We start from the raw sequence: 72,089 nt of genomic DNA on the forward strand, positions 1-72,089 counted from the left end.
TTGCTGGAGGTGATGATGCACTCCAGTCCCTCCGGTGCCGACCTCTTACAGAAGGCTGCAAGAGTACTGGTGGCAGGTACAGCACATGTCAGATAAAGAGTAAAGCTCCCTCTACAGTGACCTATCAAACACTCCCAGGGCAGGTACAGCACGGGTTAGATACAGAGTTAAGCTCCCTCTGCACTGTCCCATCAAACACTGCCAGGCTATGTACAGCACATGTTAGATACAGAGTAAAGCTCCATCTACAGTGATGAATCAAACACTCACCGGTCAGGTACAGCAACGGTTAGATACGGAGTAAAGCTGCCTCTACACTGTCCCATTAAACACTCCCAGTGCAGGTACAGCATGGGTTAGATACAGAGTGAAGCTCCGTCTACACTGTCCCATCAAACACTCCCAGGGCAAGTACAGCATAATTTAGATGCAGCGTAAACTTCTCTCGAAACAGCAAATCCAAAAATGCACAGGACAGGCACAACACAGGTTAGGTACACATCATCATCATCACAGGCAGTCCGTCAAAATCGAGGAAGACTTGCTTACACTTTAAAGGTGAGTTCTTATGGGACTAAGCAATCCAGTACGGGAAGTACAGTCTCTCTCACAGGTGGGACATCCAGTCGTTCAATGACAGGATGGGTGGGACTGGTTTGCCGCATGCTCCTACGCTTAGTTTCTGCATGCTCTCGGCGATGAGACTCAGGGTGCTCAGAGCCCTCCCGGATGCACTTCCTCAACTTAGGGTGGACGTTTGTCAGGGACTCCCAGGTATCGGGGGGTTGTTGAATTTTATCAAGGAGGCTTTGAGGGTGTCGTTGAAAGGTTTCCTCTGCCCACTGTAGGCTCGCTTGCCATGTAAGAGTTCCGAGTAGAGCCTTGCATTGTGAGTCTTGTGTCACGCATGTGAAAAATGTGTTGAGCCAGGGTATCCCTGGAGATTGAGCATGCAGTGTCCACCGGTAGACTCGTGGCCTTCCATGAGAGGTGAGCACCAGAGAGACTGGAGTGCATCATTCCAGAGGGAACAGAATTGTATTTTTAATTCATTTGATTTGATTTGACAAAAGTTACCTTTATGTTGATTTGTTAATTTGTGTTTTTGGTTCCCCAAAAAAACAAGGGGGCACTTTTATGAAAGTTTCTGGAGTGTGACGCCCCTCCACCCTTTAATCAGGGGGAACCTGATTATTGTTCTACTTAAAATAGTTGTGAACAATGTGGCCCACCCAATGCAGCTGGTCGAGTGTGGTCAGTCCTTCGATGCTGGGGATATTACCCTGATCGAGGAAACACCAGGACTGGTTTGATGAGAATGGCCAGGAGATGCAAGAGCAAATTAATCACAAGCACAGGGTATTTCGAACCTAAAATAACAACCCAACTCGGGAGCAGCAAAGCAGCATTACAGACGGCTTAAGGCCGAATCCAAGAAAAAACCTGTGACCGAAAGCATAGATGGTGGGTGGAGAAATCACAGGAGTTTCAGCAGCTGGCCGACAGCCATGATGTGCGAGGATTCTTCATCGCAGTCAAGGCCACTTATGGCCCAAGCACCCAAGGCACCGCCCCATTGCTGGCCAAGAATGGGGAAACACTCATCAAGGACACTGAGGCAGACAGGACCAGCTGGAAGGAACACTTCGAAGATGTCCTTAAACGAGACTCTGCCTTTGACTCGAGTGACCTCGACTCCATCCTGCAGCATGCTAACCGCCACCATCTCAGCAAAACCTAAGCCCTGCATGAGATAGAAAAGGCCATCCGCCAGCTCAAGAACAAAAGGCAATGGGAGCGGATGGAATCCCCGCTGAGGCACTAAAGTATGGTGGAGAGGCAATATTGGCATGAATGCATGACCTCATCTCTCTCATCTAGAAGGAGGAGAGCAGGCCTGGAGATCTCAGAGTTGCAGTAATCGTGACCATCTTTAACAAAGGGGACAAGTCCGACTGTGACAATTACAGATGAGTCTCCCTGTTACCAGCCACTGGGAAAGTCATCGCTAGAATCCTCCTCAACCGTCTTCCCCTATGGCTGAGGACCTCCTCCTGGATTCACAATGTGGATTTCGTACTCGACAGAGTACAACGGACATGGAGTAGATACAGATTAAAGCTCCCTCTGCACTGTCCCATCAGATACTCCCAGGGCAAGTACAACATGGGTTATGTTATGTATGCAACCCTATGTAACCAGCAATCTACCGCCATCAGAGGGCATATCTGTTGGAGTCCCAAGGGATCCCAGCATCCCTTGGGAGCACTGTATATAACCAGGCCTCCCATGCTGTACGTGCACTCTGCAGTTAGAAAAAAGAGACCAAGATCACACTTACTCATGTCTACAGTACTCAATCACATTACTTTATTCTGGACATAACAATTGGCGACGAGATAATGAACCATCATGCGAAAATGCAGAGAACTGTTGGTATCCTGGAGAAATTCTCAGAAGGGGACGATTGGGAGGTCTTCATGCAGCGACTCGACTAATACTTCATGGCCAACGAGCTGGCAGGGAATGTGAATGCTGCCAAACAAAGGGCGATCCTCTTCACTCTCTGTGGGGCAACAACCTATGGCCTCATGAAGAATTTTCTTGCTCCGGTGAAACCAACAACCAAATCGTATGAAGAACTGTGTACGCTGGTCCAGGAGCACCTAAATCGGAAGGAGAGCATTCTGATGGCAAGGTATCGATTTTACACATGTCAACGGTCTGAAGGCCAGGATGTGGCGAGCTACGTCGGTGACATAAGGCACCTTGCAGGACATTGCGAATTTGATGGATGCGTGGAGTAAATGCTGAGAGATTTTTTGTGCTTGGCATTGGCCATGAGGATATCCTTCGCAAACTATTGACTGTTGAAACACCCCACCTGAGCAAAGCCATAACGATAGCCTAGGCATTTATGTCCACCAGCGACAACACCAAACAGATTTCACAGCATACAGATGTTTCGGCAAGTACTGTACACAAAGTAACATCGATTTCAGGCAGGAATGCATATGGCACAATGTGCACGCCTGCAGCTGCATGATCTCATATGACTCAGAGTCTGCCATAAAGCGTTAATGCGAGGCAGTTAACAGCTTGTTGACACTGCGGAGGTGATCCTCGAGCCCATTAATGCAGCTTCAAACACTATGCGTTCAAAGGCTGTGGAGCAATGGAACACCTCCAGCGAATGTGCAGATGAGCTGCAAACACTGCAAAGCATCACATTGCATTGGAAGACCGATCCATGGTGGATCAAACTGAATTAGAGACTCAAACTGAGGAGGCAGAAGTGTACGGGGTACATACCTTCATCAGGAAATGTCCACCGATCATGTTAAATGTTGAACTGAATGGAATTCCGGTATCCATGGAATTGGACATGGGTGCGATTCAGTCCATCATGGGAAAAGGGCCTTCGACAGGCCCAAGCTGAGCCCCATTCACACCAAACTGAAAACTTACACTAAAGAGCTGATCCCTGTCATTGTCAGCACAGTATTACAAGTCTCTTATGATGGAACAGTACACGAACTACCACTAAGGATAGTGTCAGTAGATGGCCCCACACTATTCGGCAGAAGCTGGCTGAGAAAAATATGCTGGAACTGGGATGGCATCTGAGCGCTTTCATCCATCGATGATGCCTCATGTTCCCAGCATCTGAGCAAGTTTCCATTGTTGTTTGAGCCAGAGATCGGAAGTTTCTTGAGGGCGAAGGTGCAGAACCACTTGATTCACCGTACATGACCCATCCATCACAAGGCAAGGACAGTGACATATATGATGCGAGAGAAAGTGGAGATCGAGTTAGACAGGCTGCAACGAGAGGGCATCATCGCACTGGTGGAGTTCAATGAGTGGGCCAGTCAGGTTGTTCTGGTTCTCATGGGCGATGTCACGGTCAGAATTTGCGGGGACTATAAAGTAATGATTAACCGTTTTTCGCTGCAGGACCAGTACCCGCAACCCAAGGCAGACAAACTATTTGTGACACTGGCAGGAGAAAAGACATTTACCAAGTTGGACCTGACCTCGGCCCACATGATGCAGGAGCTGGCGGAATCTTAAAAAGGCCTCACCTGCATCAACACGCAAAGGTCTGTTCATCGACATTAGATGCCCGTTTGGAACTCGATCGACAGTGGCTATTTTTCAAAGGGACATGGAGAGTCTGCTAAAGTCGGTTCTGCACATTGTGGTTTTCCAGGATGATATACTGGTCACAGGTCGGGACACCATCGAGCACGTGCAGAACGTGGAAGAGGTTCTAAGTCGGCTAGATCATGTGGGACTCAGGTTGAAACGCTCGAAGTGTGTTTTCGTGGCGCCAAAGGTCGCGTTCTTAGGGAGAAGAATCGTGGCCGATGGCATCAGACCCACTGACACCAAGATGGAGGCCATCAAGAATGCGCCGAGACCACAGAACGTGACGGAGCTGTGGTCCTTCCTGGGGCTCCTCAATTATTTTGGTAATGTCCTACCCGGGTTAAGCACCTTGCTAGAACCTCTACACATATGGCTGCGCAAGGGGGATTATTAGGCATGGGGGAGATCAAAAGAGACTGCTTTTGAGAAAGCCTAAAATCTGTTATGTTCCAACAAACTGCTTGTCCTGTATGATTCATGAAAATGTTTAGTACTAGCTTGCGATGCATCTTTGTACGAGCACGGGCGTGTGTTACAATATGTAAACGAATTGGGAACATTGCAACCGGTCGCCTATGCGTCCAGGAGCTCGTCCAAGGCCGAAAGGACCTACAGCATGATTGAAAAAGAAGGTCTGGCATGCGTTTACGGGGTGAAAAAATGCACCAGTATCTGTTTGGGCTTTAGTTCGAGTTAGAAACTCACCATAAGTCGCTCATATCGCTATTCACAGAGAGAAAAGGTATTAACACAAATGCTTCTGCTCACATCCAAAGATGGGTGCTCACGCTGTATGCATATACGTATGTAATTCATCACTGGCCAGGCACAGAGAACTGCGCTGATGCCCTCAGTCGGCTACTTTTCCCACCAACGGGGTGGAAATGGCACAGCCTGCAGACTTGCTCTTGGTGATGGATGCATTTGAAAATGAAAAGTCACCCATTACGGCCGCGAGTTGAGGACCTGGACCAGCCAGGATCCTTTACTGTCCCTTGTAAAAACGGTGTCCTCCATGGGAGCTAGTCCTGTGCCCCAGCGGAGATGCACGAAGAGATCAAGCTGTTCCAGCAGCGTAAAGACGAAATGCCCATATTGACTGTCTTTTGTGGGGTACTCACGTAGTTTTGCCCAAGAAAGGCAGGGAAATGTTCAATCGCGACCTACACTGTGCCCACCCAGGCATAGTAAAGATGAAAGCTATAGCCAGACCCCATGCGTGGTGGCCTGATATCGACTCAGATTTGGAGTCTTGCATGTGCCAAGGCACGACTTGCTCGTAACTCAGCAGTGCACCGAGGGCCACCCAAGTTTGTGGTCATGGCCCTCCAAACCGTGGTCTAGGATCCACGTTGACTTTTCCGGCCCATTTCTAGGCAAAATGTTCTTCGTTCTTGTGGATGTTTATTCCAACTGGATTGAGTGTGTAATAATGTCTGTAAGCACGTCCACTGCCACCCTCGAAAACCTACGAACCACGCACGGCCAGCCTGATGTCCTTGTCAGCGACAACGGGCCGTGCTTCACCAGCGCTGAATTCAAGGAATTCATGACACGCAATGGGATCAAGCACATCACATCTTCACCGTTCAAGCCCGCATCCAATGGCCAGACAGAACGTGCAGTCCAACGCATCAAGCAAAGCTTGAAATACATGTCAAAAGGCTCCCTGCAGAACAACCTGTCCCGAGTGCTGCTCAGCCACTGCACCAGACACCATTCCCTCACCGGTGTTCCCCAGCTGAGCTGCTCCAGAACAGGGTGCTCAAAACAAGGCTTTCTCTCGTTCACCCTGATCTCCATGATCAAGTCGAGGGCAGGCGGCATCAACAAAGCATGTACCATGATCACACAAATTTGTCACGCGATATTGAAGTCAATGACCCTGTATTTTTGCTCAACTATGGATCTGGTCCCAAATAACTTGCTGGCACTGTCATAGCCAAAGAAGGGAGGAGGGTGTTTCAGGTCAAACTCGCAAATGAAATAACTTGCAGAAAGCATTTGGACCAAACCAAACTGCGATTCACAAACAGCCACAAGCAACCAAGTTCGACCATCCGACACACACGCAAGTGGCAACCAACATCATGGTTGACCACGTAGCTGAACTCATCATCCCCAGCAGCCCGGCAAGGTCAGCTGCGCAGCAGACCAGCGAAGAACCAACCAACTCACCTGCATCTGCATTTGTACCGAGACGATCGACTTGGGAGCGAAAAGCCCCAGATCATCTCAACTTGCAAATGAGTGTACTATTGACTTTGGGAGGAGTGATGTTATTTATACAACCCTATGTAACCAGAATTCTACCACCACCACAGGGCGTATCTGTTGGAGTCCCAAGGGATCACAGCGTCGCTTGGGAGCACTGTATATAAGCAGACATTCCATGTTGTACGTGCACTCTGAAGTTAGAATAAAGAGATAGGTCACACTTATTCACGTCTACAGTACTCAATCACTTTACTTTTTCTGGACTTAACAGCTTAAATATAGAATAAAGCTCCCTCTATACTGTTCCGTCAAACGTTTCCAGTGCAAGTACAGCACAGGTTAGACACAGACTACATCTCCCTCTAACTTGTCCCAGCCATTCCAGGGCAGATACAGCATCTGTTAGATGTCGAGAAAATTTCCCTCTACACTGTTCCAGTGGATATTCGTGGGGCTGGTGTAGCACGGGTGAGATACAGAGTAAATCTCCCTCTACACTGTCCCATCACACACTCCCAGGACAGACACAGCATGGGTTAGAGACAGAGTAAAGATTCCTCTACACTGTCTCAGTAACCATTCCCTGGACAGGTACAACCAAGCTCATGGTCTTCAGGGCTGTAGTAATACCCGCCCTCCTGTATGGCTCAGAGGCATGGACACTGTGCAGTAGACACTTTTTCTCGCTGGAGATTTATCACCAATGATGTCTCCGCAAAATCCTACAGGCACACCAACATCAGCGACCTCGTCCAGGCTAACGTCCCCAGCATTGAAGCACTGAACACACTCGATTAGCTGCGCTACACAGACCACATAGTTCGCATGCCAGACACGAGACTCCCAAAGCAAGTGCTCGATGCGGAGCTTCTTCACGGAAAATGAGCCAAAGGTGGGCAGCGGAAACGTTACAAGGACACCTTCAAAGCCTCCCTGATAAAGTGCGAGATCCCCACTGACATCTGGGAGTCCCTGGCCAAAGACCACTCTAAGTGGAGGAAATGCATCCGGGAATCTCATCGCCAAGAGCATGCAGAAAACAAGTGCAGGCAATGGAAAGAGCGTGCTGCAAAGCAGTCCCTTCCTTCAACGACTATGTGTCCCACGTGTGACAGAGTCTGTGGCTTTCGTATTAGACTGTTCAGTTACCAAATAATTCACTTCATGTGTGGAAGAAAGTATTCCTCGATTCCGAGGGACTGCCATTGATGATGATGAGGACAACACAGATTAGATGCAGAGTAAAGCTCCCTCTACAATGTCTCACCAGACATTCCCAGGCAGATACAGCTTTGGTTCTTGAAGGTTAAATCTCCCTCTAGCCTGTCCCAAACACTCCCAGGGTAGGTACAGCATTGGTTAGATACAGAGTTAATCTCCCTCTACACTGTCCCATCAAACACTCGCAAAATAGGCACAGCATGGGTTAGTCAGAGAGTAAAACTCCCCATAGACTTATCCATCAAACACTCCCATCGCAGTTACGGCATGGGTTAGATATAGAGGACAACTCCTGCGACATTGTCCCATCAAACACTCCCAGCGCAGTTACAGCACAGGTTACATACACTGTAAAGCTCCCCCGACCCTGTCCATCAAACACTTCCAGGACAGTAAAGCACGGGTTAGATACAGAGTAAATCTCCCTCTACACCGTCCCATTAAACACACCCAGGGGATGAACAACACGGGTTAGATACTGAGTAAAGCTCACCCTACACTCTTCTATCAAACACTCCGTGGAAAGATGCAGCACGGATTAGCTAAGAGAGAAAAGCTTGCTTTCCATTATCGCATCAAGAACTGCCAGAGCAGGTACAGCATGGGTTAGACAGAAAGGTTTAGGCTGGGTTTTCCAGAACTTGGGGCCTGGGCAACAGAAGGCACAGCCACCAATTATTATCAGGGATGCTCAGGAAGACAGATATTTCAAGGGCGGGGCTGGTGGCGGTGTGGTGCTGGTTGGGGCTGGAGGTGTTTACAGAGCTCGGGAGGGGCGAGGCCATGGAGAGATTTGAAAATAAGTATTGAATTCTGAAATCAAAGCGTTTCTGAACCAGAATCCAATGTAGTTCAGCGAGCACAGGGCTGATGGGTGAGCTGGACTTGGTGAAAGTTAGGGCACGGGCAACCGAATTTTGGATCAACTCTAGTTTATGCAGGTGAGAATGTGGCAGGAGTGCGTTGTAATAGTCAAGTCCAGAAGTAACAAAGGCAGGGATGAGGTGTCAGCAGCGGATGAGCTGAGGCAAGGGCGATGTTACAGAGCTGCAAATATGCATTTTTAATTATGGTGTGGATTTATGGTCAAAAACATACTTCAGGGTTAAGTATGGCACCAAGGTTGCAAACATTCCGGTTCAGGCGCAGACACAAGTTGGGGAGAGGGATTGAGTCGGTGGCCAGGGAACTGAGTTTGTGGCAATGAAAATTACAAATTCAGAATATTTCACAGACTATCACGTGCAAAATGTGTGGATGCATTTTAAAATTCAATCGGTTCCACAACCAGGTTACAGAAAGTAACGGATTTCAAATCTTATGCAAGGCAGTTCAATAAAGGGGCGGTTCAAAGGATTTCAGCTGAGTTTAAAGTAAGAAACTGCAGTTAAGTCTACTACAACTACAACTCGTGTACTCAAACGGAACAAGTTTGGGGTTTGATATAATAGAAGGTGAACTAGGTGAGAAATGATGTAAGTGAGATTAAGAAAAAGCCCTAAAATGGAACAGTCGGTAACAGAACATCAATTAGTCTCCTCTGATCATGGAGGAATCAAATATTCGACACACTGTGTTTGAAAGGAAGATAATTTGTTCAACATTTATACAAGATATTAATCTGCAGCCCATATATAGGGGTTATTAAGAGAATCAGAAACAAACAAGAGCTGCCACAATGAACATGGTTCAGTGCCCAAAGCAATCCCAGTAAATCCTGTTCCAGTTACAAATGCAGCTTTTCTCCTCAGACCATTTAAAACTGAGATGCGGAGGAATTTCTTCTCTCAGAAGGTTGTAAATCTGTGGAATTCTCTGCCCCAGAGAGCTGTGGAGGCTTGGTCATTGAATATATTTAAATTTGAAGTAGACAGGTTTAACAGAGTTGCTCACACTTAGGAAGGCTTTAGATTGAGTCAAGGAACAGAGTGGTTCTGCTCACACAATCGGAGAATGGTTACAGCACGGAAGGCCATTCGGCCCGTCGAGCCCTTGCCGGCTCCCAGCTAGTCCCATTGCCCGCCCTTTCCCCCGATCCAGCAAATGTTTTCTTTCAGATACTTATCCAATTCCCTTTTGAAAGCTGTGATTGAGTCTGCCTCCACCACCCTTTCAGGCGGCGCATTCCAGATCCTAACGACTCACTGCATAAAATAGATTTTTCTTCCATTATCTTTGGTTCTTCTCCTCATCCACTTTAAATCCGTCTCCTCTGGTTCTCGACCCCTCCACCAATGGGAACAGTATCTCTCTATCTACTCTGTCCGGACCCCTCATGATTTTGAACACCTCTGTCAATTCTCCTCTCAACCTTCTCTGCTTCAAGGAGAGCAACCCCAGCTTCTCCAGTCAATCCACGTAACTGAAGTCCCTCATCTCGTGAATCATTCTTGTCAATCTTTTCTGCACCCTCTCCAAGGCCTTCACATCCTAATCTGCGGTGCCCAGAATTGGACACAACGCTCCAGTTGAGACCGAACCAGTGTTTTACAAAGGTTCATCATAACCTCCTGGCTTTTGTACTCTGTGATGCTCAGGATCCTGCAAGCATTGTTAACTGCTTTCCCAACCTGTCCTGCCACCTTCAGCGATTTGTCTACATATACCCGCAGGTCTCATTGTTCATGCATCCCCTTTAGGATTGTACCCTTTAGTTTATATTGTCTCTCCTAGTTCAAAAAAATCATGCTTTTCTAATTGTATTTTTCAACTCAGTTTCATGGCCTCATTTTATTTCTTCCTCCGAGCCCCTCAACTTAATCTGACAGTGTAATGTTGGCGAGTGGTGATTGATTGCCCTGGGAACCAACAGGAAGAGAGGTCAGAGACCGGAGGGCCAAGGAAGCAGCGTATTCTGCAACCAATCACGGTGCTTGAGGGGTGGATCCTGAGTCGGCCTATCGGGTGAGTATGTGTCAACCTCTGTTAAACAATTTATCTTTTAAAAGTTAAATCGAGATTTCTTTTGTCAAAAAAACAGTTTAACATCTGTCAATAATTGATTTCCATTTATGAGTTCCTATTATGAGTTTCAGACACTTCAGTGCCAAGTGGACCAGGTATTTAAAGATCATTCATTTCCCTCTTTCCATGCCGCTGTTAGTTAATGGGACAGAGATTGATTTCCTCTCATTATGCATGCGTAGTAATAAACGTAACATCCTTCCTGTGGAAGTGAGTTACATTCTGTGTTGGCGAGATGGCTGGTGGCATCAGCCTTTAAAATACACATTCTCTTTTTCAAATCTCTCCAGGGTCTCTCCCTTCCCTATCTCTGTAACCTCCTCCAGCCCACCAACCCTCTTAATAGTTTGTTTTCTTTGGAACAGAGGAGGCTGAGGGCAGACATTAATGAGTTGCATAAAATTATGAGGGGCCTAGATAGAGTGGATAGGAAGGACCTATTTCCCTTCGCAGAGAGGTCAGCAACCAGCAGAACCTTTTAGTCAGTACATAGCAAGCCCAGCAAGAGAGGGGGAAGTTCTGGACTTAGTATTAGGGACTGAAGCTGGGCAGGTGGAAGGGGTATCATTGGGAGAGCATTGGTGCTAGTGATCGGAATTCAGTTAGATTTAGGGTAGCTATGGAAAAGGACAAAGATAGACCAGGACTAAAAGTTCTCAATTGGGGAAAAGCCAATTTTACAAAACTGAGATGTGGTTTAGCCAAAGTGGACTGGAAACAGCTACTTGAAATGGTGAGAGATTAGGAAATGTTGCTGTTCAGAGGGATCTTTGTGTCCATGTACACGAATCACTGAAAGTTAAAATGCAGGCACAGCAAGCAATTAAGAAAACAAATGGTATGTCGGCCTTTATTACAAGAGGAGTTGAGGATAATAGTAAACACAAGAAAAGGAACATAAGAAATAGGAACTGAAGTAGGCCATACCCATCAAGCCTGCTCCGCCATTCAATAAGATCATGGCTGAACTGATCAGAGACTCAGCTCCATTTACCCGCCCGCTCTCCATAACCCCTTATCCCCTTATCATTTAAGAAACTATTTCTGTCTTAAATTTAATCAATGTCCCAGCTTCCACAGCTCTCTGAGGCAGCGAGTTCGACAGATTTACAACCCTCTGAGAGAAGAAATTTCTCCTCATCTGTTTTAAATGGGCGGCCCCTTCTTCTAAGATCATGCCCTCTATTTCGAGTCTCCCCCCATCAGTGGAAACATCAGCTCTGCATCCACCTTGTCAAGCCCCCTCATAATCTTATATGTTTTGATAAGATTACCTCTCATTCTTCTTCATTTCAATGAGTCGAGGCCCAAACTACTCAACCTTTCCTCATAAGTCAACCTGCTGATCCATTATATCAACCTAGTGAGCCTTCTCTGAACTGCCTCCAAAGCAATTATATCCTTTTGTAAATATGGAAAACAAAACTGCATGCAGTATTCCAGGAGTGGCCTCGCCAAAACCTTATATAGCTGCAGCAAGACTTCCCCACATTTATACTCCATCCCCTTTGCAAAAAAGGTCAAGATACCATTGGCCTTCCTGATCACATGCTGTACCTGCATACTATCCTTTTGTGCTTTATGCACAAGTAACCCCAGGGCCTGCTGTACTGCGGCACTTTTCAATCTTTCTCCATTTAAATAATAACTTGTTCCTAGACATCTTACTGCAATTATATAGGACCCTGGTGAGACTACACCTGGAGTATTGTGTACAGTTTTGATTGCTTACCTCAGGAAGGACGTACTTACTATTGAGGATGGCAACGAAGGTTCACCAAATTGATTCCTGGGATGGGGGATTGTCCTGTGAGGAGAGATTGAGTAGACTAAGCCGATATTCTGTACAGGATTAGAAGAATGAGAGGTGATCTCATTTTAAAACATACAAAATTCTTACAGGGCTTGACAGTGCAGATCAGAGGTGTCAAACATCCGGCCCGCGGGCCAGACATGGTCCCGCAAGCCCCTTCCTCCGGCCGCCACGTGTTTTAATTTATATGACCCCTACCCGCCCCAGTCCCGATCTTTTGATTGCTGACTGGAACACAACCTGAATTTGTCGGCCGTCACGGAACAGGAGGAGGGGGAGGGAGGCACGGGGAAGGTCAGTTGGTGTCCACGGGGAGCAATTCTGGGACAACGAGGGCACTCGCACGGACTGTCAATGGGAGATAAACTTTGAGTGAGGCAGTGAGTGGATAAATACCGAGAGAGAGGGGTAGGAGTGTCGCTGGAACTCCCGGTGATTTAACAGATGATGGGGGTTACTGCAGGGTAGGTAGTGAGGGGGTTGTGTTCCTGCACTTCTCCCCCCTCCTCGGCCCCAGTGAGGCGCTGATTTTGAAATTCTCAGCCTCCTGTTCAAACCCCTCGATGGCCCCGCCTCTCCCTATCTCTGTAACCTCCTCCAGCCCCTACTCCCCTCCTTCTCTCTATAACCTTCTCCAGCCACTACATCCCTCCCTATCTCTGTAACCTCCTCCAGTCCCTACTCCCCTCCCTATCTCTCTAACCTCTTCAAGCCCCTACACCCCTCCCTATCTCTCTCCTCTTCGAGCCCCTACAGCTCCCCCTATCTCTCTAACCTTGTTAGGGTTAACTTCAAACCACCACTAGGATTCTGTTAGCCTTAAAGTAAATGAAGGTTTTATTAATACAAGCCAGCAGGGGAGCTATCCTTGAAGGAATGCTCGAAGATACTGCCAGAGACATCTTACTTTATACAGTTTCAGATTATAGCATTAAGTAATTACGCAAGTTACAATTAATACATGCTGATTGATTAATACATGATTGATTGGTACAGCGCTTCCTCCAATCTGGCTTCTATATGCCTTAATTGGTAATTCCAAATACATGTTGTTATGATTCTTTTATTTAACTCTTATTTAGTGATACAATTCAAATTCTATGTTATCTGTGTCCGTGCCCAGCTCCCTTTGGTCTATGAATTGGAACTTCTGCTCCTCTGTGGAAGGCATTCCACACATCCTTCCCACAGTCTGAAAAACAGGCTGTGGAATCCGTTAAAAACCTGTTAACTCCATTTTAAAACATCGCAATTGTACTTATTAAATGTAATTACAATTTGTAATCTGCCATTTCATTCCCTCCTGTTGGTCCCTGATTATTTCTAAATAATCAGCTGACCACATATATGTGCTGAGCCATCTGTTGGAAATGGTGATCGCTCGTAGTTCCATCTTTTGCGGAGTCTTTACATACCACCCTTGACCATTTCCCTGGGATATTGGCACGCCACTTATATTTCTTTTTGTACATACAGTGCATAAGCTCCGGGTCTTGGTTGTTTCCCTAACGCATTACAAAGTCATTCGCATCCCTATCATGCCTACATTACATAATTAATGAGGCTGTTTGCTGTTCGGCTAGAACCATGTGGTTGGATATCTCTCTGATCTTACACATCAGATATAGTTGGATCACGATACATATCCCTAAGTCTACCATTATTGCCACAATTGAATGCCACATCAATTTGAGGACCTCGTAGGCTTTAGGTGACCAGCCCTTAAAAATATCCCACCATGAACAACAATTTTCCTTTCCCTGCCTTATCCTGTCCTGATTCCTATGGCTCCGGTCTCGGTTTTGTTGATCAGTCGATAGCATTGGGACACTCACGACTCAAATCATGTATTCATGCCGTTTTTTTGTTTGATTCACCCTCTTTGGAATTACCAAAGGCTTTCTGCGTTCTTGGTTACGGGTCTTGGCCAATCTCTTCTTTCTGCGTCTCTTGTATCTGCCTGTATAGTCTCCCAGTAGCATCAACACCACTATCAGCTGCACTAGGACTAACACCTGAGATATAATTCTAATCCCTATCTTGTAACTTTGATCGGGTAAGCCTTGCCTATCTTTGCACTTGTTACATAACATCACCAACCAACTCAAGGCTATTACTATCTTTACTGCCACTAGGGTATGGGAAAGGATCCTTATCCAGGGATGTATAATCTCAAGTACCAAGGCGGGTTTTTCAGGTTATCCTTTATTTCACTGTCCAGTTCTTCTGCGTTCTCCTTCAGCTCTTAATATCTTTTAATGTTATTTCTTGAGCTCAGTTAAATCTTCAAGTAACAGGGGAATTGATTGTGCTTGCTCTTCCATGTAAACATCAATATCTTGCTTAATCTCTTCGCTTATATTTCATGTCATTTTCTTCCTGGCATGTCATGCTTGCTCTTCTCGCTGCCACCAACAGTCTTGGAGTAACGTAAGTTCCCAGGCTAGTTACCACACAATATTCTCCTCGCACTTGATAGGTGTAATTTAGGTTCGGGCAGGGTTTATTCCAATGACGCATCCTTCCGTAGTATTGTCAAACCCGCAGCTATCCTGCTCCCGTCTCCCACTGGATGAGGACCTATAGTTAGGCTTCCTCCACTCCGGCAAACAGATAAAGATATTCCTCTTATATTTCCATTCTTTTTGATCTCATACTGGTCCATCGCGGATGTACTCTTCCCCTCGTATTATGTTTGTTTCCCCTCACATCCTCCTGTAACCGCATACACCCTTGTCATTCCTTTCAAAAAGGGCCACATTACAGCAAAAGTCTAAAGGGACAAAGTGTGTTAAAAAGACAAGCCTGAAGGCTCTGTGCCTTAATGCGAGGAGTATTCATAATAAGGTGGACAAATTAACTGCACAGGCAGCAATGAATGAATATGATATAATTGGCACCACGGAGACATGGCTGTCCTAAGGCTGTGTCCCCTGGTTCTGGACTTCCCCAACATCGGGAACAAGCTACCCCGCATCTAACCTGTCCCGTCCCGCCAGAATCTTTATGTTTCTATGAAATCCCCTCTCATCCGTCTAAACTCCAATGTATAAAAACCCAGTTGATCCAGTCTCTCCTCACATGACAGTCCAGCCATCCCGGGAATTAGTCTGGTGAACCTTCGCTGCACTCCCTCACCAGCAAGAACGTCCTTCCTCAGATTAGGGGACCAAAACTAAACACAATATTCCAGGTGAGGCCTCACCAAGGCCCTTTACAACTGCAGTAAGAGTCTGTTGAATCTGCATTTTACTGAAACTCTGTGACATTCTGAACTGATAAAGAAATGGAATCGTGAAATGTATCTGTGTCTCTCAGTCTCTGCCTCACTCTCTACCTCTATCTCTTTAGAGATCTGTGCATGAGTTTGCGTGTTTGAGTCTTTGTCTCCCTCACTCTGCCTCGCTCTGACTCACTCTTTCTCTCCCTGTTTCTCTGTTTGTCTCGGTCTCTCAATCTGCCCGTGTCTTTCTCACAGTGTCCAGTTCTGTTGCAGTGGGATTCTCTCAGTCTCTCTGTCTGACTGTCTCTCTCTTTCCCATCATTACTATCTGTCTATGTCTCTGCCTGCCTGTCTCTCTTTGCCTGTCTCTGTTCGATCCTGTCTCTAACCTGTTGAGTATTTCCATCATTTTCTGTTTTTATCTCTGTCTTTCTCTCTCTATCTTCTCTCACTCTATCTCTCTCTCTCTTTGTGGCTTTCTTTGTCCATGTCTTTGTCTTTGTCTCTGGTTTTCCATTACTATTTGCCTCCCTCTCTTTATGGAGCACACACACACACACATCTCTGTGTATGTGTGTGTTTGAGTCTTTGTCTCACTCAGTCTGCCTATCCCTCTCAGTCTCACACTTGATCTCTCTCTATTTCTCTATCTCGCTGGCTGTCTCTCCCTGTTTCTCTGTTTGTGTCTGTCTCTCAATGTGTCTGTCTCTTTCTCATGGTGTCCAGTTCTTTTCACAGCTCGATTCCTGCTGTCTCAAAATCTACACCCGTCAGTACCTCATTAGTATAGTCGTGAGTATCCCCGCCTGTCACGCGGGATGAAGCATTTTCGAAATGTAGAATTGTACTTCTGTTATTCGATATAGATTCTTATTAAAAGTTCCAGAGCAACATAGAAGAGTAAAAATACAGCAACAGGAGATTGGCTCTTCCAGATTTTTAGGAAACAGAGACTTTTTCAGGACTCTGCGGCGTTCTGATGCAGAGAGATGGATGATTGAGTTTTGTCTGAGTAACATTTAAACAGGCAGAAACCCAGTAGTCGTGCCTGGGTGATTAAGGCGATGGACCAAGAAACCCATTGGGGTTTCTCCGCGCAGGTTCGATCCTGCTGACTACCGATTTCAGCATTTTTCATTCCATTTCACAATTTAACCAGATCCCTGCAAAACGGATCCTGAGTTAGGTGGAATAACGTCCCACACCTTTCAACACTGACATTTTTTTCTCATGTTCATTAATTTGCAATATTCACGATACATACGGATAGAAAAACGCAAAAATCAGCCAAATTAGCGAAAGTGATTCAGCCTATCTATCCTTCTTTATGTCTCAGGCACTCTGTGTATGTCCGTTGGTGCGTGTATATTTTTGGTTATGTGTGTGTGTGTATGTCTCTGTGTCTGTCTATCTGTATGTATGTCACTGTGTATGTGCAACTGTCTTTGGATATCATCACCATGAATTTGGTATGTACTGGAACTTTTTAAAAAGACTTGGGGAAAATAATACAGTTGTGAGATTTGATATCGGCTTTGCTTCAGCGGCAGCATTTTTGACTTCAAGTCCCACTCCTGAGACTTGAGCATATAATCTTATCTGACACTCAAGTGCAGTACTTGGGGAATTGTGCATTGTTGAAGCTGTTGACTTTTGGATGAAATGTTAAATTGAAGCTCCGTCTGCTCTCTCTTGTGAATGTGAAAGTTCCCACAGCATTATTAGATAAAGCATTGCCCCGTGTCACTTTTATATAAATATTCTGAAATGCTCACTGAAAACCTGTGTGTATGCGTGTGTCTGTGGGGGTGGAGCTCAAGCCCAGCTTCTCACAGAGACAGAATGTTAAGGTTCACAAGTCCACAATGGCCGAGTGTATAAGTCATTGCATTTAGGATCTAATGGGTTTATACCCGTGTGGGTTCGAACCCCACTTCTGGTAACTCTTGAATTTAACACCGATTTTCTCCCATCCTACTCAGTATTACCTGAATGCCTTCTGTTGAATCTGTAACTCTGTCACACTCTCAACTGACAAAGAAATGGGATTGTGAAATCTATCTGTGCCTCCTACTCTCTGTCTTCAGAGAGCCCTGTATGTGTTTGAGTCTCTGTCACTCTCTGACTCACTCTGTCTAAGGAACTACAAGCTGAATTCAGGGAGCTCGGAGTTAAATTAAAAAGTAGGACCTCAAAGGTCGCAAACTCAGGATTGCTACCAGTGCCACCTCCTAGTAGGAGCAGGAATCGCAGGATAGCTCAGATGAATGCGTGGCTTGAAATGTGGTGCAGATGGGAGAGCTTCAAGTTCCTCGGACTTTGGAACGAGTTCTGGCGGAGGTGGGACCAGAACTAAACCGGAAGGTCTGCACCTGGGCAGGACCAGAACCAATGTCCAACGGGGGGAGTGTTTGCTAATGTTATTAGGGAGGGTTTAAAGTAATATGGCAGTGCGACGGGAGACAGAGGGAAGTAGAATGGGCGCAGAACGAAAGATTAAAAGTAAAGATGGAGGGCAGAGAATCCCACCGCAAAAATCAAATAAGGCCACTTTACAGTAAAATTCCAAAGGGTTAAAATAACAAGCATGAAGGCTCTGTGCCTCGTTGCGAGAAGTATTCGTAAAAAGGCGGATGAATTAACTGCACAAGCAGCAATTACTGAATATGATATAATTAGCTCCAGGGTGACCAAGGCTGGGAATTCAACATTCAGGAAGCACAGACAGAAATGAAAAGGTGTTGGGGTAGCATTGTTGGTTAAAGAGGAAATTAAGGCAATAGTAAGGAACGACATTAGCTTGGATGATGTGGAACATGTATGGGTGGAGCTGCGGAATACCAGTGGGAAGAAAACGCGAGAGGAGTTGTGTACAGATCAGCAAACAGTAGTAGTGCGGTTGGGGACAGCATCAAACAAGAAATTAAGGATGCGTGCCATAAAGATACAGCAGTTATCAAGGGCGACCTTACTCTACATGTAGATTGGGCTAACCAAACAGGAAGCAATACGGTGGAGGAGGATTTCCTCGAGCGTATTTGGGATGGTTTTCTCGACCAATATATCGAGGGACCATCTGGAGGGATGGCCATCCTAGACTGGGTGGTGTGTAATGAGAAAGGACAAATTAGCAATCTTGTTGTGCGAGGCCCCTTGGGAAGTGTGACCATAATAAGGTAGAATTCTTTATTAAGGTGGCGAGTGACACAGTTAATTCAGGGACATGGGTCCTGAACTTAAGGAAATGAAACTTCGATGGTATGAGATGTGAATTGGCTAGAATAGACTGGCGAATGATACTTAAATGGTTGACGGTGAATAGGCCATGGCAAACATTTAAAGATCACATAGACGAACTTCAACAATTGTATTTCCCTGTCTGGAGTAAAAATAAAACGGAGAAGGTGGCTCAACCGTAGCTAACAAGCGAAATTAATGATAGTGTTAAATGCAAGGAAGAGGCATATAAATTGGCGAGAAAAAGCCACAACCTGAGGACTGTGAGACATTTAGAATTCAGCAGAGAAGGACAAAGTGTTTAATTAGGAGGGGGAAATTAGATTTTAAGAGGAAGCTTGTTGGAAACATAAAAAAGTTCTATAGATATGTGAAGACAAAAAGATTAGAGAAGACAAACGTAGGTCCCTTGCAGTCAGATTCAGGTGAATTTATAATGGGGAACAAAGAAATGGTAGACCAGTTGAACAATTACTTTGGTTCTGTCTTCACGAAGGAAGACACGCATAACCTTCCAGAAATGCTAGGGCACCGAGGATCTAGCGAGAAGGAGGAACTGAAGGAAATCCTTATTCGTCAGGTAATTGTGTGAGGGAAATTGATGGGATTGAAGACCGAGGCCGGGGCCTGATAGTCTGCATTGGAAAGTACTTAAGGAAGTGGCCCTAGAAATAGCGGATTGATTGGTGATCATTTGCCAACAGTCCATCGACTCTAGATCAGTTCGTATGGGCTGGAGAGTAGCTAATGTAACACCACACTTTAAAAAAGGAGGGAGATAGAAAACGGATAATTATAGACCGGTTAGCCTGACATCAGTAGTGGGGAAAATGGAAAATCAATTATTAAATATGAAATAGCAGCGCATTTGGAAAGCAATGACAGGATCGGTCCAAGCTGCATGAATTTATAAAAGGGAAATCAAGCTTGACAAATCTTCTGGAATTTATTGAGGATGTAACTACTTTAGTGGACAAGGGGAACCGGAGATTGTGGTGTATTTACTTTCAAAAGGCTTTCAACAAGGTCCCACACACGTATTGGTGTGGAAAATTAAAGCACATGGTATTGGGGGTAATGTACTGACGTGGATAGAGAACTCGTTGGCAGACAGGAAGCAGAGAGTCGGGATAAACGGGTCCTTTTCAGAAAAGCAGGCAGTGACTAGTGGGGTGCCACAGGGCTCAGTGCTGGGACCCCAGCTATTTACAATATACATTAATGATGTAGATGAAGGAATTGAGTGTAATATCTTCTTGTTTGCAGATGAGACTAACAGGGCGGCGGTGTGAGCTGTGAGGAGGACGCTAAGAGGCTGCAGGGTGAATTGGACAGGTTAGGTGAGTGGGCAAATGCATGGCAGATGCAGTATAATGTGGATAAATGTGAGGTTATCCACTTTGGTGGCAAAAACACGAAGGCAAAATATTATCCGTATGGCGGCAGATTAGGAAAAGGGGAGGTGCAATGGGAGCTGCGTGTCGTGGTACATCAGTCATTGAAAGGTGGCATGCAGTTACAGCAGGCGGTGAAGAAGGCAAATGGTATTTTGGCCTTTATAGCTAGGGGTTTTGGGTATAGGAGTACGGAGGTCTTAATGCAGTTGTACAGGGCCTTTGTGAGACCTCACCTGGAATATTGTGTTCAGTTTTGGTCTCGTAATCTGAGGAAGGACTTTCTTGCTATTGAGGGAGTGCAGCAAAGGTTCACCAGACTAATTCCCGGGATGACAGGACTGACATATGAGGAGAGACTGGATCGACTGGGCTTGTAGTCACTGGAGTTTAGAAGCATGAGAGGGGATCTCATAGAAACATAAAACATTCTGACGGGACTTGACAGGTTAGATGCAGCAAGAACGTTCCCGATGTTGGGGAAGTCCAGAATTAGGGGACACAGTCTAAGATAAGGGGCAGGCCATTTAGGACCGAGATGAGGAGAAACTTCTTCACTCAGAGAGTTGTTAACCTGTTGTATTCCCTATCGCTGACAGTTGCTGATGCCAGTTCATTGGCTATATTCAAAAGGAATTATATATGGCAATTAAGGCTAAAGGCATTAAGAGGTATGGAGAGAAAGCAGGAAAGGGGTACTGAGCTTTAATGATCAGCATGAACTTATTGAATGGTGGTGCAGACTCGAAAGCCCGAATGGCCTATGACTGCACCAATTTTCTTTGTTTCTCTGTTTGTCCCTGTCTCTCAATCTGTCTCTTACTTTCTCACGGTGTCAAAGTTCTGCTCCAATGGGATTCTCTCAGTCTCCCTCTCTATTTCGCTCTCTCTTTCCCATCATCCCTCTCTGTCTGACTGTCTCTCTCTTTCCCATCGTCTCTCTCTATCTGTCTATATTTCTGCCTGCCTGTCTTTCTTTGCCCTGTCTCTAACCTGCTGAGTACTTCCATCATTTTCTCTTTTAGTCTCTTTCTCTCTTTCTCGATCTGTCTCTCTCCTTGTCACTGTCTTTATCATTGACTTTCTCTCACTCTTTCCCTCTCTCTCTTAACAGATCACACACACATATCTCTGTATATGTATGTGTTTGATTATTTTTCTCACTCAATCTGCCTCTCCTTCTCAGTCTCACACTTTCTGTCTCTCGTTGTCTCTATCTCGCTGTCTGTCTCTCCCTGTTTGTCGGTTTGTCTCTGTCTCTCAATGCGTCTGTCGACTTCTCATGGTGTCCAGTTCTGTTCACAGCTCGATTCCTGCTCTCACAGAGCTGGTACCCGTCAGTTTCTCGTTAGTATAGTGGTGAGTATCCCCGCCTGTCACGCGGGAGACCGGGGTTCAATTCCCCGACGGGGAGGTAGTTGTTTCAAAATGTAGAATTTTACTTCTGTTTCTTGGTAGAGAAAGATATTAAAAAGTTCCAGAGCAATATAGAACTGTAAAAATACAGGTGGAGGAGATTGCCTCTTCCAGATATTGAGCGAACGGAGACTTTTTCAGGATTCTTTGGCCGCCTGCTGCACAGAGATGGATGACTGAGCTTTTTCTGAGTAACGTTTAAAAAGGCAGCCACACAGTAGTTGTGGCCGAGTGGTTAAGGCGATGGTCTAGAAATCCATTCGGTTTTTCCCGAGCAGGTTCGAATCTTGCTGACTCCGATTCTCAGCATATTGTATTCCATTTCACAATTTAACCAGGTCTCTGCCAAACTGATCCTGAGATAGATGGAATAACGTCCCACACCTTTCAACACTGCCAATTTTTCTCATTTTTATTAATCTGCAATATTCACGATACATCCCTTTAAAAAATCGAAAAAATCAGTCAAAGTTGCGACAGTGATTCAGCCTGTCTATCCCTCGAGATGACGAAGGCATCTGTGCATTCCCGTTGGTGCGTGTAAATTTTTGGTTATGTGTGTGTGTGTGTGTCTCTGTGTCTGTCGATCTCTATATATGTCTCTGTGTATGAGCAACTGTCTGTGGAAATCATCACCATGAATTTGATATGTCCTGGAACTTATAAAAAAAGACTTGGGAAAAATAATATGGTTGTGAACTTTTTTATCGGCTTTGATTCAGTGGCAGCATTCTCGACTGAATCAGGAGTTTGTGTGTTCAAGTCGCACTCCTGAGAATTGAGCATATCATCTTGGCTAACACTCAAGTGCAGCACTTGGGGAATTTTACAATGTTGAAGCTATTGACTTTCGGATGAAATGTTAAATTGAAGCTCCGTCTGCACCCTCGGGTGGATATGAAAGGTCCCAGAGCATTACTCGAAATGTATCTGTGTCGCTCGGCCTCTGCCTCTCTCTGACTCACTCTGTCTGTCCCTGTTTCTCTGCTTATCTCTGTCTCTCAATCTATCTCTCTCTCACGGTGTCCACTTCTGTTCCAATAGGATTCTCTCAGACTCTTTGTCTGACTGGCTCTCTCTTTTCCCATCATTTCGGTCTGTCCATCTCTTTTCTGTCTCTAATCTGATAAGTATTTCCAAAATTTTCTGTTTTAGTCTCTATCTCTCTCTCTCTATAAGTCTCTCTCCTTGGCACTGTCTTTATCATTGTCTTTCTCTCACTCTTTCCCTCTCTCTCTTAATAGATCACGCACACACATCTCTGTATATGTATATGTTTGAGTCTTTTTCTCACTCAGTCTGCCTCTCCTTCTCAGTCTCACACTTTATGTCTGTAGTTGTCTCTATCTTGCTTTCTGGCTCTCCCTGTTTGTCGGTTTATCTCTGTCTCTCAATGTGTCTGTCGACTTCTCACGGTGTCCAGTTCTGTTCACAGCTCGATTCCTGCTCTGACAGATCTGGTAGCCGTCAGTTCCTCGTTAGTATAGTGGTGAGTATCCCTGCCTGTCACGCGGGAGACCGGGGTTCAATTCCCCGATGAGGAGGCAGTTGTTACAAAATGCAGAATTTTACTTCTGTTTCTTGGTAGAGATTCATATTAAAAGTTCGAGAGCAATATAGAACTGTATAAATACAGGTGGAGGAGATTGCCTCTGCCAGATTTTGAGCAAACAGAGACTTTTTCAGGATTCTTTGGCCGTCTGCTGCACAGAGATGGATGACTGAGTTTTTTCTGAGTAACGTTTAAAAAGGCAGTGACACATTAGTCGTGGCCGAGTGGTTAAGGCGATGGGCTAGAAATCCATTGGGTTATCCCGCACAGGTTCGAATCCTGCCGACTACGATTCTCAGCATTTTTCATTCCATTTCACCAGGTCTCTGCCAAACTAATCCTGAGATAGATGGAATAACGTCCCACCCCTTTCAAAGCTGACATTTTTTTCTCATTTTTATTAATTAGCAATATTCACGATACATCCGTTTAAAAAATCGCAAAAACCAGTCAAAATTGCGACAGTGATTCAGCCTGTCTATCCCTCGAGATGTCTAAGGCATCTGTGCATGCCCGTTGGTGCGTGCAAATTTTTGGTTATGTGTGTGTGTGTCTCTGTGTCTGCCTATCTCTATATATGTCTCTGTGTTTGTGCAACTGTCTGTGGAAATCATCACCATGAATTTGATATGTCCTGGAACTTATAAAAAAGACTTGGGGGAAAATAATACGGTTGTGAACTTTTGTATCGGCTTTGGTTCAGTGGCAGCATTCTCGACTGAATCAGGAGTTTGTGTGTTCAAGTCGCACTTCTGAGACTTGAGAATATCATCTTGGCTAACACTCAAGTGCAGCTATTGGGGAATTTTACAATGTTGAAGCTGTTGACTTTCGGATGAAATGTTAAATTGAAGCTCCGTCTGCACCCTCGGGTGGATATGAAAGGTCCCAGAGCATTACTCGAAAAAGAATAGGAGAGTTGCCCCCGTGTCAATATTACTAAAAATGTTTGTAAATGCTCACTGAAAGCCGATGTGCATGTGTTTGTATGTGGGGTTGGGGTTGAAGCCCAGATTCTCACAGAGACAGAATCCAGGTTCTCACAGGACCAGAATAGCCGAGTGGTTGAGGCGTTGGCCTTAAAACTCAATGGGTTTGTCCCGCGTGCGTTTGTCCCCCACTCCTGGTGTCTCTTTAATTTAACACGGATATTCTCCCATTCTGATCAGTGAGACCGGATTTTCATCGGTTGAATCAGCAATTTTCTGTAACAATGTGACACTCTGAACCGATAATGAAATGAAATTGTGAAATGACTCTGTGTCGCTCGGTCTCTGCCTCTCTATCTCTTAAGAGAGCTGTGTATGTGTTTTTATGTTTGAGTCGTTGTCTCTCTCAGTCTGACTCACTCTGTCTGTCCCTGTTTCTCTGTTTGTCTCAATCTGTCTCTTTCTCACGGTGCCCATGTCTGTTCCAATGGGATTCTCTCAGACTCTTTGTCTGACTGGCTCCCTCTTTCCCATCATTTCGGTCTGTCCATGTCTTTGCCTGTCTCTGTTAGTCCCTTCCTGTAACCTGAGAAGTATTTCCATAATTTTCTGTTTTAGTCTTTATCTCTCTCTCTCTCTCTCTGTTTTTCTCCTTGTCACTGACTCAATCATTGTCTTTTTCCCACTCTTACCCTCTCTCTCGTAATAGATCACACATACACACATCTCTGTATATGTATGTGTTTGAGTCTTTTTTCTCACTCAGTCTGCCTCTCGTTCTCAGTCTTACACTCTCTGTCTCTTGTTGTCTCTATCTCGGTGTCTGTCTCTCCCTGTTTGTCGGTTTGTCTCTGTCTCTCAATGTGTCTGTCGACTTCTCATGGAGTCCAGTTCTGTTCACAGCTCGATTCCTGCTCTGATAGAACTCATGCTCGTTAGTATCATGGTGAGTATCTCCGCCTGTTACGCCGGAGACCGTGGTTCTACTTCCCGACGCGGTGGCAACATTTACAAAATGCAGAATTTTACTTGTTTCTTGGTGTTGATTCATATTGAAAATTCCAGAGCAATATAGAACTGTACAAATACAGGAAGAGGAGATTGCCTCTTCCAGATTTTTAGCAAACGGAGACTTTTTCCGGATTCTGTGGCCGTCTGCTGCACAGAGATGGATGACTGAGTTTTATCTGAGTAACATTTAATGATGCAGCGAGCCAGTAGTCGTGGCCGAGTGGGTAAGACAATGGACAAAAAATCCATCGGGGTTTCTCTGCGCAGGTTTGAATCCTGCTGACTATGTTTCTCAGCTTATTTCATTCTGTTTCACAATTTAACCACGTTACTGCAAAACTGATTCTGAGATAGATGGAGCAACGTCCCACATCTTTCGATGCAGCCGCTGTTTTCTTACTTTCATTAATCTGCAGTATTCACGATACATACGGATAGAAAAACGCAAAAACCAGCCAAAGTAGCGACAGTGACCCTGCCTGTCTATCCATCTATTTGTCTAAGGCAACCTGTGTATATCTTGATCTGCGTGTCATGGTACATCAGTCATTGAAAGTTGGCATGTAGGTGCAGCAGGCGGTGAAGAAAACAAATGGCATCTTCGCCTTCATAGCTCGGGGATTTGAGTATTGGAGCAGGGAGGTTTTACTGCAGTTGTACAGGGCCTTGGTGAGGCCACACCTGGAATATTGTGTTCAGTTTTGGTCCCCGAATCTGAGGAAGGACGTCCTTGCTATTGAGGGAGTACAGCGAAGGTTCACCAGCATGATTCCCGGGATGGCAGGATTGACATATGAGGAGAGACTGGATCAACTGGGCTGGTATCCACTGGAGTTTAGAAGAATGAGAGGGGATCACACAGAAACATAGAAAATTCTGACGAGATTGGACAGTTTAAAGGCTGGAAGAATGTTCTCGTTGCTGGAGAGTATGAGACCAAGGATTACAGTCTAACAGTAAGAGGTAAGCCATTTAGGACCGAGATGAGGAGAAACTTCTTCACTCAGAGAGTAGTTAACCTGTAAAATTTTCTACCGCAGAAAGTCTTTGAGGCCAGTTCGTTAGATATATTTAAAAGGGAGTTAGATATGGCCCTTACGGCTAAAGCGATCAAGGGGTATGGAGAGAAAGCAGGAAAGGGGTACTGAGGTTGAATGATCAGCCATAATGTTATTGAATGGTGGTGCAGGCTCGAAGGGCCGAATGGAATATTCCTGCACCTAATTTCTATGTCTCTATGTTTCTATGTTGATGCGTGTATATTTTTGGTTGTTGTGTGTGCGTGTGTCTGTGTATGTCTATCTGTATGTATGTCTCTGTGCTTGTGCAACTGTCTGTGGAAATCATCACCATGAATTTGGTACATCCTGGAACTTTTTAAAAAACTTGTGGAAAATAATACGGTTGTGAACTTTGGTATCGGTTTTGGTTCAGTGGCTCCATTCTTGACTGAATCAGGAGGTTGTGTGTGTAAGTCCCACTCCTGAACTTGAACACATCATCTTGGATGACACTCAAATGCAGTATTTGGGGAATGTTGCATTGTTGAAGCTGTTGACAATCGGCTGAAATTTTAAATTGAAGCTCCATTTGCCCCCTCGGGTGGATGTGAAAGTTCCCAGAGCCTTAGTCGAAAAAGAATCGGAGAACTGCGCCCGTGGCAATATTCCGAAAAATGTTCGTAAATGCTCCCTGAAATCCAATGTGTCTGTGTGTTGCTGTGGGGGTGGAGCTGAAGCCCAGATTCTCACAGAGGCAGAGTCCAACCTCTGACAGGATCAGGGACAGGATGGCCGAGTGGTAAAGGCGTTGGACTAAAGGGTTTATACCCGCGTGGGTTCGAGCCCCACTTCTGGTAATTCCTTAATTAAACAGAGATTTTTCCCATCCTGCTCAGTGATACCCGATTTTCATCTGCTGAATCTCCAATTTTCTGTAACGATGTGACACTCAGAGCCGATAATGAAATGAAATTGTGAAATGTCTCTGCCGCGCTCTCTCTGAAGAGAGCTGTGTTTGTGTTTGTGTGTTTGAGTCTTTGTCTCTCTCTGACCCACTCTGTCTGTCCATGTTTCTGTGTTTGTCGCTGTCTCTCAATCTGTCTCTTTCTCACGGTGTCTCGTTCTGTTGCAATGGGATTCTCTCAGACTCTCTGTCTGACTGCCTCTCTCTGTCCCATTAACTCTGTCTGACCATGTCGTTGCCTGTCTCTGTCTCTAACCTGATAAGTATTTCCATTATTTTCTGTTTTTGTCTCGATGTCTCTCTCTCTATCTGTCTTTCTCTATATCTGTCTCCCTCTTTTTCTCTCTCTTTGTCCCTGCCCTTTTCTCTGTCATTCCATTACTATTTGGCCCCCTGCCTTTATGGAGCAGGCAAATACATCTCTGTGTATGTATGTGTTTGAGTCTTTTTCTCATTCAGTCTGATCCTCCCTTTCAGTCTCAAACTTTCTGTCTCTCTTTGTCTCTATCTCGCTGTCTGTCTCTCCCTGTTTCCCTGTTTGTCCCTGGTTCTGAATGTGTCTGTCTCTTTCTCACGTTGTCCAGTTCTGTTCTAATGGGATTCACTCAGTCTCTCTATCTGACTGTCTCAGTCTTTCCCATCATCTCTCTCTGTCTATGTTTCAGCCTATCTGTCTCTCTTTGCCTGTCGCTGGTAGTTCCTACCTCTAACCTGCTGAGTATTTCCATCATTTTCTGTTTATATCTTTGTCTCTCTCGCTATCTGTCGCTCTCTCTCTATCTGTCTCTCTCCTTGTCACGGTCTTTATCACTGTCTTTCTCTCACTCTTTCACTCTCTCTCTTTATAGATCACACACACACATCTCTGTATATGTAGGTGTTTGAGTCTTTTTCTCACTGAGTCTGCCTCACTTTTCAGTCTCACCCTTTCTGTCTCTCGATGAATTTCTCTCTCGCTGTCTGTCCAGCCCTGTTTGTCGGTTTGTCTCTGACGATCAATGTGTCTGTCGACTTCTGTTCACAGCTGGATTACTGCTCAAACGCAACCCGTACCCTCGTCTGTAAAGTGGTGATTATCCCCGCTTGTTATGTGGGAGAACCGGGTTCAATTCCCTGACGATGCAGCAGTTTTTTCAAAATGTCGAATTTTACTTCTGTTTCTTGGTATAGATTTTATTAAAAAGTTCCAGAACAATATAGAACAGTAAAAATACAGCAAGAGGAGATTGCCTCTTCCAGATTTTTTGCAAACGGAGACTTTTTCAGGATTCTGTGGCCGTCTGCTGCACAGAGATGGACGACTGAATTTTTTCTGATTAATATTTAAAGTGCCAGAGACACAGTAATTGTGGCCGAGTGGTTAAAGCGATGGAGTAAGAAATACTTTGGGTTTTCTGCGCGTAGGTTAGAATCCTGCCGACTACGATTCTCAGCATTTTTCATTCCATTTTCAATTTAACCAGGTTTTGTCAAAACTGATCCTGAGATAGATGGAATAACGTCCCACACCTTTCAACACTGACATTTTTTTCACATTTTTATCAGTCTGCAATATTCACGATACATACGGATAGAAAAATGAAAAAATCAGCCAAAGTAGTAACTCAGCCTGTCTCTCCTTCGATATGTCTAAGGCATCTGTGTTTGTCCGTTGGTGCATGTATATTTGTGGTTATGTGTGTGTATGTGTCTCTGTGACTGTCTATCTGTATATATGTCTCTGTGTATGTGCAACTGTCTGTGGAAATCATCACCATGAATTTGGTGTGTCGTGGAACTTTTTCAAAAGAATTGGGGAAAATAATACGGTTGTGAACTTTTGTATCGGCTCTGGTTCAGTGGCAGCATTCTCGACGGAAAAACGCAAAAGCCAGCCAAAGTAGCGACAGTCACCCTGCCTGTCTATCCGTCTATTTGTGTAAGGCACTCTGTGTATATCTTGATCTAAGTGTCATGGTACATCTGTCATTGAAAGTGGGTATGCAGGTGCAGCAGGCGGTGAAGAAGGCAAATGGGATGTTCGCCTTCATAGCTAGGGGCTTTGAATATTGGAGCAGGGAGGTCTTCCTGCAGTTGTACAGGGCCTTGGTGAAGCCACACGTTAAATAATTTGTTAGTTTTGATCTCCAAATCTGAGGAAGGACGTCCTTGCTATTGAGGGAGCACAGCGAATGTTCACCAGCTTGATTCCAGGGATGGCAAGACTGACATATGAGGAGAGACTGGATCAACACTGCTGGTATCCACTGGAGTTTAGAAGAATGAGAGGGGATCTCATAGAAACATTCTGACGAGATTGGACAAGTGAGAGGCAGGAAGAATGTTTCTGTTGCTGGGGAGTTCGAGAACCAGGGGGACAGTCTAAGAATAAGGGTAAGCCATTTAGGACCGAGTTGAGGAGAAACGTCTTCACTCAGAGAGTGATTAACCTGTGAAATTCTCTACCGCAGAAAGTTGTTGAGGTCAGTTCGTTAGATATATTCAAGAGGGAGTTAGATATGGCCCTTGTGACTCAAGGGATCAAGGGGTATGGAGAGAAAGCAGGATATGGATACTGAGGTTGAATGATCAGCCATGATCTTATTAAATTGTGGTGCAGGCTCGAAGGGCCGAACGGCCTACTCCTGCAACTAATTTCTATGTTTCTATGTTGATGCGTGTATACTTTTGGTTATTGTATGTGTGTGTGTGTCTGTGTATGTCTATCTGCATGTATGTCTCTGTGTATGTGCAACTGTCTATGGAAATCATTACCAAGAATTTGGTATGTCCTGGAACTTAAAAAAAAACTTGGGGAAAATAATACGGTTGTGATCTTTGGTATCGGCTTTGTTTCAGTGGCTCCATTCAGAAGGTCGTGTGTGTAAGTCCCTCTCCTGAGACTTGAGCGCATCATCTTGGCAGACACTCAAATGCAATACTTAGGGAATTTTGCATTGTTGAAGCTGTTGACCATCGGATGAAAAGTTAAATTGAAGCTTCATCTGCACCCTCGGGTGGATGTGAAAGGTCCCAGAGCCTTACTCGAATAAGAATAGGAGAGTTGCGCCCGTGTCAATATGACGAAAAATGTTCGAAAATGCTCCCTGAAAACCTCTGTGTTTGTGTGTGTCTATGGGGGTGGAGTTGAAGCCCAGATTCTCACAGAGACAGAATCCAATCGCTGACGGGACCAGGATGGCCGAGTGGTTAAGGCGTCGGGCTTAAGATCCAATGGGTTTATACCCGCGTGGGTTCGAACCCCACTCGTGGTATTTGCTTAATTAAACAGAGATTATTTCCCATGTTGCTGAGTGATACCCGATTTTCATCTGTTGTATTTGCATGTTTCGGTGACACTCTGAGCAGGTAATGAAATGTATCTGTGTCTCTGCCGCTTTCGAGAGCTGTACATGTGTTTGCATCTTTGTCTCTTTCAGTCTGCCTCACTGTATCCGGTTCTGTTCCAAAGGGACCAACTCCCTCTTTCCCATCATGTTTTTACCTGTCTGTGTTGGTCCCTGTCTCTAACCTGATGAGTTCGTTTCGATATATGTGTCTGTCTCCCTCTTTTTCTTGTCATTCCATCACTATTTGCCTCACTCTCTTGATGGAGCACGCAAACACATATCTGTGTATGTAAGTATTTGAGTGTTTGTCTCACTCAGTCTGACCCTCCCTCTCAGTCTAAAACTTTCTGCCTTTCTCTGTCTCTATCTCGCTGTCTGTCTCTCCCTGTTTCCCTGTTTGTCTCTGTCTCGCAATGTGTCTGTCTCTTTCTCACGGTGTCCAGTTCTGTTCGAATGGGATTCTCTCAATCTCCCAGTCTGACTGTCTCTCTCTTTCCCATCATCTCTGTCTGTCTATGCCTCTGCCTGTCTGTCTCTCTTTGCCTGTCGCTGGTAGTTCCTGTCTCTAACCTGCTGAGTATTTCCATCATAAGTCTGTTTATATCTTTGTCTCTCTCTCTATCTGTCGCACTCTCTCTATCTGTCTCTCTCCTTGTCACTGTCATTAACACTGACTTTGTCTCACTCTTTCCCTCTCTCTCTTTGTAGAGCACACACACATATCTCTGTATATGTATGTGTTTGAGTGTTTTTCTCACTGCGTTTGCCTCTCCTTCTGAGTCTCGCACTTTCTGTCTCTCGTTGTCTCTATCTCGTTGTATGTCTCTCCCTGTTTGTCGGTTTGTCTCTGTCTCTCAATGTGTCTCTCTACTTCTCATGGAGTCCAGTTCTCTTCACAGCTCGATTCCTGCTCTGACCAAACCCACATTCGTTGGTATAGTGCTTAGTGTCCCGGCCTGTTATGCAGAAAACAGGGTTTCAATTCCCCAACGGGCAGGAAGTTTTTTCAAAATACAGGATTTTACTTCTGTTTCTTGGTATAGATTCATATTAAAAAGTTCCAGTGTAATACAGAACAGTAAAAATACAGGAAGAGGAGATTTTTTCAGAATTCTGTGTCATCTGCTGCAGATGGTGGATGACTGAGTTTTATCTGAGTAACATTTAAAGAAATACCGAGTCAGTAGTCGTGGCCGAGAGGTTACAGCGATGAACTACAAAATCCATCGTATTTTCCCCCTGCACGTCGAATCCTGCCGACTACGATTCTCAGCATTTTTCATTCCATTTCACAATTTAACCAGTTCTCTGCAAAACTCATCCTGAGATAGATGGAATAACGTCACACACCTTTCAAAACTATCATTTTTATTCAACTGCAATATTCATGATACATACGTAAAGAAAAACGCAAAAATCAGCAAAAGTTGCGACAGTGATTCAGCCTGTCTATCGATCTATATGTCTAAGACATCTGTGCATGTCCGTTGTTGCGAGTATATTTTTGCTTATGTGTGTGTGTGTCTGTGTCTGTCTATCTGTATATATATATATCTGTGTATGTGCAACTGTCTGTATAAATCATCACCATGAATTTGGTATGTCATGGAACTTTTTAAAAAGTCTTGAGGAAAATAATACGGTTGTGAACTTTGGTATCGGCTTTGGTTCAGTGGCGGTATTCTCGACTGAATTAGGAGTTTGTGTGTTTAAGTACCACTCCTGAGACTTGAGCAGATAATATTGGCAGACACTCAAGTGCAGTAGTTGGCGAATTTTGCATTGTTGAAGATGTTGACTTTCGCAAGAAATGTTAAATTAAAGCTCCGTCTGCACCCTCGGGTAGATGTGAACGTTCCCACAGCATTACTCGAAAAAGAATAGGAGAGTTGCCACCGTGTCAATATTGCTCAAAATTTTCGTAAATGCTCATTGAAACCCGATGTGCATGTGTGTGTCTGTGTGCTGGAGTTGAAGCCCAGATTCTCACCGAGACAGCATCGAAACACTGGAAGGACCAGGATGGCCGAGTGGGTAAGGCGTTGGCCTTAAAATTCAATGGGATTTTCCCACGAGAGTTCGTACTCCACTCTTCGAATCTCTTTAATTTATCATTGATTCCCTCCCATGCTGATCAGTGATACCCGACTTTCATCTGTTGAATCAGCAATTTTCTGTGACTCTATGACTCTCTGAGCTGATCATGAAATGAAATTGTGAAATGTATCTGTATATCTCAGTCTCTGCCTTTCTGTCTTTAGAGAGCTGTGCATGTGTCTGTGTGCTTGAGTCTGAGTTTGCCTCTATCTGACTCACTCTGTTTGTGCCTGTTTCTCTGTTTGTCTCTGTCTCTCAATCTGTCTCTTTCGCACGGTGCCCACGTCTGTTCCAATGAGATTCTCTCAGACTCTCTGTCTGACTGTCTCTCTCTTTCCCATCATCTCTGCCCATGTCTTTGCCTGTTTCACTTTGTCCCTGTCTCTAACCTGATGAGTATTTTCATCATTTTCTGTTTTAGAAACATAGAAACATAGAAAATAGCTGCAGGAGTAGGCTATTAGGCCCTTCGAGCCTGCGCCTCCATTCAATATGTTCATGGCTGATCATTCCTTCAGTTCCCAATTCCTGCTTTCTCTCCATACCCCTTCACCCCCTTATCCGTAAGGGCCATATCTAACTCCCTCTTGAATATATCCAATGAACTGGCATCAACAACTCTCTGCGGCAGAGAATTCCACAGGTCAACAACTCTCTGAGTGAAGAAGTTTCTCCTCATCTCAGTGCTAAATGGCCTACCCCTTATCCTAAGACTATGTCCCCTGGTTCTGGACTTCCTCAACATCGAGAACATTCTTCCCGCATCTAACCTGTGCATTCCCGTCAGAATGTTATATATTTCTATGAGATCCCCTCTCATCATTCTAAACGTCAGTGAATAAAGGCCCAGTTGATCCAATCTCTCCTCATATGACAGTCCTTCCATCCCTGGAATCAGTCTGTTGACAATATCGGACCGAGTCAGCATGGAATTATGAAAGGGAACTCATGCTTGATGAATCTTCTGGATTTTTTTGTGGATGTGACGTGTAGAGTGGACAAGGGAGAACCAGTGGATGTGGTGTATTTGGACTTTCAAAAGGCTTTTGACAAGGTCCCGCACAAGAGATTGGTGCACAAAGTCCAAGCGCATGGTATTGGGATTAATGCACTGACGTGAATAGAGAACTGTTTGGCAACTGGTTTGCTGCACTCCCTCAATAACAAGAACGTCCTTCCTCAGACTAGGAGAGCAAAACTGAACACAATATAGCAGGTCTGGCCTCACTAAGGCCTTGTACAACTGCAGTAAGGTCTCCCTGCTCCTATATTCAAATCCCCTAGCTACGAAGGCCAGCATACCATTTGCCTTCTTTACCGCCTGCTGTACCTGCGTGCCCACTGTATGTGACTGATAAACCATGACACCCAGGTCTCGTTGCACGTCCCCATTTTCTAGTCTGCCGCCATTCAGATAATATTCTGCCATCGTGTTTTTGTCCCAAAAATGGATAAACTCACATTTATCCACATTATACTGCATCTGCCATATATTTGCCCACTCACCTAATCTGTCCAAGTCACCCTGCAGCCTCTTAGCATCCTCCTCATAGCTCGCACCGTCACCCAGTTTAGTGTACCGCAAACTTGGAGATATTACACACTATTCCTTCAACCAAATCGTTAATGTATATTGTAAAGAGCTGGGGTCCCAGCACTCAACCCTGCGGCACCCCACTAGTAACTGCCTGCTAATTCTGAAAAGGACCTGTTTATCCCGATTCTCTGCTTCCTGTCTGCCAACCAGTTCTCTATCCACGTCAGTACATTAATCCCAATACCATGCGCTTGGATTTTGTGCACCAATCTCTTGTGCGGGACCTTGTCAAAAGCCTATTGAAAGTCCAAATACACCAAATCTACTGGTTCTCTCTTGTCCACTCTACTCGTTACATCCTCAAAAAATTCCAGAAGATTTGTCTAGCATGATTTCTCTTTCATAAATATATGCTGACTTGGTCCGATCCTGTCACTGCTTTCCAAATGGGCTGCCATTTCATCCTTAATGATTGATTCCAACATTTTCCCCACTACTGATGTCAGGCTAACCGGTCTAGAATTACCCGCTTTCTCTCTCCCTCATTTTTTTTTAAAGTGGCATCACATTAGCTAGCCTCCAGTCCATAGGAACTGATCCAGAGTCGATAGATTGTTGGAAAATGATCACCAATGCATCCACTATTTCTAGGGCCACTTCCTTAAGTAATCTGGGATGCAGACTATCAGGACCCAGGGATTTATCGGCCTTTATTCCGATCAATTTCCCTAACACAATTTCCCGCAAATAAGGATATCTTTCAGTTCCTCATTCTCACTAGACTCTCAGTCCCCTTGTACACGTGGAAGGTTTTTTGTATCTTCCTTTGTAAAGACAGAACCGAATTATTGTCTCTATCTCTCTCTATATCTGTCTGTCTCTCTATCTGTCTCCCTCTTTGTCTCTCTCTTTGTCCCTGTCTTTGTCTCTGTCATTCCATTACTATTTGCTTCCCTCTCTTTATGGAGCACACAAACACATCTCTGTGTATGTATGAGTTTGAGTCTTTCTGTCATTCAGTCTGAACCTCCCTCTCAGTCTCAAAGTTTCTGTCTCTCTTTGTCTCGATCTCGCTGTCTGTCTCTCCCTGTTTCCCTGTTTCTCAACGTGTCTGTCTCTTTCTCACGATGTCCAGTTCTGTTCCAATGGGATTCTCTCAGTCTCTCTGTCTGACTGTCTCTCTCATTCCCATCATGTCTGTCTGTCCATGTCTCTACCTGTCTCTCTCTTAGCCTGTCTCTGATAGTTCCTGTCTCTAACCTGCTGAGTATTTGCATCATTTCCTGTTTATATCTCTGTCTATCTCTCTATTTGTCGCTTACTCTTTCTCTGTCTTTCTCTTTGTCACTGTCTTTCTCTCAATCTTTCCCTCTGTCTCTTTATAGAGCACACACACACACATCTCTGTGTATGTGTGCGTTTGAGTCTTTTTCTCACTCAATCTGCCTCTCCTCAGTCTCATACTTTCTGTCTCACGTTGTCTCTATGTCACTGTCTGTCTCTCCCTGTTTGTCAGTTTGTCTCTGTCTCTCAATGTGCCTGTCGACTTCTCATGGTGTCCACTTCTGTTCACAGCTCGATTCCTGCTCTGACAAAACAAATACCCATCCGTTCCTCGTTAGTGTAGTAGTTAATATCCCTCCCTGTCACGCGCGAGGTCGGCGTTCAATTCCCCGACGAGGATGGAGCTTTTTCAAAATGTTGAATATTTCTTATATTTGTCCTGGAACTTTAGAAAAAGACATGGAGAAAGTAATACGGATGTGAACTTTGGTATCGGCTTTGGTTCAGTGGCAGAATTCTCGACTGAATCAGGAGGTTGTGTGTGCAATTCCTACTCCTGAGACTTGAGCATATAATCTTGGCTGACACTCAAATGCAGCACTTGGGGAATTTTGCAATGTTGGAGCTGTTGACTTTCGGATGAAATGTTAAATTTAAGCTCCGTCTGCACCCTCGGGTGGATGTGAAATTTCCTAGAGCATCACTGGAAAAATAATAGGAGAGTTGCCCCTGTGTCAATATTACGATAACTATTTGAAAATGCTCATTGAAAACCTATGTCTTTGAGAGTGGATCTGCAGCCCATATTCTCACAGAGATAAAATCCGAACATTGACAAAACACGGATGACCAAGTGGACGTAAAATTTAATGGGTATATAGCTGCGTAGGTTCGAACCCCATTCCTGGTAAATCTTTAAATTCAAACCGATGTCCTCCCATCCTGCTCAGTTGTACCCGAATGTATTATGTTGAATCTGTTCATGTTGATAAGTTATAACATTCTCAACTGACAAAGAAATGGGATTATGCAATGTTTCTGTGCCTCTCACTCACTGTCTTAAGAGAGCTCTTTATGTGTTTGTGTTTGAGTCTGACTCACTCTGTCTGAGAAATTACAAGCTGAATTTAGGGAGCTGGGAGCTAAATTAACAAATAGGACCTCAAAGGTAGCAATTTCAGGATAGCTAACACTGCCACCTGCTAGTCAGAGTAGGAAGCGCAGGATAGCTCAGAGTAGTGTGTGGTGCAGAAGGGAGAGATTCAATTTCCTGGGACATTGGAACCGGTTCTGGGGGAGCTGGGACCAGTGCAAACCAGACGCTCTGCACCTGGCCAGAACCAATGTCCACGGCAGAGAGTTTTCTCGTGTTCTTGGGGAGGGGTTAAACTAATATGGCAGTGGGATGGGAACCTATGCAGTGAGAGAGAGGGAAGTAAAATGGGGGCTGAAAAGGAAAGTTGGAGGGCAGAGAAACCCAAGGCAAAAATCAAAAAGGACCACATTGCAGCAACAGTCTATAGGGACAAGGTGTGTTAAGATGACAAGCCTGAAGGCACTGTGCCTCAATGCGAGGAATATTCGTAATAAGGTGGACAAATTAACTGCACAGGCAGCAATTAATGAATATGATGTAATTGGCATCACAGAGAAATGGCTCCAGGGTGACGAAGGCTGTGAACGCAAATTCCAGGGAAATTCACCATTCAGGAAGGATAGACAGAAAGGAAAAGGAGGTGGGGTGGCATTGCTGGTTGAAGAGGAAATTAACGCAATAGTAAGGAAGGACATTCGCGTGGATTCTGTGTGCGTGGAGCTGCGGAATATCAAAGGGAAGAAAACTCTAGTGGGAGTTGTGTATCACCAAACAATCGTAGTGAGTTTGGGGACAGCATCAAACAAGAAAGTAGGGATGTGTGCAATATAGGTACAGAAGTTATCATGGGCGACTTTAATCTACATATAGATTGGGCTAACCAAACTGGTAGCAATACGGTGGAGGAGGATTTGCTGGAGTGTATTCGGGATGGTTTACTCGACCAAAATGTCGAGGAACCATCTAGAGGGCTGGCCATCCTAGACTGGTTGATGTGTAATGAGAAAGGACTAATTAGCAATCTTGTTGTGCGAGGCCCCTTGGGGAAGAGTAATCATAATAAGGTAGAATTCTTTGTTAAGATGGAGAGTGAAACAATTAATTCTGAGCCTGGGGTCCTGAACTTAAGGAAAGGTAACTTCGATGGTATGAGACATGAATTCGCTAGAATAGACTGGGAAATGATACTTAAAGGGTTGACGGCAGATAGGCAATGGAAAACATTTAAAATCACATGGATGAACTTCAACAATTGGACATCCCTGTCTGGAGTAAAAAATTAAACGGGAAAGGTGGCTCAACCGTGGCTAACAAGGGAAATTAAGAATAGCGTTAAATCCAAGGAATAGGCTTATAAATTGGTCAGAAAAAGCAACAACCCGAGGACGGGGAGAAATTTAGAATTCAGCAGAGGAGGACAAAGGGTTTAATTCGGAGGGGGAAAATAGAGTATGAGACGAAGCTTGCTGGGAACATAAAAACTTCTATAGATATGTGAAGAGAAAAAGATTAGTGAAGGCAAACGTAGGTCCCTTGCAGTCAGATTCTAGTGAATTTATAATGGGGAACAAAGAAATGGTAGACCAGTTGAACAAATAATTTGGCTCTGCATTCACGAAGGAAGACACGCATAACCTTCTGGAAATAGTACGTGACCGAGGGGCTAGTGAAAAGGAGGAACTGAAGGAAATCCTTATTTGTGGGAAATAATGTTAGGGAAATTGATGGGACTAAAGGCCGATAATTCCCCGGGGCCTGATGGTCTGCATCCCAGAATACTTAAGGAAGTGGCCCTAGAAATAGTGGATGCATTGGTGATCATTTTCTAACAGTCCATCGACTCTAGATCAGTTCGTATGGACTGGAGCGTAGCGAATGTAACACCACATTTTGAAAAAGGAGGGAGAGAGAAAACGTGTAATTACAGACCAGTTAGCCTGACATCAGTGGTGGGGAAAATGTTGGAATCAATTATTAAAGATGAAATAGCAGCACATTTGGAAAGCACTAAGAGGATCGGTCCAAATCAGCATGGATTTATGAAAGGGAATTCATGCTTGACAAATCTTTTAGAATTTTGTGAGGATGTAACGAGTAGAGCAGACAAGGGAAAACAAGTGGATGTGATGTAGTGGGACTTACAAAATACTTTTGACAAGGTCCCACACAAGAGGTTGGTGTGCAAAATTAAAGCACATGGCATTGGAGGTAATGTATTGATGTGGATAGAGAACTGGTTGACAGAGTCGGGATAAACGGGTCCTTTTCACAATGGCAGACATTGACTAGTTGGGTGCCGCAGGGCTCAGTGCTGGGACCCCAGCAATTTACAATATACATCAATGACTTAGATGAAAGAATTGTGTATAATATCTCCAATTTTGCAGATGACATTATGCTGGATGGCGGTGTGATATGTGAAGAAGATGCTAAGAGGTTGCAGGGTGACTTGGACAGGTTAGGTGAGTGGGCAATTGCGTGGCAGATGTAGTGTAATAACGATAAATATGAGGTTATGGCACTTTGGTGGCAAAAACACGAAGGCAGAATATTATCTGAATGGCGGCAGATTAGGAAAAGGGGAAGTGCAACGAGATCCGGGTATCATGGTACATCAGTCATTGAAGGTTGGCATGCAGGTGCAGCAGACAGAAAGAAGGCAAATAGCATGTTGGCCCCATATCTTGGTGATTTGAATATAGCAGCAGGGCGGTCTTGCTGCAGCTGTACAGGGCCTTGGTGAGGCCTCACCTGGAATACTGTATTCAGTTTTGTTCTAATCTGAGGAAGGACGTTCTTGCTATTGAAGGAGTGCAGCGAAGGTTCACCAGACTGATTTCCGGGATGGCAGGACTGACATATGAGGAGAGATAGGATCAACTGGGTCTGTATTTACTGGAGTTTAGAAGAATGAGAGGGGACCTCAGAAACATATAAAATTCTGATGGGACTGGGCAAGTTAGATGCAGGAAGAATGTTCCCGATGTTGGGGAAGTCCAGAACCAGTGGTCACAGTCTTTGGACATGGGATAAGCCATTTAGGAACGAGATGAGGAGAAATTTCTTCACTCAGAGAGTTGTTAACCTGTGGAATTCCCTTCCGCAGAACGTTGTTGATGCCAGTTCATCAGATATATTCAAGTGGGAGTTGGATATGGCCCTTAAGGTAAAGGGATCAAGGGGTATGGAGCGAAAGCAGGAAAGGGGTACTGAGGTGAATGATCAGCCATGATCTTATTGAATGTTGGTGCAGGCTCGAAGGGGCGAATGGTCTATTCCTGCAACCTCTTTCTCTGTTACTATGTTTCTATGTTTCAGGGTGCATGCATCTAATGGCCCAGTGTGCTGTGCCATTTCTTTCAACTGGGTACTATTTATTGAACCTGTAACTCGCCCGGTTTGTATCTGATCCATATTGTGTCTCACCTGACCAATCATCCATCTCCCATAGGCATGACATGTGTCTCTTTTCCTGTCCTCGGCATCGTCCTCTCCATTCCTGCTTATTTTGCTCGTTAATTGTTCGTGCATGGCCTTCCAATACGGATAAACCCTCTAGCATTTTCTGTGGATGTTTTAGATCCTAACTCTGAAGATTCTATCCCAATCCTGGCCTGGTTCCTGATTAGTAACTCCGTTGTTCCCCTCAAACTATCTACACCTGCCTGGCTCGCCTGTATATCTGGTGCATCTACTAGAGATGTCCCTGTAAAGTTAATACGTCATTCGCTGTAAATCTCCTCTGTCTTCCTTCTTTGTGTCTCAGCTTCTTGTGTTACTCCCTTGCTCCTGATGTGTCACTAGCTATTCTCAGGATTGTGTCTAGCAATCGTATTTACAACGCTTTAGTCTTGTGGCTAATATTTTCTGGCAGGTATAGGGCTGATTAATTTATGCTCACAGGTAACATTTCATGCTGCACATTGTCAAGTAACAACATTACTTCTGTTCCAGGTTTAACTACCACGCAATTTCCCAAGGTTAATTCCCCTGGTTTACAATATTCAGGTAACATTTTTTACATACTTTTCTTATGGCTTCAAGACAAACGCTCCTGACACTTAGATGCCGCCCCTTAGAGGCTGCTTTACGTAGTTGTTATAACCTCCGCTGTGGTTAAATGCTTTTGGGCCCTCTCTGGGCGGCCTTGAAGCTTGTCCTTGTAGAATCGGAAGGACGGTGATGATCACGTTTATATTCTGTTGATAAAACACATCCTGGATATTTCAGGTTTTAGTTAGAGTCTTACCATTTCAATTTCAACCGGATTTTCATTTCACTAGCCACTGTATTGGTTCTGCAATTGCTGTGGTTTGGCACACAATTACTACAATAGCGAAAGAACCCCAGTACCTTACATACCCCTCAGACTGGTTTTGGTCGGGCATAATCCTAATGTCCTCCTTCCTGTCATTGGACATGGTCCGAGTTCCTTGGGATATTTCGTTTCCCAGGTACTGTACCACAGCTTGTCCGATTTGTGCCTTTTTGGAATTTACTTTAAATCCTGCTTTCCGTTCTCTCAAATGTCTTTTTCATAACTAGAACAGAGTCTAGCACGTAAGATTTGATAGCAGCTTTCCGTTATCTCAAATGTTCCAGTTTCAAAGCCTTTACGTCTCACTTTCTGTTGTTCTTCAACCACCGTATCTGAAGTCACAAGTTCAATTTATATTTTCCTCTGTTCTAAACTGCTAAAGCCAGCGGTTTTAACATTTAATTTTTTTCAAAATTCCTTTTACACTTTCGCAGATAGCTCCCCACTTGCCCAGGTGTTTGACCTGACCCCTGAAGGTATTTCTAAATTGTTTCCAAACATTATAGTTTAATTTCTTTTTTTTAAGAGATCAGATTTAAATTTTTATTTTAAATGAATCTAATTTTGTTGTGTATTTTCTTAAACAGTGGTACTTCAAATCTTCGCAACAAAATTAACTCTTCACTGCTCCCATCCTAAGTTCTGCTCCCCTTTTGTAGTATTTGTATTTATTTTTGGATTATGAAATGTCAAATATGATAATACTGTTTTTTAATCGGACTTCTCATTCATGCTTATAGTGATTCACAGATCACAGAATGCAAAGTACTTGTTTTATAATTATACGCCTAACTTCTGTTTTAGAAGCTGAACATCAAAAACTCTGATCTTTTGCGCTATAACTTCAATTTTGTGATACAGTATCTCATAAATTTCATCTTTTTAAGCTTCAGCTTCTGACGCAGTATGTTTACTTTTATTAAAAGTCCTCCAAACCCAAGATTTTCCAATACAACCAAAATCTTTATCAAGGAGAATCACCAGAAATATCTCAAAATCCCAATTCAAATATTGTACTGCCAAACTTTTATTTAAAAATCTTTTTACTGAGCTTGAAGCTTTCGCATCAAGATTTTACACAAAGAAATATGGGGGCGTACTTCCCCAGCCCGCAGCCTTGAGACACCACGCAGGATTCTTTTTTTAAGGCATTACAATTTCCCTTCTCCGTTCTTTATCTCATTCCAATACTAAATGTATTGTTTTTCAAAGAAATGTAATCAATGTTTACATGTTTTCTTTTGACAAGTGAGCATGTTGAAATGTTTTTTTTAAAACCATCGGGACCACACATTTTATATCTTTCGCTCAACAAAACTATCCTTTGTGCATTTCCTGGATCCATAACATATCATCTGAATAAATCCACACCTGGGTTTCTAAATTAAAATGCAATTCAATTCTAGGTTCACACTTTCTTAAAACTTCCTTCATGCAGGACAACACTGCAAAGGGTTAAAACAAATTCACTCTGTCTGAAAAAGTGGGTGGGGCCATAACAACAGACAGCTCCACCACTTTCTGAAGCAGGCTTTCAGACATATGAAACATTCATTAATTCCCACCTCAAATATTTTGCAGTCAAAAATCACACAACATTTTCATTCAAAGACAGACATTCACAAAAGTCTCTCTTCATTCAACAAAGCGTATTGTTTGGCCGGCTCTATTTTTGGATCCATACTTCACTTAAGATAGTCACTAACAGTTTTTGTTATGGGCTTCCGAAAAATATCTACAAAGCGAGCCTTCTGGCCCCCAATTAATCCTTTATTTTCCTCAGGTCCTATTCATAACCATGTTACAAATTTGGGGATACAAATTTGGGCCAAATTCCTCTGTCCATTCCCTTCTGTCATCTATATCTATTTTTATACTTACATCCTGTTGTCTTTTGTCACTTTCTCTGTCCATCTCACCTTCGGGTATCTTTCTATTCATCTTTCCGGCTGTTAAAATGATCTTTTTTTCCTTCATCATATCCTGCCTTAACCATCTTCATGACCTTTTCAGATTTATCTCTCAGAAACTCTTCTGGTAGTTTATACATCAGCCCTCCGAGGGACTTGGCAGACTCCTTTGCCATTTCATACATTGGGGCTTTTTCCCCAGTTCCTGTTTTACCATCTTTACTGAAGCAGAACTTTTTACACCAAGGCTTTTTACCCAGTGCTGTTTTTCCACCTTTACTTATGTGGAACTATTTACACTGAGGCTTTTTCCCCGATATCCCGTATACGTACTTATTGTACTGACATTTACAGTATTTATTTACATTGTCCTGACGCGCCACTCAACTGGATTTACTGGCTGCATGGACTCTACCTCAGATTCGTTGGATCTCTGGTTACTTTGGGAGGAGAATTTCTCAAGTTAATTCTCTACAACTCGTTATTCGGTTGGTTTGTCTTTTTGAGTCTAATCTGCCCGTCCAGTAGATCTTGCTGACTGCGCCACGTTGTTAGGGTTAACTTCAAACCACAACTCGGAGTCCGTTAGCCTTAAAGTAAATGCAGTTTTTATTAATAAAAGATACAAGCTGGCAGGGGAGCTATCCTTGAAGGAATGCTCAGAGAAACTGCCAGAAACATCTTATTTTATACAGTTTCAGATTATAGTCTTACTTAATTACGCAAGTTACAATTAATATGTGCTGATTGATTAATACATGATTATCTGGTAGGTTGCTTCCTCCAATCTGGCCTCTATATGCTTTAATTGGTAATGCAGGATACATGTTGTTATGATTATTTTTATTTAACTTGTATCTTGTTACAGAATTCAAATTCTATGTTATCTGTGTCTGTGCCCAGCTCCCAAGGCGTTTGTTCTATGAATTGAAACATCTGCCCCTCTGCGGAAGACATCCCACACATGCTTCCCACAGACTGAAAAACAGGCTGTGGAATCCAATTTAAAAATCTGTTAACTCCGTTTTAAAACATCCCAATTATTATTATTAATTGTAATTAAGATTTGTGATCTGCCCTTTCAGTCTATTATGGGGTATCTTATCGAAGGCTTTTGGAAATCTAGATAAATTACATCTACTACATTACGTTAGTTTACGCTATCTGTTACCTCTTCGTAAACTTCAAAGAATTTGGTCAATTCAAGACTTTCCCTTTTATAATCCATGCTGACTATTCATTTTTGGTTTCTAATTGTTCTTCCACTTTCTCCTTTTGTAGGGAATCCATTATTTTTCCTCCCAACGATGTTAAGTTGACAGGATTATAGTTCCTCAGACACGTTCTACCTCACTTCTTAAAATTAGGTATTACATTAGGTATCTGCCAATCCTCCGGCACTGCACTTTATTCTAGTGAAATATTAAATATGTTTATTAATGCCTCTGCTATCTCTTCCCTCGATGCAATTCGTCCGAAGCCAGCATTTTATCCATTTTCGGTTTGATTAGTTTATATAATATTTTCCTCTTGTTACTTTAAATGCAGTTATTTCATTTCTAATATCATCCAATCTCATGTCCACCTGTGTTGACTCCCTGATAAATACTGATGCAAAGTAATTGTTTAATATTTCTTCCTATCTCTGCCTGTGGACAAACTTCCGAGCCACGTACCTTGGTATTTTTTGTGGATGTCCTCCACGCAATCTTTATCCTTGTCGTTGGGCAGGAGCAGTATCACATTCTCAGCCTCTCCTCAGTTCTCACTACACAGCACCCAATCAGACACGGACTTTCCTGAACCTGCGCTTTTCTGTGGGATGTGACTGTTTTCTGAATTAAATCACTTATTCTGTGTGTTTCAGAGTGTGTTGAACTCGCACTCCAGCCCAATTACGCTGATCCAGAGCGAATAAAGCATAGACATATCCTGCAGATGTGGGAATGTGGGGCAGATTTGATGTCCACAAACTCTCACACATTACAGTCTCGACTCATTGCCTAACCTGCCATCTTTTGTTATTTTGTTATAAATGTATTTGCTTATTTACGCACTGAATTAATTTAATTACTTAGTTTTTATTCAAATGGTTATTTATAATTATATTAATTAATTAGTAATTATAGTTAAATTATTAATTTAATAAAGTATTGTTATTGCTCGCAGGTCTTAGTGTGGACCAAGCTTCAAGAAAAAAGGTAATACTCTCCAAACTTTCATCTACCTGCTGTATTTTGGAGGCCAAAGCAGCACCTTCTTCAACCACTGTTCCCATTCAAACTCTCAACAAATTCCGTTTAATATCACTGTGCAGAACACACTGTGAATCAGCAGTCAGTGTTTAGTTTTATACCTTTGGAGCCACACACAAGTTACAAGTGCTGTCTCAGCTCCATGCCCATTGCTCGCAGTAATTAGCACATATTTAAGACTAACACTTACAGCTGACTGATAGTTAACTACCATTAACAGGCAGTTTCTGCTAACTTCTGTATTTAAAGTTCGAAATTCAATTCAAAACGTTAATCTAAATTTCCCTTCTTAGAGCTAATACTCAGCCAGACTCAACACACGGACTAACCACTGAATCTCACTTTCTCCACGTTCCCAAGTTTACCACTCTCTTTGTGCACTCCGTTTAAGATCATGATCTGGTGACAGAGTAAGCTCTGGCAAGCTCTGCTGGGCTGAAAGGGTCGGGGTGGGGAAGGTCGCTCTGTAAATTTGCAGTCCACAGGCAGATGGGCTGCTAAAACTCAGCACCCCCAGGGAAACTTCAGGCGAACCGCCTCAGACCAGTTTGCAGCTGCGAGCACTGAATGGCCTATTTCTGTGCTGCAGGCATTAACTAACCCTATGTAAAGTGATGTGTGAAGGAGAAGGGATCTCTGAAATGCGATTCTGGGTCAACCACAGACCAGGGCGTGGTCAGAAGGGCAGGTCTGTGATGTCACAATACTCAGGCACAGTATCATGCGAGTTTCCCCGCTTTATTACATCACACACACTGCAATACCTAGCAACAAAGCTCGTTACTACCCTCCCTGAACACTGCATATTATGGGCTATATTTAGCTCAGAGATTTTACAGAGAGTGAGGAGGAGCTGAGTGTAATGTGTGTCGAATGTGTGCGGTGAACACTTCATCCTGCAGATCACCGCATTGTTCAGGCAAACTTACAAAGGAACGTTATAGTGGTGAATGTCACTGGGACATACTCCGTCTGCAGGAGACCCTTTAATCCCAAAGGTAGATTATCTGAAACAAGGATACGTCGCTATCACCAGGCGCTGGGGCGGTTCAGGTTAAACCCCACTGGGTGAAAAACACAAGGAGCCTGTAACAGGAAGAAAGCACTGATCTTTGATCCTTTGAAACCTTCCCTCCCTGGCTGTTGTTTGGTCCCAGGCCATTTTCCCCAGCTTTCCCTGGGAGTGCTGGGGACTGAGCGGCCCTTCCACCCGTGGAATGTACAGTAACAGAGCCACCTTCCCCGTGCCGCTCCTTTTGGCTAAACACATCCGACACGAGCCTGGCGTTCGGGAGCTTTATAAACCCGTCGCAGGCCGCAGCAGACATCTTAGCGCGGATAACACCTGCAAGAGTCCAGCGGGACTGATCTCCGTGGACTTCCCCACATCTATCATTTTTGTTAGTCGCTGAATCCGCGCAGTGAAAATTGAAAACAGGCCTCACTGTGTGTGTATAACAGAGATGAGCGAATTGGGCAGAATACACGCCCAAAACATTGTGTGATTCTTATTATTTAATGCGTTTAACAATTTCAGTGAAGGGATATTTCACCACATTCTTCAACTCCTCTCTGAATTTCGTCTGGGTCACGGCATAAATACATGTGTTGGTGCAGCAACTCAGGAGCTGAAGCATAAATCCCATTTCCTGTACATATCTAGGTAGATATACAGGAATAAAGTTTAATGAATACAATCGACTACCCAGAGAATACAACAGAAACACTGCCCATAAGAGGATAAAATTGCCGGATATAACAAACAGTAAAATGATGGATTTCCTTCGCTTCTCCATCTCTGGGTCACTGGGACTCTCCCCACTGCTGTGGGCCCGGAGTCTCCTGCGGGCTTTGCCCGATGCTAAAACATGTCGGACAGTTAAAGCATTGAGCAGAAGGATCAGAACAAATGGAATAAACGGTGTTATAATATAATGAAGGATTTCAATTACTGCCCATGATAGTGACTCAGAGACTTCCCATCTAACAAAACAAAACCAGGGAGTATTGGAAATCTGATACATACTTCCATACATAAAGTACCAGAAAGTGTTCTTTACACAGAACAGCGCACTCAATGTTCCCACAGCCACAGTCGCCGTTTTCTCGGTGCAATATTTGTTTTTGAGATTCTGACAACAAATGGCTATACATCGATCAAAGGTAAAAGCAACTGTGAACCAGACGGAACAGTCCGTGACTGTGTAAAGCAGGATAGCATGGATATTACAAACTTTAACCTTCCAGATGAACTCAAACACGGTTGAATAAAGAATAGGAATCTGCCTGGATATCAGGTCGAGGATAACGACCAGTAGATCCGCCGCTGCCATTGCCACCAGGTAACGGCTGACACACTTGGAGAGACCGCACCTTCCTCGAGACAGGATCATTATCGTCACTAAGTTCACTGCAAGAAAAAGAAAAACAGGTAATTTATATTTCAGATAGAGAGCAAAAACAGCTGCCTCAAAGAATTATGTGTGAAATGTGTCAGGATTAAATGAACCAGCCAATGGGACTTGTGATGTTTGGGTCAGGACTGATGAAATCATTGGATGGGACCTGTGCTCTTTGGGTCAGGACTGATTACACTAGCGGATGGGACGTGTGGTGTTTGTCACAGGTAAAGAAAGAACCAATATATGGGACGTGTGGGTGTCGGGTCAGGGACTGAATGTACCAATGGATGGGATGTGTGGGTGTTGGCTCTGGACTGAATGTACCAGTGGATGGGATGTTTGGGTGTTGTGACAGGGAGTGAGTGAAGCGGTGGATGTGATGTGTGGGTGCTCGGTCATGACTGAAAGCATTAATGTATTGGACTTTTGCCAGGTGGGTAATGCTCCGAATGAGACTAATATATAACGCCATATCCAAGTCAGAGTGAGCAATAATTCAGCATAAGAAGCCGCGAGTAACCTGTGTCCATTGAGGGGAATAGAGTCATTGTCCAGGGATGGGAATGTAGTATGAGGACAGCGAGGGGAATGGAATCTGTGTCCAGGGAGGAGAATGGAGTTGTGGGCCAAGGGAGGGAATGGAGTCTCTGGCCAAGGAAAGGAATGACGTCTGTGTCAGTGGGGGGAATGGAGTATGTGGCCAAGGAGAGGAATCGATTCTTTGTCCAGGAAGGGGAATCGAATCTGTGTACAGGGAGGGGAATGGAATCTGTGGCCAAGGTGGTGAATGAAATCTGTGGCCAGAGAGGGGAATGGAGTCTTTGGCGAGGTTACTGCAGTTTTGTCGAAGGCTGAAGAAGATGAATTGAATTGTATTATGTGTCGAAATCAGAACCTTTCCAACCATTGTATTGAAAGTACACATTCTAACTGGCTTAAGCTGACTTTCCAACAATATTGCAAATAATCTTTAAAGAAGGGACTTTTGCTTTACAATAGACTGATGATGACCCATGTTGTAAGATGTCACAGAAGATTTTCGAACGTGTCTGTTTACAGCTGGAACCGTGTCAACCAGCTGCCTTTCACCTGGTGTGAGAAAGTTACAGACTTCCAGTTGACAGACTGGAAATATCAAAATATTTCACAATATAGTGCTCCGTTTTGAATAGTTGCTACTGTGTGGCCCACCCCGAGCTCTCCTGAACTGTGGCTGAACAAGGGAAATAAATCAATTCAAACACAACTGAATAACCATTTTACTGGAAGACGTATTGCAGTTTTAACCCTGTCCTGACCATCTGGAATTAGTGACTGTGAGGCAGAGCGGGAGGCGGTGGAAATTACGACAACTGTCTAAAGCTGAATCATTAGTGGATAATGTCTCATATCTCAGTGTATTTGTGAAGTATCTCTCAACGCTGATTTCCACTGGTCAGTGTCATTTACAATAACCAACGGTACTTAAAACACTTGTTACCTCTGAACACATATTTATTATCCAACACTGGGCATCAGTGCAGAAAGCTGACTGCAAGCTGTTCAATAAAGTAAATCGTTCACTAACATATCTTGTGTCAATAAAATCAAATTTCTGTCAAATCCTGTAAACCACGATCACTGGAAGCAAGTTGTGGAAACAACACACTGTTTATTGAACTGGGAGCAGCGAGTCAGCAAATGATCAAACATTTCATGACAGAAACATCTGTGCATTGCCAGACACAGAACAAGAGATTTAATTTGTGAAAACAACATACTGTTCATTGAACTAGGATCAGCGAATCAGCAAATTATCAAACATTACATGACAGAAACGTCCGTGCATTGCCTGACACAGAACAAGAGGTTTAAATTATGAAAACAACATACTGTTCATTGAACTGGGAGCAGCGAATCAACGAATGATCAAACATTACATGACATAAACTTTTTTGCATTGCCAGACACAGAACAAGAGGTTTAAATTGAATACAATTAATAAGTAGAACTAAAAGAAAAGGACAAAAAATACAGAGAAACGTGGGTTACATAATTAATTGCAGATGAAGGACTCACCAGGAACACCAACAGCAGCGAGGAGCGGGTAATAAATACGTTCTACATTGAAAAATGCCCACAAGATCCAAAGCTCAGTTGGAATCTCCCAGAACATGATTTGACTTTCTGTGAGCTCCAATAAGCACTGTTAATTTTAGACAACAACTTCAGTCAAACATTGCTGTACAGACTGAAAAAGAAATCCTTATTTATAGCCTGAGTGAACTCTCCAGTGAGACAATTAAACTGCACACTGAAGGATATTAATCACAGTCACTGAATAAACAAGTTGTCCGAACCTTTTCTTTGCAACACTTTCAATTGCAAAATATCTTAAAAGCAACGTGGCTTTCAGATCAAATATTTTATCCAAAACCAAGCACTATTGGTAAAAGCAGAAATAGTTAAGTCCACAGAATCACAGCATGCATGTGAAGGGAGCAGCTTCATTTAGGGAGTTTCTATCATTACTGAGATGTAAAATAACTCTGTAATTTCAGATTTTCAATTCACTTCTCGGGGTAACACAAGTGAAATAAAACAAATGGAAGGATAGATTTCTAAGTAAAGGTCAGTAACATACATGGGGACTGACAGTACAGTGTTAAGTAAGGATACATGGGCACTGATAATACAATGGTCAGTAAGGATACATGAGGACTGATAATTCAATGGTCAGTAAGGGTACATGGGGACTGATAATACAGTGGTCAGTAAGGGTACATGAGGACTGATAATACAATGGTCAGTAAGGGTACATGGTGGCTGTTAATGTAATGGTGAGTAAGGATACGTGGGGACTGATAATACAGTGGTCAGTAAGGGTACATGGGGACAGATAATGTGGTCAGTAAGGGTACATCAGTTCTGCTAATACAATTGTCAGTAAGGGTACATGGGTACTGATAATACAATGGTTCGTAAGGATACATGAACACTGATAATACAATGGTCAATAAGGATATATGGGGACAGATAATACAATGGTCAGTAAGGGTACATGGGGACAGATAATACAATGGTCTGTAAGGGGACATGGGGCAGATAATACAGTGGTCAGTAAGGGTACATGGGGACAGATAACATATTGGTCAGTAAGGATACGTGTGTGCTGTTAATACAATGGTCAGTAAGGATTCATGGCGACCGATGCCATACTGACAGTCACAGGCCATCCTATGGTTTATTTTCCTCAGTACAGGAAATGGAGAGACTGGAGGTGAGGAATGGAGATGAAAGGAACAGAGAGATAAGGAGGGGAGAAGAGAGAGGACAGGAGGCCGGAGGGGAGCAGACGAGAGGAGATGAGTTTGGAGGGGAGGAGAGGAGGGGAATAGGAGAGCAGAGGTGAGGAGAGGAGATGCGTGGAGTGGAGAAGACAGCAGAGCAGAGTAGAGGATAGGAGGTGAGAGGAGAGGGTGGGAGGAGGAAAGAGAGAAGATGAGTAGGAAGGAGAGGAGAGGTAAGTGGAGGATAGGATAGATGAGAGAGGAAGTAGAGAGGAGGGCAGAAGAGAGCAGAGCAGAGAGCAGGTAGGGGAGGGGAGAGGGATGAGAGGAAAGGAGAGGGGAGTGGAGATCAGAGTGTAGGGGAGATAGTCGGAGAGCAGAGTGCAGTAGAGGTGAGGAGAAGGTAGGAGAGAGAAGAGAGATGAGAGGAGCGTGGAGTGGATGAGAGGAGCAGAGCGGAGAAGGGAGGAATGGAGAGAAGTGGAGAGTGGAGAGAGGATGCGAGGGAAGGAGAGTACAGCAGAGGAGAGGGGAAGGGTGGCGGGAGAGCAGAGGAAAGACCATCAGAGGAGAGGAGAGGAAAAGAGTGGGGAGAGCAGGGGCGAGAAGAGATGAAAAGGGAGGGGAGGTGTTCGGAGAAGAGAGGGGAAGTGGAGAGGAGAGTGGAGGAGAGCAGAGCTGTGGAGAGTCGAGCAACGGAGAGGAGAGTAGAGGAAATGAGAGGAGAAAAGAGAAAATAAGAAAGCAGAGTGGAGTGAGGAGGTTAGTAGATTAGAGGAGAGGAGAGGACAAGAGAGGGGACAAGAGAGGAGAGTAGAAGAGAGGGCAGGAGAGGATAGAAGAGTGGGTAGAGGAGAGGTGAGTAGAGGTGAATGGAAAAGAGGGGTGGTGAAGTTAGAGCAGAGAAGAGGAGGGAGAGGATAGTGAATGAGAGGAGGAGATGAAAAAAGGGTAGAGGAAAGGAGAGAAGAGGGGAGGAGAGGGTAGAAGAGGAGGAGAGGAGTGGAGAAGAAAGGAGTGGAGAGGGTAGGGGAGAGCAGAGGGAAAGAATGGAGCGGGTAGGAGAAGAGAGGGGAGAACATCAGAGGACACAAGTGAGGAGAGGAGTTGAAATGAAATGGTAGAAGATGTGAGGAGGAGGGGAGAGGAGAAGAGGAGAACATTTAGGGGAGAGGATTCGAGATGATTGGAGTGGAGAGGAGTGGAGAGGAGAGAGTACAGTGGAGAGAGAAACGTCTTAAAAACAGGGGAGAGAAGAGGAGAGGATAGGTGAAGATAGGGGAGGAGAGGAGAGATGAGTCGAGATGAGAGAGGAGAGGAGAGGAGATGAGAGGAGAATGGAGGAGATTAAAGGGAGGAGAAGAATGTCGGGGCGAGGTGAGAATGGAGTAGAGGCGTGGAGATGGTAGGCGAGAGGGGAGAAAATGAGGGCACAAGAGAGTTGAGGAGCACAGCTGAATAGAGAGGAGAGTTGCGGAGAGGGAGAGGAGAGGGGAGAGGACGGGAAGACAGGTGAGGAGAGAAGTGGAGAGGAGAGAGGAGGAGATGGGAGAAAGGATGAGCCGAGTGGAGATGATAGGGGAGGAGAGGGGCGAGGAGGAGAGAAAATGAAAGGATAAGGAGGTGAGCAGAGGGGATAGGAGAGGAGTGTGGTGGAGAGGAGAGGCGAGAGGAGGAGTGTAGTGGAGAGGGGAGGAAAAGAGTGACGAGGGGAGAGAGGAGGGTAGAGATGAGCAGGGAGGGGACGAGAGTGTAGGGGAGGAGAGGGGAGAAGAAAGCAGTGCAGGGGAGAGTAGAGGAACGGAGAGTTGATGTGATGAGAGGAGAGGAGAGGAGAGGAAAGCAGACTGAAGAGGGAAGGGGATTAGCGGAGAGGACTGGGGAGAGGAGAGGAGAGGGTAGGGGCGAGGGTAGGAGAGGAGAATAGATTAGAGGAGGGGAGAAGGTAGGGGAGAGGAGAGGAGATGAGCATAGGAGAGACGTGAGGAGAGAGGAGAGGAGAGAGGTGGGTGAGGAGGGGAGGTGTTGGGGTACAAAGGAGGCTTCTCTCCTTCAAGGTGGACTAACTTATGTAGTTAATCGACACCTGCCCATCCGTTGGGCTAAAAGGAGGCTTCTCTCCCTCGGGATGGATGAACTGATATCGCTAATCTACACTTCACCCAGCTTCCCACTGTATAACGATCAAGGAAGTAAACAAACAAAACCTCAGGTTTATCGGTTTTATTACGAGCAATGCACGGAAAGGTTCAGTCTTGGAACCTCTGAAATAGAAACGTTTTCAAGCATTCTTTGTACAGGTGTTGGAGAGGAGCTAATCTCCTGCAAAATCATCGATAGGTCTATTGCTATTAGCGAAGTTATATTGATTTGTTGACTCTTATTAGACGGGCTCATGAGTGGTACATGCAACTGCCCATCTCTCATCATTGTTTTGTTCCATTTTGCCCTCTACCTCAGTCTATCCGACGCCTGGTGTGGTTGTCCTGGCTTCTTTATCTCGTCTCAGGGACCTTTAAACAAAACTGCTGTTTGCTGTTTCAGTGTTATTAAGGTTAAGCTATAATATAATGCGTATAAGTATAAGTGTGTTATACCTTTATAAGCAAGTGTTATATACATAGGCAATTGATAAGTTCACAACCTTCAGAATAATTCTGACCCCCTATCTACAACCGAACTATTTATCACTTACAATTCCCCTTAATGGCCCTTGGCTATATGCCCAAGATAGGCCATTTCGCAATTAATTCCACATGGGTGAGCTACCAGGGTTGTCCTTTCACTTGGGTAGTGCGACTTCCCAAGCTCCTGGAGCTATCTGTTGGCTTCCCAATCCATACGATGTAAGTCCTTTCTACCGGATTGTCTGATTTCCCTTTCTTCAATGTTTTAACTATAGTACGGGCTAGGGCCTGCCTCTTATGTCGGTTACAGCTTTTAAAAGGATAATACTATCAAGGTGAGTTCCCTTGCACTACAACCAATACATTGAGTCCAGCAAAGTTCGTGTACAAGTCCTTTCTAGCCAACATTTTCTCGGTGTTCGAATTATGTCCCGCCTGGGGTATCCTCTGTTTCTTCTATCTTTCCTCCACTTGGGGTCTTCTCTATTCTGCCGAATTTCTGCCCCGCCTGGAATATCCTCTATGTTGTCGAATGGTGTCCACTTCAGTCGAGTTTGTTTCTCTTTCAGTTCGAGTATCGATTTTCCTTGTGGCCCGATGGCCTTCGTATAACCTCCTCAGGTAATGTCCATCATTGTCCCATCGATCTTTCCTCCTTTATCTCAGGGGCTATAATAAACACGTTTATATCTGTCTCATCAAGTGGAGTGAAGCAGAAGTCAATATCGATAATGGTGCATGAGGTGTTCCTTTCTTCATTTCAGTTGCCGTGGTGCTCACACATTAATCTCCATATCCTCGTGGAACAGTGATAAATTAGTAGTAATTTGTTAGCGGGGTGATACTCAAGGTGCACCCGTCCACTTGGTTATATCCACAGTCATCTTTGATCATTCGTAGTGGATCTCGAAATAAAGCAACTTGGTTATTTTTATAACAATCTATATATGGCTGAGACTCTTAGTACTGTTGTTCTCTTCAATTACATTTCTGGTTTGTTATCGTACCGCACGCGAGTTTGATTCCTTATTTCTCCTACATTGTTTGGTGTAGAGAATCTCGCCTTGTCACATCAATAAAAAATAAAACATCTATTTAAATGTCCGGTTACACAGCAGGCCTTTGGGACCCAAGCATGACTGTTTCTCTACACCTCGCAGGCATGAGTCATGTTTTTGTCTAAGGTCCAGTTGGTAAATATATCGAGTGTTATCCAATCCGACACCTTTCTATTCTGAAGCTACTCTATGTCATGTTGTCGTCCATTGAGCAACCATGCTCCATATTCTGTACGTACGAGTTTTGTCGGTATGGATTTACTTAAGTTCCACTCTGCTCTATTCATTTATAGTTTTGGCGTGGTCTCGCAATGTTTGGGCCATGTAATAATTCCCTTTCTGCGCCACTACCCAGTTGCGCCTATAACTTTTCATTATCCTCATCCCTTTCCAGCAATCCCTGTAAGATTTGTGTTCGGGCATTAACTCACTCATCTATTGGGTGTAGGTCTATAGTGTCGCAACTCGCGCCACGTATCCCGCAGCGTATCCCGCCGCGTATCCTGCAGAGTATCCCACCGCGTATCCTGTGTACCATGTACCTTTTCTAGTATCCCTCTTTTTCCCCAGTCCCGTTTTTTACCTGACCCTCTTTCCACAATAAACTTCATGGATTTTGATCCAAGGCCTTTAAGTGCTCGCAGGGTTAGGTTTCTATACAGGCTTTTACTGTTTAACCCGCAGATGTTGGGGATAGTTATAGTGTTGAAATTTATGAATACAGTAATTATTCGCTGACATAACCTGAAGTGTATCTTACCCTTGGTCTGCCTTATCAATTTCTCTTTTGCCCCAGTGTTCACAGTTGGACAGGTTTGTGGCGCTGGGGGTGTGATGGTCGAGGCCCTGGTAGTGCTCACTGTTGCTAAAGTAGTGGATGGGGCCGTGCTGGTGGGTCTATCTCTGGAGATATCCCTCCACCACCATTCATAGATGTTGAGTGAAATCTGCACCCCCTTCCCCTGGTGCAGTATGTTTGTCCCTCCTGATTAAAAACACACCGTGGTCTTATTCCCACTAATTATGCTTCTATATTATTGGCTCATCCCCAATGTTGTTTCGTTTCCTTGCAACGTTGTTTTATGCCCGTTATTTAACGCTACTGTTGCTCCGTCCGTCACCATCAATGTTTTTGATATTTTATTAAACTAATGTCGCCCAAGTCCCTTTAATATAGGCCTTGCCATCCCTCAGTCTGTTGTCCCTGATATGAGGCTGCGTTACTCCACGTTATTTCCACGAGCACTCGAGTCCTGCAAAAAGCATTATTTTCCGGTTGTCACTGGTTAGTTAGTGACCATGCTTTTTTAACTGGGTCCAGTGTTTCCACTTGCCAATACTCCTTATAAGTACCATAACTTACCATGATTACCTGATAGAGACCGATCCATTTGGATGCGATCCAAAACCTCTCGGGGGTAATCTCTTGACTGCCTATTTGGGGTGTTTGGAACTTCTGTTTCTTAGTGTCGTTTTCTAAATCCTTGATTTGCTGATCTCTAACCTTTGACACTAAATCATGTAACTGCTTACAGAGTTCCATTACAGATTTCCATATTTTTTTAGTTCAAAGGGTATCATTCCTGTCGTCCGACTAGTGGTTGCCTTGAGCTTTATTTATACTCAGGGTATCCTGTCTCCCCATCCCTTTCCAGTCTCTTTGATGTGGGATAGTTTTTGCCTAATCCCTAGGTGCAGGCCTGTTTAATTATCCTCCCTGTGAAGTGTGAACCTTGATCTGAGTTCAGCTGCAGTGCCATTATTTCCTTTGCTAGGATCCTGGCCATGGTTTCTACTGAACAATTCCTAGTGGCGAAAGCTTCTACCCACTTCATAAACGTGTCTATTATAACTAAGCAGTATGTTTTCCCCTTGTTGCTGTATAATGGTCTAGTAAAATCTACCTGCAAATTTTCCCAGAGTCCCTTCGGTCGGGACTGATGTCCCATTCTGACCTTTACTTTCCCCCCTGGGTTGTATTTTGCACATATCACGCACCTTCTGCAGAGGTCCTCTGTATCTCTAGATATTCCTTTCCACCACCAGCATCTGGACATCGAGCTTATCATACTGGTTCTACCTGTATGGACATACCCGTGGTATAAATTTAATAGGCTCCCCTGGATGCATTCCGGGGCCACCACTTTCCCATCTTTTCTCCATATCCCGTTGGTCCCCTGTTTGGCCCTCTCTGCTTCCACCCCTTCTGTTCCTGCGGAGTGGCCTCTCCCTGTACCTCAAGCATGTTTACTTCCTCTGGTCCAATTGTACATGCTCCGCCTTGGGCTTCCATGGACAGTGTACCTGTCTCTGCCACTCGGTTGGTTGCTTCATCTGTCCATGCATTCCCCTGTTCATACTGATCATTATTTTTTACGTGTGCTTTGATCTTTATTATCACACACTCCTGGGGTTGGAGGGAAGCTTCCACTAGATGTTTCCCAATCTCCTCATGTTTAATCGGCTCTCCTCCTGAGGTCGTGTGTCCCCGTCTGCTCCCGGCTATCATATAATCATGCTCTACTCCGAAAGCGTATCGACTGTCTTTATAGACGTTTACTCATTTTCCCCTAGCCAGCCTGAGAGCCTCAGTTAGAACCACTAATTCAACCACTTGAGCTGATAGATTCTCTTCTAACCATCCATCCCCTTTGGCCTGACCGCTGCTATCTACCACGGCCCATCAGATCTCTGGTGTCCCATTGATATAGCGCCAAAACCCATCTACATATAGATCCATGTCTGCCTCCTCAAGTGGGGTTTCACTTGCCTGACTACTTCCCTCGTCTTCCTCTGTTGGGCTACACTGATGCTCCTCTCCCTGTGTAATGATCCTCCCTGCAGGCGTCTTTTATTATTGTTACCGTCCCGTTGGGTGGGGTGGTGGGGGGGGAGGAGGGGTTAGAGCGTTATTTACCACCTTGCCCTTTGTGCATCGAAAACCGTTTTTAGCCTTCCAGTGTTAAGTAATTCTACTAAGGTACGCTGGGTTTGTAGAATAATGCACCCTGACATTATTATTGGTTCGTTAATTCTGATAGCCCCAGCCGCACAGTCGAGGGCAGCAACGCACCTGGACAGTCCTGCAGCTACAGGTTGCGGTTTATCTGAGTAATATGCCACGGTCTATGCCTGTCCCCATGTAGTTGAATCACCACCGCGTTATAATGATGGTTAATATGGGAGGTGTAGAAATGAAAGGGCCTATTCTGGTCTGGTAGTCCCAGGGTTGGAGCACTTGTGAGAGTTTGGTTTAACAGCACACATGCAGTTTCTTGATCTAGGCCCCAGTTTACTGGCTCTTAGGAGGGTTCCCACCCTTTGACCTGGTTCGGTATAGGTTAGGCCACCTTGGCATATTCGGGAATACATTTCTGCAGTAGTTGAATAGCCCTAGTACCTGCCTGACCCCTTTCACGGTTCCTGGCCTGGGGATTGATTGAATTGTTCCTTACTGTCCTCGGGCATCTGTCTCTTCCCTTATGATATTATGTATCCCAGATATGTTACTTCGCTCCTTCCTTCTCCTAAGTCTACTGGTTCCAAAATCCCTGACAATATTCGATGAAATATGCTCCGGCTGTTAAGGAATCCCTGTGGTACTCCTGCCATGTATATTGTTTTCCCTTTACCATGAAGGCAAGTTTTCCTTGGGACTCTTTGTCTAAGGGAATGGTCCAAGTTCCATTCGCTATATCCAGCACGGTGAATATCTTATGATCTGAATCCAGGCCATTAAAAACTGTGTCCGGACTTGCCACTATTGGCTGTTCTCCGGAAGTCACCTTATTCAGGGCGGTATAATCGATAGTCAGTCGGTAAGACCTGTTGGGTTTCCTTATCAGCCACACAGGTGAAATAATGGAAGCTATTACATGTTTCAATACACTTTGCTCCTCTAATTCCTGCACTATCTGAAGACTGCTACCTCAGCTTCGGGTGTTAATTGGACCTGTCGGTGAGCTTTGTGTTCAGGTCCAGGAATTTTGATGGGTGATATCTCTGCTAATCCATAATCTTGTTTGCATTGTGCCCACAGAGTAGGGTATAATTGGCACACGCTACCCCATAGAGCCTTTGTTTCCCACTGGGGTTGGATTATGGTTGTTCCTACCACTCGTTGCTGCTGGTGTCTCGGGTGTTCGAACTTAATTCGGTTTTCGTGCTTATCCCCCAAAATTATCCGGTTATGCTAAGGATCTATCAGTACCCCTATCTCCCTTAATGTATCGATGCCCAATATGTTGTCTTCTGTATTCTGACAGCACCAAAACTGAGCAGGTAGCATTACCCCTGTACTTCTAACAACCCCATCTCACTTAGGGTTCCTTTCTGATATTCCCCACCCTCTATTTGTAAGTTGACGGTCCTACGGGTCAGGGCCAAATCTAAGTTGGTTATTGGGTGTTCTCGGGTTGGGGCGGTGGTGGCAGTGGTACCAGTGGTGCTGGTACCTGTCTGAGCATGTCCATCAGATCTTCCCTGGTTAATGGTGTTCCCTTCTTTGCCTGTTGGTGGCCTCGCCTTCCTGCGCCTCCCCCATTACTCCAGCAATCTTTGGCCAAATGTCCAAGTTTACCACAATTTTGACATCTCCCTTTAGAATTTCTGTAACCTCTGCTTTTCTGCGGGCAATCCCTACTGAAGTTGCCTTCCTGATTGCAGTTTAAACATATCAGGTGAGCTGCGCGGGAGTGCATCTCTTCCTCCTTCGTCTCGGCTGCTACTGCTGTAGCTGCTATTTTTGCTCTTTTATCCCTTTGTTCGAACTTTAACTTCTGCATGTTCTGCCCATTCCAAAGTTTCATCATAATCATCTCCAATGTTAAATGCTCACTTAATTATCTTTTGATGTGCCTTTCATAGTCTATCGTTAAACATTTTCAAGAATGCTGCATCATTTCTGTTGCGGTCATCAGCCCCAAAGTGGTTTTTATATTCAAACCAATTTCTTTCCCCATACTCCCCAACTCTTTTCCCTGCATTTTGAGTCAAAATATTCTACTCCAAACTTTTGTCAGAATTCTGTATTTCTACTATTTTGCTTCAGCGGTTGGTAACTTATTCAATAGAATTTGTCTCCTGTGGGCTGAGGGGCACCTCCTGTTTTGTAATGTGGGCTGCTCTACATCCGCTGGAGCGAATGGTGGTGGTGCGTATCGGTGTCACTAATAAATAGCCATTATCATGTGCTGGGGCCCCTCTACTCTGCAGTCATTATCCCTGTCTGATTGACTGTTAGGTTGGGGTTGTGGACAATACTTACCCAGCGTGGGGTACACCGTAGAGATAGTGCACTGCACTATCCGTCTGGTCCTGCCTTTATCTCTTCCAGGTTATTTATCTTAGCTTCTAACTCTTGAATTTGTTTTGTTTGAGTATCTATCTGTCCTCTGTAGCAGGCAAATATTATTGCATAGGCTTTCTTTGTTTTATTTTTATTCTGACTATCCCACCATTTCCTCTGTCTGTCGGGTGAGTCTTCTTTCTTTTATTAAGAAATCCAAACTGATAATGTCCAGTATAAATAAAACAGCTGTCAATGGAATGGGTTAACTCCACTTCAGGTTTGTAAGAAGGTCTGACGCCATTACGTGACTTCGGGTATTCATCTGAAAATATTTCCCCAAGTCTTTGTGCTTTCAAAACTTGATAAGAAATGAGGAATCCGTTAAAATAGCAGAAATTATTAGTAAAGTTGTCATAATAAAACCTTCTCAGCGGGAAAGGCAGCATTTTAGATTAAACTCCAATTTCTCTACACATCCAATTCAAATCCTTGCCAACGAGTTTTTCATTGATTTAAAGCGAGAAAACACATTTTTAATAGCTATTCTGTTTACAGAAATCCAATTTCCACGCAATCTATATACATTCCAGCAGTTTGGTTTTTTTACAATCCCGTTCATTGAGCAAATCTTATGTTTTATTTCTCTGGGCACAAAATCTAAACTTCGGTGCCGGTACATCTTTTTTAAGAATTCTGTAACTCCCAGTTTTTTATTTCTGTGCTGAGTTCGCCTAGCTTACTACTTTTCCCCCTTTTGAATCGGAACTTAATCATTTTTTGATGACCTTACTCCAGTCCATAGTTAAACATCTTTGTTTCTATTTCTCAGCACAAAGCTTTGTCGGGTTTATCTCGTAAGTTTTTATATTTAAACCAATATCTTTTTCACAACCAATTTAAATCTCGTTTCTTCAAATGAGGTTTTGTAATTTGATGATCTTCCTCCAGTCCATTTTCCTCAACATCTTTGTTTCTCTTTCAAGTTGCTGCAGCTTTCAAGTTCACATTTGTATCTTTTGATAAAAACAAACTGTCCTTTGTAAATTCAATTTGCTTTTCCAACATTTTTCTTTTCTTTTATTAATTTTCCATTTATTTCAGCGAGCATTTTATCCCACTGGCCAGTTTTCCTAGGATCCTGGGGTCCCACCCCACTTTTTAGATTGAATTCCTTCTTGCTTGCACTACGCACAATCAATACCAGCATCACTGTGTTATTACCATGTCACGCTTCAGGTCATACGCCGTATATTTCCTCTAACGATCGCTGGGGTACACTCTCCCTTTAGTTGTATTCCTTCTTTTTCAGGCAATACACCTATCCCACCCTTGGTTTTCAGCCTTCTCTGGTTCGTTATAACTTGTCCTGCAGCTTACCCCTTCTAATTCTTTACACAGATTACCTCCTTCCCCGTCAATGCTACAGCCATGTTGCTCCTTTCAGAGCACAACACTGCATATCTGGTGCTATCCAAGTTCCTCCCTTCTTAATCATATATCTTCGATATTCCTCATACTGTTTATGGATCGGACCTAGTTCAGTCTTCCACCCTTGCAAACGATTCTACTGTATACACCGTCCAAGGTTTTGTTTCATTTCCATTTATCCTTAGCAAAGGCAAGACCAATCCCACTGGTCTAATATCTTCACTTCTTTCTCCTTCCCTAGGGGACAAAATCCCCATTCCTATTGGCTGCATCACATCAAAGCCTATGATTTCATTCCCCTAAACCATTTTCTCAGTTGTCCTTCATGAATAAACAAAGGGATTTGATTACTCTCTCTCTTGTCTAGTCCATTCTGTACCACATTCATCATACATGTCACAGAGGCTACACATGATATCTCCAGTAAGCCACATCGTGTTCCCATTCACATTCTATATCTATTCTGTTTACTCCTGCTAACCTTGCTGTGGCTCCTATTCTGAGCTATCCTGTCAGCTCTCACTTTCCTTGCGATTGAAACTGATTCTCCTTGTGTTCCCCATCTTCCTCATCCCTTGGTTCCTGTTTTCCATTCTTTACTAACACATCCTTTACTAATTCTCTTCCTATTTTGTCTATTAACTGTGAATATCTCCCTTCACATAATCTAGTTGATAGATTCAAGCTCATGTTTAAATCTTTTGATTTCAAATTACAATTTAAAAACGCACATTGTTATATAATACATTTCCTGATTCAGTTACTTCTAGTCCATTAGTTCTTTTACTGGATGGGACAGGTCGAGTTCTTTTTGTGAGGTGGGATGTCATTTTATTTAAGTCCCACATATGATGATCACTATCAGCATTTGTACTTGTCAAAACAATAGTTAACACTACTGATCAACATACAACATTTCTTACTTTAAAATAACCTGCCATCATTACTTTTTTAGTTTGTATTGAAGTATTTTATAATGGTCTTGAATTCCTTTTTGTCCTGGAGTGATACTAACTCTTTAAGTGAACACTATTAATTTAGTGTTTGGGGTCAGGGTGTATCCCAACCCACCTGGTTCAGGGGAGTCTTCCTGGTCTCCCAATCTTCCCAAGGAGCAGGCTTTAGGGTTCTTTCTCTATTGGCACCAAAAGTATGCTTTTGAGGGTCTCTGCCTCGGTTTATTACGGATTCCAAAACTAACCCTTTTGAGGTCCTCTGCTTCCTCCTGGAGATGGCCTCTCAATTGGATCCATGTTTTGTTATGGAGCCTGTGAGGTCTGGCCTCCTGATCTCCCACCTTCAGCTTGTAGCTGATCTGTACACAGCGATGGCCACCTTGTCCAGACATAGACAGGCTGACTTGTTTTGTTTTTAGCCTCTCTACAAGCTTTCTTTGTTCAGTACTTAGTGGAGGCTTGAAACTGATGACCATTCTAGCTGTAAGGAAATCCTAATTTGATCAGCATTCTCGCTCCTCTTAATTCTAATGCCTCTGACATGTAGCAGTGTGTTTAACTCCATCCTGATTATTTCAAAGTCGGTTTCTGTATGGAGAATGTGTCACGGCCTTGATGGTTTAAAAAGTTCTCTCACTCTCCTGTGCCACATTAGCCATTTCATGTTGTGCTGTTGTCGATAACTGAGCATGCCTGAGACTCGTTCACACACACACGCAGTAGTATCCCAGTATCATGCCACATGGGACATCTGATCCAAGCCATTTGAGGTGATCTTACCAAAAGATCGTGGGATGTCTGAAGATCTTTGCTCATCTCACTCTGCACGGTCCCGATGTCTCGGGTAGTGGACAGGCGATCAAATTCAGTTTTCTTATTGTTCAGTGTAGGCAATGACACAAACATCTGAGAGAGAAATCTTAGCAATTTCCTACACTTCCCTGACTTTAACAAGAAGTTACATTAACACCAGATTGTACCCAGGTGATTTATGACAATTCTCCCAGGAACAATGAGTGAAGAAACATTTCTATTTGAAGGTGTAACTTTCCTGTTTTCCTCTTATATCCTCACTCATTTCCTCTCATTACATTTTATACAGTGTTCACCATTTCATTCATGACCCCGGAGGAACTTTACTGTCTAATACAATATAGTCATACTGTCTTTAAACATCGATCAAACATTCCCACTTGGCCCAAGATTTGACCCAGTTTCTTTGTTTAATTTTATTTAACCGAACCTCTTCTTGGACCTTTTATTCTCCAAAATATGCCAGAGAGCAATTCAGTCTCGAAGAGGAAGGATGTTAGTTACCTTTAGCATAACAGTCGCCCCCAAAAACTTATTTCTGAATACATAGTTTGGACAGAACCAGAGAGACGGGACTTTTTCAAAAATAAAACTTAATTATCTCAATTTTCAGTACATTTTCCTTCCCATGTGTTTGACCAGCGACGCTTAGCAACATATATATATATATATATAATCAGTTTTAATTTCACAAACAAATTATGCCCAGACTTTGTCATTTTACAAAGAAGAAAAAAGTAACAATTGCGTTTGGATGCAAGTCATTTATCTTCCCCTTCGAGCAGTGTGGCTTGGACAATAGGATTACATCGGATATACGACACAGAAACAGGCCATTCGGCCCAACCAGTCCATGCCGGCGTTTATGCTCCACTCGAGCCTCCTCCCTTCTTTCCTCATCTAACTATATCCACATAACCCTCTATTCCCTTCTCCCTCATATATTTGTCTAGCCTCCCCTTAAATGCATCGATACTATTCGTTTCAACCACTCCCTGTGGCAGCGAGTTCCACATTCTCACCACTCTCTGGGTAGAGGTTTCTTCTGAATTCCCTATTTGATTTCTTGGTGACTATCTTATGTTGATGGCCTCTAATTATGCTGGATCCCACAAGTGGAAACACTGTATCTACTCTATCAAAACCTTTCATCATTTTAAAGACATTAGGTCACCCCTCAGCCTTCTTTTTTCAAGAGAAAAGAGACCTGGCCTGTCCATCCTTTCCCGATAGGTATACGATCGCCTTTCTGCTGTCATTCTTGTAAATCTTCTCTGCACCCTCTCCAATGCCGCTATATCCTTTTTAAAATATGGTGACCAGAATTGCACACACAAAGTCTAACCAAGGTTCAATACAAGTTTAGCATAACTTCACCACTTTTCCATTCTATAACAATTCAATTCAATAACAATCAATCCCAATAATTTAACTCAATACTTTAAATTCTTAAGTCCAACTTTGTCAGCATGCTGCGACATTCGATGTCTGCAGATAACTGGAGATAATTTTGTTTTAACTGCTGGATCTTTTGCTATGCCATCAACCTCTTATCCAACTGGAACTGGCATTGCCGAATATGGTAGTCTTCGGCTACGGTATAGTCCAGAGACACAAGTCTGCATTTTCTTCAACAATGTTGGAAGCACTGGTCTTCCTGTGGCAAGCACAAACCACTAGTCTTTGAACTCTTCTTATTCTAACATAATATTTCTAATCTAAACATTCTATGATGAAAATATCCTCGGCCAGTTGGTTGCAAACACCAACTGCTGCTCAGTGAAATCTCTCTCTAATGATAACAACCACTTTTTCCCCGATATGGAATGAACATCTTTCAGAAGCTGAATTAACCGAGTTCCCTTTGCCAACATCCCTCTCATCTTCCATTCACTTCAACTGAAAGGAAAACGCCAGATTGTATCAGTCGGGATTTGAAAGATTTTTAAAACCGATGCTAGATATTCTTAGAGTTAGCATTGTTCTCTATTCTGTCTACTCGAGGAGTTTGATAACAGACTTTCTCCTGTGAATGTAGAGCTGGAATGTTGGGCCGGGATGTATTTACTTGTTCATCTTGTTGACTCGAAACCGTTGGCAATTATTTGATGTGATCTGTATTTTCTTAAATTCATTTCCTGAGTGGATTCAAATTTAAATTGAACCCAGGTTTGCAGGCGTGATGCTCCATTCACACATCGAAGGTGAGAGAGATGCTGTGGGGCACACGCTAAGTCCAGTATCTGAAAGTGATTCACAGACTGGGTTTTGTGTTCAGTGATCCCAGGCATGTTACCGACACCTTCCCACAATACCAAGGCTAGGAGAGGAACTCTGGAAGGTAAAGGGAACTGGCATTTGTCCACGAGAGTAACCGAAGGTATGAGAACTGAAATAATCCAGAGTTAGAAAGGAGAAAAGGCCCCAAAATGGTGCAGTCAATAACAGGACATCAATTAGTCTCCTCTTATCTTGGAACATTAAATGTCGACACACTCTGTTATTGAAACATCAAAATATTATATTCCAGCAGAGTTATAGGGTTATTAACATCAGAAACAAACTTCAACTGTCGGAATGGACACGATTCAATTGGGATGTGATTAACAGCTGCAATGATAGCAGAATCCAACCCTTGCATTCACTTGTGAACTCGCTGGTGTCTCAGCAGGTGGGATGACCGAGTGAATCGCTTCCCACACATCGAGCAGGTGAACGGCCTCTCCCCAGTGTGAACTCGCTGGTGCTTCAGCAGGCGGAATGACTGAGTGAATCGCTTCCCACACTCTGAGCAGGTGAACGGTCTCTCGCCAGTGTGAACTCGCTGGTGTGTCAGCAGGTCGGATGACTGAGTGAATCTCTTCCCACACACGGGGCAGGTGAACGGCCTCTCCGCAGTGTGACTGTGTTGATGAATTTGCAGCGCAGACGGGTAGCTGAATCCCTTCCCACAGTCCCCACATTTCCACGGTTTCTCCGTGGTGCGGGTGTGCTTCCGTCTCTCCTGGTTGGATGATCAGTTGAAGCCTCCTCCACACACAACACGTTTACAGTTTCTCCCCGCTGTGAATGGTACGATGGTTTTTCAGGATGTGTAACTGGTTAAAGCTCTTTCCACAATCAATGCACCGAAACACTCTCACTCGGGTGTGTGTGTCTCAGTGCTTTTTCAGTCACAGTGATGTTCGTAATCTTTCCCCACAGACAAAACAAAAAAACATTTCTCATTCCACATTCAAACGTCGATGATATTCAAGTCCTGATGAATCGAGTGACTCCATCTGATCACGACGTGACGTTTAGTTTGAGTTTCCCTTCTTCAAATCCTCCCCTTCTAACACCCTGCAAAAGGAGTTTACAAAAGTCATCACTGTCAGTACAGGATTGAAATTCAGAAGAGACAATTCTAGTTTCTGTGGAACATTCTTTCCTTCTGCTGATAGGTTTTAAGTATTGACTTAATAAAAATAATAAAGAGGGAGAAAGTAGATTGAGAGTAAACTTGCAAGAATTATAAATACAGTGAGAGCTTCGACAGATATATAAAAAGGAAGAGATTGCTAAAATAAACGTTGGTTCCCTTCGATGATGAGACAGGAATTAATAATGAGAAACAGGGAAATGGCAGAGACTTTAAACAAATATTTTGTATGGTCTTCACGGTGGAAGACACTAAAAGCATCCCAATAATAATAGATAATCAAGGGGTCACAGGGAGCGAGGAACTTAAAACAATCACTATCACCGGAGAAAAAGTACTCGACAAACTATTGGGACGAAGGGTGGACGTCCCCTGGACCTGATGGCCTGCATCCTAGGGTCTTAAAAGAAGTGGCTGCAGAGAAAGTGTATGGATTGGTTGTAATCTCCCAAAATTCCCTGGATTCTGACAAGGTCCCAGTGGATTGTAAAACCTCAAATGCAACACCCCTATTCAACAATGGAGGGAGGGAGAGAGAAAGCAGGAAACTATAGAGCAGTTAGCCTAAAATCTATCATTGGGAAAATGCTGGAGTCCATTATTAAGGAAATAGTAGCAGGACATTTAGAAAATCATAATAGTCAAGCAGAGACGGCATGATTTTATGAAAGGGAAATCACGTTTGACAAATTTGCTGGAGTTCTTTGAGGATGTAACGAGCAGGATGGATGAAGTGGAACCAGTAGCAATTGTGTATTTGCATTTCCAGAAGGTATTCGATAAGGTGCCAGATAAAAGGTTACTGCACAATACAAGAGCTCACGGGGTTGGGGGTAATATATTAGCATAGATGGAGGATTGGCGAACTAACAGAAAACACAGATAAATGGGTCATTTTCAGGTTGGCAAACTGTAACTAGTGGGGTGCCACAGGGTTCAGTGCTGGGGCCTCAACTATTTACAATCTATATTAATGACTTGGATGAAGGGACGGAGTGCACTGCAGCCAAATATGCTGCTGATACAAAGATAGGTGCGAAAGCAAGTTGTGAGGAGGACACAAAGAATCTGCAAAGGGTTATAGACAGGCTCAGTGAGTGGGCAAATATTTGGCAGATGGAGTATAATGTGGGAAAATGTGAGGTTATGCACTTTGGTAGGAAGACTAAAAAGGCAAATTATTATTTAAATGGAGACTACAAAATGCTGCGGTACAGAGGGATCTGGGGGTCCTTGTGCATGAAACACAAAAAGTTAGCATGCAGGTACAGCAAGTAATCAGGAAGGCAAATGGAATGTTGGCCTTTATTGCAAGGGGAATGGAATATAAAAGTAGAGAAGTCTTGCTACAACTGTACAGGGTGTTCGTGAGAAGATTTTGAGGAATAGACAAAATGTCTAAGCATTGATAAATGCATCGTCTAACATCTCCAACTGAGCCAACCTGCTCTAACTATGTCAGTATTTGTGTCAGCTGTGACTCAGTGGGTAACACACTTGCCTCTGGGTCACAAGGTTGTGGGTTGACGTTACACTCCAGAGACATGAACACAAAAATCTTGGTTGATGCTCCAGTGCAGTGCTGAGGGACTGCTGTACTGGCGGAGGTGCTGTCTTTTGGATAAGATGTTAAACCGAGGCCCCAACTGCTCCCTCAGGTGGACGTAAAAGGTCCCATTGCACTATTTCAAGCAGAACAGGGGAGTTATCCCCGATGTCCTGGCCAATATTTTCCCTTAACATCAGTAAAGCAGATTATCTGGTCATTATCACATTGTAAATTGGTTGCTGCGTTTCCTACATTGCGATAGTGACTACACTTCAAAAAGAACTTAATTGACTGTAAAGCGCTTTGGGGCATCTGGTGGTGGTGAAAGGTGCGAAATAAATGCAAATGTTTTTATTTTCTATATGTCTTTTATTACTCTCCCTTCTACCATTGTGCCTCCTTTTGTCTGCTGTCACTTCCCCACCCAACTTTACAGTTCATTTCTTGTGTACATGGTCTCTCTCTCTCTCTCCTTTCCCTCACTCTATCGCTCCCTATAAGCTGTCCATCTGCCATATCTCCCAGTTCTGATCAAATGCTCTCCCTGACCAATCACCATTTCGCCTTTTATAGACAACCATAAATTTCATTTATATAGAGCCTTTAAGAGCATAAGAGTTATGAGCAGGAATAGGCCATATGGCCCCTCGAGCCTGCTCCACCATTCAATAACATCATGGATGATCAGCAACCTCAACTCCACTTTCCTGCCAGATCTCCGTATCCCTCGATTCCCCAAACACCAAAAATGTATCTATCTCAGTCGTGAAATAACTCTGTAAAATGGCCCCTGGTTCTTCACAGGAGCATTATCAGATAGAATTTGACTCCGAGGGTCAAAGAGGCACATTTTAAAGAGGGTTAGAAAGGAAAAGAGTGGCTCAAGTAAATGTTGGTCACCTGGAGGATGAGACTGGGGAATTAATAATGGAGAACAGGGAAATGGCAGAGACGTTGAACAAATATTTTGTATCGGTCTTCACGGTAGAAGACACTAAAAACATCCCAATAGTGGATAATCAAGGGGCTATAGGTAGGGAGGAACTTAATACAACCACTATCAGTAATGAAGTGGTACTAGGTAAAGTAATGGGACTAAAGGTGGACAAGTCCCCTGGACCTGATGCCTTACATCCTAGGGTCTTAAGAGAAATGGCTGCAGAGTGGATGCATTGGTTTTCATCTACCAAAATTCCCTGGATTCTGGGGCAGTCCCAGCAGATTGGAAAACCGCACATGTAACGCCCCTATTTAAAAAGGAGGCAGACAAAAAGCAGGAAATTATAGACCAGTTAGCCGAACATCTGTCGTTGGGAAAATGTTGGAGTCCATTATTAAGGAAGCAGTAATGGGACATTTGGAAAAACATGATTCAATCAAGCAGAGTCAGCATGGTTTTATGAAAGGGAAATCATGCTTGACAAATTTGCTGGAGTTCTTTGAGGATGTAACGAGCAGGATGGATAAGGGGGAACCAGTGGATGTGGTGTATTTGGATTTCCAGAAGGCATTCGATAAGGTGCCACATCAGAGGTTACTGCACAAGATAAAAGCTCACTGGGTTGGGGGTAATATATTAGCATGGATAGAGGATTGGTTAACTAACAGAAATCACAGAGTCGGGATAAATGGGTCTTTTTCCAGTTGACAGTGGCTAGTGGGGTACCGCAGGGATCGGTGCTGGATCCTCAACTATTTACAATCCATATTAATGACTTGGATGAAGGGACAGAGTGTAATGTAGCCAAGTTTGCTGATGATACAAAGATAGGTGGGAAAGCAAATTGTGAGGAGGACACAAAAAATCTGCAAAGACTCAGTGAGTGGGCAAAAATTTGGCAGATGGAGTATAATGTGGGAAACTGTGAGATTATCCATTTTGCCAGAAATAATAGAAAAGCAAATTATAATTTAAATGGAGAAAAATTGCAAAGTGCTGCAGTACAGAGAGACCTGGGGGTCCTTGGGCAGGAAACACAAAAAGTTAGTATGTAGGTTCAGCAATTAATCAGGAAGGCAAATGGAATGTTGGCCTTTATTGCAAGGGGAATCGAGTATAAAAGCAGAGAAGTCCTGCTACAACTGTACAGGGTATTGGTCAGGCCACACCTGGAGTACTGCGTACAGTATTAGTCTCCTTATTTAAGGAGGGATATACTTGCATTGGAGGCTGTCAGAGAAGGTTCACTAGGTTGATTCCGGATATGAGGGGGTTGTCTTATGAAAATAGGTTGAATAGGTTGGGCCGATACTCATTGGAGTTCAGAAGAATGAGAGGTGATTTTATTGAAATATATAAGATAATGAGGGGGTTCGATAAGGTGGATGCAGAGAGGATATTTGCATCCCCTCATAGGGGAATCTAAAACTAGAGGACATAGTTTTAGAATAAGGGGCCGCCCATTTAGCACTGAGATGAGGAGAAATTTCTTCTCTCAGAGGGTTGTAATTCTGTGAAATTCTCTGCCCCAGAGAGCTGTGGAGGCTTGGTCACTGAATATATTTAAGGTGGAGATAGACAGATTTTTGAACAATAAGGGAGTAAATGGTTACAGGGAGCAGGCAGGGAAGTGGAGCTGAGTCCATGATCAGATGAGCCATGATCTTATTGAATGGCGGAGCAGGCTCGAGGGCCAAATGGTCTACTCCTGCTCCGATTTCTTATGTTCTTAGGGTCTTAAAGGAGGAGGGAGAGGTTTAGGGAGGGAATTCTGGAGCTTAGGGCCGAGGCAGCTGAAGGCATGGCCAGCAATGGTGGTGTGATTAAAACCAGGAATGTGCAGGACGCCAGAGATCCTGGAGGGTTGCAGGGCTGGAGGAGGTTACAGAGATAGGGAGGGGCGAGGCCACGGAGGGATTTGAAAACAAGGATGAGAATTTTTAAATTGAGCTTCGTGCCCAGTCATCATTTCTTGTTCCTTTACAGACGCTCCCTGACCACTCCCCATTTCTCCTTCCTTTACAGACGCTCCCTAACCACTCTCCATTTCTCCTTCCTTTACAGACGCTCCCTGACCAATCTCCATTTCTCCTTCCTTTACTGTCGCTCCCTGACCACTCTCCATTTCTCCTTCCTTTACAGACGCAACGTGACCACTCTCCATTTCTCCTTCCTTTACAGACGCTCCCTGACCACTCTCCATTTCTCCTTCCTTTACAGACGCTCCCTGACCACTCTCCATTTCTCCTTCCTTTACAGACGCTCCCTGACCACTCTCCATTTCTCCTTCCTTTACAGACGCTCCCTGACCACTCTCCATTTCTCCTTCCTTTACAGATGCTCCCTGACCACTCCCCATTTCTCCTTCCTTTACAGACGCTCCTTGGCCACTCTCCATTTCTGCTACATTTTTTGAAATATTTAAAGAGTTTAATAAATCTTTGAAGGTCACAGGACACGTTAACAAAGCTGTTAATAAAGCGTAAAGGATCGTGGGCTTTATAAATCGAGGCACAGAGTAATAAAGTCGGGAAGTTATGCTAAAGCGATATAAAACACTAGCTCGACCCCAGCTGGAGGATTGGGTCCAATTCTGGGCACACTTCAGGAAGGACACAAAGGCTTTGGAGAGGGGACAGAAGAGATTTACTGGAATTGTGCCAGGGATGAAGAACTTCATTTATGTGGAGACTGGAGAGGCTGGGATTGTTCTCCTTGGGGCAGAGAAGGCTTAGACAAAATTTGATAGAGGTGTTAAAAATCATGAAGATGAGATAGAATAAATAGAGAAATTGTTTGTAACACTGATAACCAGAGGGCACAGATTTCAGGCGATTGGCAAAAACAGAGGTCACATGAGGAAAACCATTTTCACACAAGGAGTGGTTAGGATTTGGAATGCACTGCCTGACGGAGCGGTGGAGACAGAGTCAATAGTGGCCTTCAAAAGTAAATTGGACAAACACTTGAAGCACAATGATATTGCAGGGATTTGGGGAAAGAGAGTGGGAAGCGGGATAACCGGATTGCTGCCCGAAAGTATCGGCGCAGACTCGATGGGCCGAATGGCCCCCTTCTGTGCTGCAATATTCTGTGATTCTAGAATTCTTTACAGACACTCCCTGCTCAGTCACCATCGCTCCTTCATTTATAGACGCTCCCTGGTCCATTACTATTTCTCGTTGATTTACAGACGCTCCCTGAGAGCTTGAGGCAGACACAGCGCATGCACTGACCGCTCCTTCGGGCTGGAGCGGACCCAGGACCCGGCAGGCAGGGGGAGAATGTTCCCCGGTTTATATCCCCCGTCCCCCCGGTGTGGGGAGAATGTTCCGCAGTTTATATCCCCCCCCCTCGGTGTGGGGTGAATGTTCCCTGGTTTATATCCCCCCTCCCCCCCGGTGTGGGGAGAATAT

The 72,089-nt window shown here is 44.0% G+C and overlaps 3 non-coding genes across 3 annotated transcripts; all 3 read left to right on the forward strand.

Annotated features, from left to right (window-relative positions):
- Positions 1–21,563: 21,563 nt before the first annotated feature.
- trnad-guc (transfer RNA aspartic acid (anticodon GUC)) lies at positions 21,564–21,635 on the forward strand. Its single transcript has one exon. It is a non-coding gene; the product is annotated as a tRNA-Asp (tRNA).
- Positions 21,636–23,109: 1,474 nt separating this feature from the next.
- Positions 23,110–23,181, forward strand: trnad-guc (transfer RNA aspartic acid (anticodon GUC)). Its single transcript has one exon. It is a non-coding gene; the product is annotated as a tRNA-Asp (tRNA).
- A 7,084-nt stretch (positions 23,182–30,265) lies between these two features.
- Positions 30,266–30,348, forward strand: trnal-uaa (transfer RNA leucine (anticodon UAA)). Its single transcript has one exon. It is a non-coding gene; the product is annotated as a tRNA-Leu (tRNA).
- The last annotated feature ends 41,741 nt before the right edge of the window (positions 30,349–72,089 follow it).

The sequence above is a fragment of the Pristiophorus japonicus genome, chromosome 23, assembly GCF_044704955.1.
Source record: "Pristiophorus japonicus isolate sPriJap1 chromosome 23, sPriJap1.hap1, whole genome shotgun sequence".
Taxonomy (NCBI): domain Eukaryota; kingdom Metazoa; phylum Chordata; class Chondrichthyes; family Pristiophoridae; genus Pristiophorus; species Pristiophorus japonicus.